General features: G+C 43.5%; 1 protein-coding gene and 1 long non-coding RNA gene across 2 annotated transcripts; one reads left to right on the forward strand and one right to left on the reverse strand.

The window, feature by feature from the left end:
* Positions 1-18,347: 18,347 nt before the first annotated feature.
* LOC145814028 (uncharacterized) lies at positions 18,348-19,124 on the reverse strand. Its single transcript, XR_014357489.1, has 3 exons — positions 18,850-19,124; positions 18,561-18,722; positions 18,348-18,467 (listed from the first exon to the last, which is right to left on the reverse strand). It is a non-coding gene; the product is annotated as an uncharacterized LOC145814028 (long non-coding RNA).
* A 21,680-nt stretch (positions 19,125-40,804) lies between these two features.
* On the forward strand, positions 40,805-41,599 carry LOC145814172 (uncharacterized). The gene is made up of 3 exons (XM_082910698.1): positions 40,805-40,933; positions 41,011-41,109; positions 41,318-41,599. The coding sequence occupies exons 1-3, from the start codon at positions 40,823-40,825 to the stop codon at positions 41,597-41,599; spliced, it is 492 nt and encodes a 163-aa protein (XP_082766824.1). The 5' UTR covers positions 40,805-40,822.
* Positions 41,600-72,089: the final 30,490 nt, after the last annotated feature.

A 72,089-nucleotide genomic window follows, 5' to 3' on the forward strand; every position in this document is an offset into this window, starting at 1 on the left:
TGATGGCAGGAGACAGAGGGGTTATCACCCTCAGCAGTCTCAGGGAGCAGTTTCTAGATCGACCTTTCCAGTGCCGAGTGCAAGCTCGGGGAGAGGCAATCAGGGGGAATTTGCTTGTTACAAGTGTGGCCAGCTGGGTAACAAGGTTTCAGTTTGCCCGCAGAAGGGTGGGGGTCAGAGAGCTGCTTCTTCTTCAGCTAGACCGCAGAGTCAGAGTTTGGGCAGGGGGCAGCCCTTGTCTTGTTTTCAGTGTGGACAGCCTGGGCACCTGAAGAGGTTTTGCCCGCAGTTGAGTGCCACTTCGGGAGCGTCTGGTTCTAGGCAGACGCAGGATTTTCAGCCAGCTCAATCTGTGCAGGCCTCGAGGGCCAATCCGGGGGTTTCGTCATCCCAGTCTGTGCAGCAGTCTTTTGCTCCGAGAGGTGAGCAGGTAGACCAGGGGCCTACGGGGCGCGTGTATGCTGTTACCGCGCAGGATTTAGTGTAGACACCCCATTTTTGACCGACCTTAAGACTCAGACGTCACCGATTGAGCGCTTGGTGATGTTGCATAATGTGCTCGTTCAGAAGTTTCAGAGTCGCGGCCGTAAGCCCTGCCTCCGGACTTCCGAACCCTTTTCTGTGCCTTGTCTCGGTTTGCGAACCAGACTCGGTTTTCTCTGTTTCTTTTCCTGAAGGGAGGGAGAGGTCTCGTAGACCATCTCTCAATGTCCGTAGGCTACATTTGGTGGCCGTAGGCCATTTTGCCCATTTCGGAGTCCGGTTCCCGGTTTTCGGAGCCGTTAGGCCGTGTGCCTCGGTTCGGGACCGCTTAACCATCTCCTATTGCTCTGATTTTTGGCATACATCCTATCTCATCCATTTTGAGGGACACTGGGGGCTGAGAAACCCACTTCGAGGTCGAATACCATTTTCGGTGCTTAACAGCCCATTTCCGGGACCCCGAACTGCGTGTTTTGGCTCCGGAACATTCGTTTTGCAACGGTTTTCGCTCATTTTTGGCAGGTACCTCTGTTTTATCATAGGGAAGGTCACTGAAGGGTGGGAGGCCAGCAATTGTTGCAGCAACCAATTATTTCTCTTCCGGAGCCTCCCGGCGCCCGTTTTTCGCACTTCCGGGCTAATGTTGAATACCTTAGAGCTAGTGTTGCCAACTTTCAACCACATATCTGTGATGTACACATCTGGGAGGCCACTAAAAGTTGGTGGCCGGCCATTAAGGTCACCTGACCCTTTTGACCCCTTTCTTCCGGGCTAATTTTGAACCCCTTGGACCTTTTTTCTTGAACTTTGAACCACATATCTGTGATGTACACACCTGAGAGGCCCCTAAAAGTTCATGGCCGGCCAGTAAGTCAACTTGACCCTTTTGACCCCCTCTTTCCGAGCCATTGTTGAACCCCTTGGGCCCACTTTCTTGGAATTTCAATTACATGGTTGTGTTGTACATACATAGGGCTACCTCCCCAATATCTGGCCGGCCAGAAAAGCTCCTTGACCCTTTTGACCCCTAGCCGGCCGGCTAGGGGGTGTGGCCGGCCGGCCACCTCCAGCAAAAGTGAGAGGCCGGCCGTGTTCTTCTCACTGTACCCTTTACAGCTGTGGGACAATATCCCCCAGATATTTTCTGTATCCGGGGGATATTTTGGGAGAGAGTTATGCTCTCCAATTCACCCCCCTTTTACACCCCTTTCTTGACCTTATAACCAGCTGAGGGTCTTCTTCTTGAGGGTTAGAAAAATTCCTCTCCAAGCACAAACCCTAAACTCCATTGCCATCCTTCTCAATTCTCCAAAAAAACCTAACTTCTTAACCTTCATTCCTTCTACACCACCAAGCTCTACCACCACCATCTCATTTCCAGCAGCAAGGGAGGATTCTTGAAGGCTAAAGAAGCTGCAAATCAACCCAAGAAACAACAAAAGCTTGGATCTTCAAGGGTAAGTTACACTTTGATCCTTTTGACCCTTTTCCTTGATCTATTTCTAAGCCTCATTTTTTTTTGGTTTCAAGCTTCGGCCCTAACTGAAAAGGGCCATATTTTGAGCTCATCTTCACTTCTCATTAAGGGTTCAACCCTGTTTGAGCCCTCCATAATACACTTGCTTCATTGATCATCTTGTATGTCATAGTTTTGCATGCTATTTTTGACCCATGAACAATTTATTTTCGAGCATGTTGTAAACTGATATGAGGCATATTTTGAGCCCCTCTTCAACATTGGAGAAGGGCTCAACATTGTTTGGTGTTTCCATATGTCACTTGTAGTTATATCCCCTATTTGGCCCCATTTTTGCATAAATTAGTAGCCCTCTTTGCTTCTGTTTTTGGACCTTGGTCCGAACTGAAAGTGGTCTTATTTTGGCCTATACTTCATGTTTCATTCACACTTTTTTTCTGTTTGGTGATTATTTTATATACTTCATGTTATAGCACCTTTTAAGCCCTGTTTTGCATCACATTTTTAGCATGTTTGTATACTGATTTGAGGTCTTCCATATACTGTAAATGTTCATATTTTTGGTTCATCTTCAGTGTTATAGAAGGAAATTTTTCAGTTTGAGTTTTTTTTATACCACTTGCTTCATTACCCCTCTTTTGGCCCCTATTCTTGCATGCTATTTTTGCCATACCTATACTTGCTGTTTGGCCTTGTTTATAACTATGAAAGCGCATATTTTGGGACTGTCTAGCTTCTGTCTTTGCATTGCATGTCCATATTGTGCATGCTTGGCATGGCTATAGGCCATTTCGGGTGTCTAATGTTGCATTTCGGGATAATTTCTTGCATTTGGTATCATTTCGCTACATTTCGGGACTGTTTTTCCCCATATTTTGTTGCTGAAATTCTGTTAGTATGCTTGCACATCATTTTTGCCATGTTGCATTGCATTTCGGCACCGCCTCGGTTTGCGTGCCCGTCTGCACGCATTTCGAGGCACTCCATTTTTATCCAACGGCATCCGATGTGAGTGTGGCTGAGTCTCACTCATGTTGGTATAAGCCCATTTGTCATTTCCATGTCATTTTAGCACCGCCTCGGTTTGCGTGCCCGTGTGCACGCATTTCGAGACACTCCATTTTTATCCAACGGCATCCGATGTGAGTGTGGCTGAGGCTCACTCATGTTGGTATAAGCTCATTTGTCATTTCCATGTCATTTTAGCACCGCCTCGGTTTACGTGCCCGTGTGCACGCATTTCGAGGCACTCCATTTTTATCCAACGGCATCCGATGTGAGTGTGGCTGAGGCTCACTCATGTTGGTATAAGCCCATTTGCCATTTCATATCATTTATCATCGCCTCGGTTCGCGTGCCTGTGTACACGCACTTCGAGGCATCTCATTTTCACCGCATTTATCATCGCCTCGGTTCGCGTGCCCGTGTGCACGCACTTCGAGGCATCTCATTTTCACCGCATTTATCATCGCCTCGGTTTGCGTGCCCGTGTGCGCGTACTTCGAGGCATCTCATTTTCATTGTATCTGTCATCGCCTCGGTTTGCGTGTCCGTGTGCACGTACTTTGAGGCATCTCATTTTCATTATATCTGTCATCGCCTCGGTTCGCGTGCCCGTGTGCACGCACTTCGAGGCATCTCATTTTCATTGCATTTATCATCACCTCGGTTTGCGTGTCCGTGTGCACGTACTTCGAGGCATCTCATTTTCATTGTATCTGTCACCGCCTCGGTTCGCGTGCCCGTGTGCACGCACTTCGAGGCATCTCATTTTCATTGCATTTATCATCACCTCGGTTTGCGTGTCCGTGTGCACGTACTTCGAGGCATCTCATTTTCATTGTATCTGTCATCGCCTCGGTTTGCGTGTCCGTGTGCACGTACTTCGAGGCATCTCATTTTTAGCATTTCGTCATTTTCTCGGTTTGCGTGCCCGTGTGCACGCATTTCGAGGCATCTCATTTCCATAGCATTCTGTATGTTAGGATTATATCTTAGTTGCATTTCATGCATATCACTCATATTGCATCATGTTCGGAATAGGAGTTAGCCCGGGCACGGGAAACGAGGTACATTTCGTACTCCGAGTGACGGAATGTGTCTCAATTCCCCAGTCACCGACACTCCGGATTATCCGTGATGGAGTTAGGTTTTAGCTGTAGTTTCATATGCATTCATCCAATATTGAGTTGTGCATTTCGATTCCTCGGCCATCATGCCTCGGTATGCGCGATTGGTGGCACGAGGATCGAGACATGCATATATCTGTGCAAATACATTGCTATGCCCCTTTCCTGCTCTCTGTTGCAGCAAAATCAGGAATCAACAACCTTTTGGAACTTGGCACGCATTTCAAGAACAGGCGTAAACAGAGGCTAATTGGGGCATTCCGGTGGATTTCCGCGCAAGACAACTCGGACATGCATCATCCATCAGAAGCAAGGCAGTCCCTGGCTTGCACGCCAGTTTTATTTGCTTTCTTAGTTAATTCATTAATTAATTAGGATTTTGTAATATTTCGGACTGTAATATTCTTTTATTCGGGACTGTAATATTCGGACTGTATTATTTATTCGGACCCTCTGTGCGAGGGCATAACTGTAATAAGTGTGCGTGAGTGTGATGTATGCCTTCCAACCTCACGTCTTTCTCCCTTTTATTTATCCGCTTTTGATGGTTAGATTAGGGCATATTTAAATTAGCATACAGTATGACAGCATGTTTGCATCATTCATCTGTATTGCATGCACCGGGCTCGGCGCATCATACTAACTGCATTGTACTTTCAATTTCAAAGTTGAAAACATGATAGCTGTAGCATTTCATGCACCATCTTAGAATAGCCGAGCCTGCTATAAGTTGCATTTTGCATGTGTTGCATTAGGCATTTCTGTATACTTAGGATCATGCATGATTTCTAATATAGTTTCTGTTTTGGCTTGGAGTACCCGGTAAGTTTTATGCTTTAGCATCCTTGCATGCGTGTGAGTGCTGCCATGAATAGCATGCTTACCATGAGGCTATGTGCTTATTTGATATAACTGCCTGAATGCCTGTGGGTGAAGGCTGAGTTACTTAAATTGGAATAAATCATCAAATGTTTTAAACTTACCTGCGGGTAGCAAACCACTTTCAAAAACAAACATGAAATGTTTTGTTCCAATTCGGGCGATCCAGTCTATATTTATATGCTGTGCGCATCGCATAGTAACCTAGGCTAATAAACCGGATAAGAACTCACAATGTGTTCAAGAATTGATATCATGCTTAGTAGAGGCCGGTCTATGACCGGGCGAGCGGGGGTGCTCACGAAGTGACCTTCCCCAATCGTACCCAAGTTCCCGAGCCGAGGCAACTTTGGTGATGACGGACACGTGGCCTTTTGGCACCGAGTCAGGGTTTCCTAAATTTCCCAAAATAAAATATTTAGGTGGCGACTCTGTATCTGGCAAAGCAGTCCATGTTTGGCACTACTTTTTTCAAAAATCAGTTTCTCAAAACGATTTGCCGGATTTGGACTCTTTGGTTCAGACTTAGAACTGTGACTACACAAATCGAGTCCGAGCTGTAGCGAGGTCCCCCGCGGGCTTGTTACAGTTTCTGGCGACTCTGCTGGGGATTTAGAGAACTTGACTCGAACTCATGATATCTGTTTTTGACTACACTTGTTTGATTCTTTGCATTGCATTTGTATTGGTGCGCCTAGGACACCGTGTTTGCCATCTGCTATTCCTGAACGGTTTGCCGGAGGCTTGTCTTGTCAAGGCATGACCATAAGGCTGACCGGTTGTGGGCTCTGCCAGTATGGGAACACAAACCCCGGTTTTACCAGGGCACCCTCTTTGACCATTCGACCTAGTGCATATTCGGATCCATAGTGACCATTCCAAATTAGGACAGGTTGCTTACCCGTTTATAGGTTGTTTGAAACCGCTGCGTGCGTAGTGAAACCCTAGCTCCTGACAAAATAGGACAGGGAAACCTTACCCCAACATAGGGGTGTTTTGGCTCTCGCTTATCTGTTATGTGCTTTAGAGTGCGTCTCTACAGGAATGCATGTATCAGTATATGAGTTTGGGCATCAGGCCTGCGGGTTTCAGTTCAGTATTGGCAGTATCAGGCCTGCGGGCATCAGATCAGTATATGAATTTGAGTATCAAGCCTGCGGGCTACGGTTCAGAATTATCAGGCCTGCGGGCATCAGCTCAGTATTGTCGACATCAGGCCTGCGAGCATTAGTTTGGTATTACGGGTATCAAGCCTGCGGGCATCAGCCAGTATTTGAGGATTAATTATCTGCGGATATCAGATTCTGTTTCGGGGAACAGTGATACAGGGATGATAATCAGTGTTTGAGGACAGTGTATATTTCAGCTTATTGACTATGTGTTGTTATGCCCGACTGTGTGTCTTGCATATTACTTTAAGCTGTTATGCTGCCCGTTTATCTGTTTATTTATTTCCTTTTCGCTTTATTTATCTTTTGCTAGGTCAGTTTTAGCACGATTGCTTCCGACCCAATAGGCATTCCCCAAGCACCTTGGACACGAGGTCGTCGACTCCACCGATCTGAGGATCTAATCGACGGACAGCCAGTGTTCTATTCTCTACCCCCTATTATCAGAAGGAAGCCGAAAAGGCGCAGTGTGTCAGAACAGAGGTTGTCAGGGCAGTGGGTTACTCCATTAGAGGACTATAGGACTGAGGTTTCAATTACTGCTGCAGAAATAGACATACCGGTTAGACAGATGGAGCAACAGAATACATCGGGGATAGAGGCTCTAATGCGCCAGATGCAGGAGAGCATGAAACAGATGCACGATGATGCCGCCCGTCAAGCGGAATTCTCCAAACAGCAGGCCACAGTCATGGCCCAACAGGCAGAGTTGATTACCAGATTGCAACAACAGAACACAGCGTCTGCTTCACAACAAATCCCTCCTCCGGCGGGGGTCCCATTACCCGAGAAGGCTCCTGCTATTCAGGACGTTCCTCCGAACACCCAAAATACTGTACCGACTGTCCAAAATTTACAAGAGGACACGAGTCTTCCAACGGGGCCAGCACCGCCCCCGATTCCACTACAACTGTCCAAGGTTCATACATCCAATCACCCGGACTCTCCATCCGAGGTCGAGGTTGATCATACGGCTCTGAAATTGAACAAATTGGAGAAACTCTTTAAGAAATCCCAAGGGGCTAAGGCTATGCCGGATATCGGAGATGGATATACCGAGGAGGCCGTGACACTCCCCGATAGGTTCAAAATGCCACAAATAGACCGTTTTGACGGGACTGGTGACCCCATGGTCCATATCCGACTGTTTGCGGATGTCTTGCGGCCAATGGGCCTAACACGACAACAGAAGCTCTCACTATTCGGCCGAACCCTGTCGGGTGTGGCCTCCCATTGGTACGCAAGATTATCGGATGAGGTGAAGAAGAATTGGGACGAGATGGCTGAGGCCTTTGTCACACAATATTCATACAACACTCAGATCGAGATCACAACCCGCGATCTTGAAACGACGAGGCAAGAGCCCAAGGAATCTTTCTCGGACTTTGTGATCCGATGGAGGGCAAAGGCGTCGACGATGACTTTAAGGCCCACTGACAGAGATCAAATTCGGATGATTGTGCGCAATCTCCACCCCAAGTTAATGCAGAGGATGATCGTAGTCCCCTTCCCCACTTTTGCAGACTTACATGATATGGGGGTCCAAATAGAAGATGCTATGAGGCAAGGTCTGTTTGACCAAGACAGAGAACAACCGAGGAGGACCTTTAACCGTAACAACAATGCGGGCCCGAGTGGCGCTGCTAATACAAGAGCCTCGGAAGTTGGTATGGTTACCACCACTCCCCCTCCCCCTCCAAGGCCCATGACTGCCACACCATTCTCCGGCGCGTCCGGAAGTAACTCACAAAACAACCGATTCCAACCCCGAGGCCAAAGAACCTTCACCCCACTATATATGCCTCTGACCAAAGTTCTAGGAATACTGATCAGAAAGAATCATTTAAAACCCCTAGAACCAAAGCCATTACCAAATCCACTTCCCCCCTCATATGACCCGTCAAAATACTGTGCATACCACCAACAACACGGTCATGACACCGACCGTTGTTACAGACTGCGTCATGAGATCCAAGATCTTATTGACAAACAGGTGATCGCACCTCCCGACCAACCCAATGTTACGACCAACCCTCTCCCATCACATAACCAAGCTCCTCCTCCCAAAAGAATTAACTTTATCCAGACTGGGGTCGCGTCTTACGATCCTAGTATCTACATTACTCCCACCCACCTACCCAAGCCAGAGGTGCTCCTTCCCGATTGCACTAATTTCTTGTGCATGGTAGACACCTCCAAAACCCAACCAGAACCGATGGTGGTGACCGTCGAAGGCAGGGCGGGGCAGATTTTGGGAGAGACTGAGTCTGTTGAATCTGGGACTGGGCAGAGTTTTGCTGAAGGAGCCTATGATCCAAGCAAGTACATCCTATCAACGAGCCGAATTGGGCTAAGTGTAGAATTGCCAGAGACAGGAGAACTATGCATGATCCGGGGGGATGGATCTGGGCTATGGACAGATGAGCCGACAACCGTAGAAGAGGACTTTGCTAACTTGCAATTTCTCGATGATCAGGAGCTGGAGGATGCGTCCATTAACTGGAATGATTATGAGGGATCAGAGGAGGCCACGGGATGGCTCGAAGATCAACCGAATGCAGTGGGGGAAGCTCAACCAAAACAGAGCCCGGCAGGGGCAGAAATATCAGTTGTGGCCGGAACGGCCGAAAATCAAGTTGTATCGCCGGAGAGCGCTGGTGTTAAGAATTCCGCTCAGGACATGGGCATTACGGATGTGGGAACTATTGAACAAACAGCTGTACTGACGCAGTTGGAACAAGGAAAGTTTGAGGAAACCGAGAGAGCCAGAAAGGCAAAAGGCCCTGAGGGAACCGAAAGTGCTGTGTGCACAAAGACAAGCAATGCTGCGAGCATATGGACAGAGAGCACTGAGAGTGCGAGTGGACCGGAGCCAGACAGGTGTCTGTTGGCTGCCAGTGGAATGTGGTGGGAAGATGACGACTTGTGTCTTGCCCACACCGATGAAGACTGGGGGAATAACCAGCCGGATGATACTTGGTATCTAGATGAAGTGGACCACATGACAAGAAGTGGGCGGTACTTCAAACCCCCACAAATAGACCAACCCGAGGCATCTGGGAAAGACAGAGAAGCGGAGAGACAGAAGGAGAAGCAGATCGAAGACGAGGCTGTGTTGAAACAATTAAAGAAAATACAAGCAGACATCTCCATCTGGGGACTGCTAATGGCATCACGAGTACACAGAGAAGCTGTCCTATCTGCCATGGACAAGTCCAAACTCTCCATAGACACCACGCCTGAACAGCTGGTCGGGCTGGTTTTTCCGGGAGGAGGCTCCCCGGCATTAACTTTTTCAGACAAGGAGCTACCGCCTGAGGGCACAAACCATAACAAACCGCTCTATATTTCTGTGGAATGTAGAGATAAGTGGATACCGGTGGTACTTGTTGATACCGGGTCTGCAATTAATGTCTGCCCGACCAGAACGGCATATGCAATCGGGTTGAAGCCCGTAGATTTCGTCCCAACCACCCAAGTGATCAGAGCATACGATAATACCAGCAGAGAGGTGATGGGGACTGTTAAAATTCAAACCAAGGTTGGTCCAGGACAACACAGTATTGAATTTCATATCTTGGACGTTCCCGCAACCTTTAACCTACTTTTGGGGCGACCGTGGTTGCACCAGGTCAAAGCAGTCTCTTCCACTCTACATCAGATGCTAAAGTACCCCCACGGGAAAGGGGTAGCAATCGTTTTTGGAAATTCATCGATCCATCCGCCGCCGGAGATGTCTACACCCGTCTTGGAGATCGAGCACGGCACAGAGGATGTGTTTTTGTCGGGGTTCACTTTGGCCGAGGCTCAAGTGGTGCAGAATGTCATGGCTGCGAATGAGGGCATGTATGTTAGTGCACAATCCATATACCTCATGAACAAGCTAAAACATACCCCTGGGATGGGATTAGGGAGAAGCGGCCGGAAGGGCGTCTCAGTGTTGGCCGAAGTGCCACACAACCCCCACGCCTTTGGACTGGGTTATCTGCCCACCAAGGAGGATTGGGTAAGGAAAGGGAAAGAAATGGCCAGAAGGGCCAGAGCAAAGAAGATCGGGAAGCCATTTGATTTAATGCACAGGCCCATCTGGGGTACCCTAAACGGACGTTTCGTCCGGGAGGGGGAAGATTTTCCATTCTGCGGCTTCCCGGAGCCATGGCTAAACGCAAAGGGGGAGCGCGTGCCTGGTTTTGAAATCTTCTTCAACATACAATTATCTGGGGATGACGTTGCCGAAGCGCAGACAGACCCACCAACTGAGATTGAGCAATGTGAAGCAGTGGATCCCGAGAGTACAGAGCTGGAAATGGGGGTAACACTGGCGAGTCTACTATCAGATCCTCCGATCGGCCAAGAGTGCTTGGGGGATAACTCTTCGGTTTCTGTGATTGGAGATGAAATAGCTGCGGGCTTTCCAGCGCTGATCTTGGATGCATCTATCGCACCTTCTCTCATCTGGCAGTATGAAGAAGGCTTTTTATCTAGCAGTTCCGGGTCAGGTAGTGAGCCGGAATCTGATTCTACCGAATCTTCTGCGTCGGAATCAGATTCCAGCTCGACTGAGTCTGAGTCCGGTATTCCTGGGGGTGATAACCCGGATACCACAGTCCTGTCTAGGTCGTCTTTTTCATTTTCTTTTGAGTCTGTTGTAACAGAGGAATCTGACGGCTTGGAAGTATTTAATGAGAATGATGTGGATGTGGTTTCCGAGTATTTTTCTGTGCCTTTGATTTATTGCTTAAATCAAGATTTTCAAAATTTTGAAAACAGCGAGGAAGAAATTCCTCCAGTTTTGCAACGATTAATCGATCAAGAGCAGGAGAGATTTGTTAAACCTTTAATGGATGAAATCACTACTGTGAATGTTGGTACTGAGAAGGACCCGCGGCTGGTCCAGATCGGGTCCACGTTGTCTTCAGAGGAGCGCGAGCGCTTAGTCGCTTTATTAAAAGATTTCAAAGATGTTTTCGCGTGGTCCTATGAAGACATGCCTGGAATCGATCCTGAGATTGTACAGCACCGGATCCCTCTTGATCCAGAGGCCCGCCCTGTCAAACAGAAACTCAGAAGGATTCGCCCGGACTGGGCCCTCAAGATTAAGGAAGAGGTCACCAAACAAATTGACGCAGGGTTCCTGCTGGTATCTGAATATCCAACTTGGTTGGCCAACATAGTCCCGGTGCCAAAGAAAGACGGCAGAATTCGGGTTTGTGTAGACTTCAGAGATTTGAACAAGGCCAGTCCGAAGGACGACTTCCCCTTGCCGCACATCGACGAATTGGTAGATTTCACGGCAGGACACGCCTTGCTTTCGTTTATGGATGGTTTCTCAGGCTATAATCAGATAGTGATGGCACCCGAAGACCGGGAGAAGACTGCGTTCACTACCCCGTGGGGGACATATTGTTATCGAGTGATGCCATTCGGGTTGAAAAATGCTGGAGCTACGTATCAACGGGCAGCGACTACAATATTGCATGATATGATCCATAAGGAGGTCGAGGTGTATGTGGACGACATGATTGTCAAGTCCAAAGATAGAGAGGGCCACTACACCGCCTTACAAAAATTCTTTCAACGGATCAAAGAGTTTCGGTTGCGACTGAATCCCCAGAAATGCACGTTTGGTGTTACAGCGGGGAAGATGCTAGGGTTTCTGATCACACAAAGGGGCATCGAGGTCGACCCTTCCAAAATCAAGGCCATCTTAGAAATGCCACCACCAAGGACTGAAAAGGAGGTGCGAGGCTTTCTGGGTAAAGTGCAATTCATAAGACGGTTTATTTCTAAATTAACCTTGACTTGTGAACCACTTTTTGGTCTCCTGAAGAAAGGAAAGAAATTCCAGTGGGACGACCGATGTCAAGTAGCTTTTGAGCAGATCAAGGAGTATCTACAGAACCCACCCGTGTTGTCACCGCCAGAGCCGGGGAGACCGTTGATACTGTACCTTTCGGTAACTGAGACTACCATGGGCTGCATGCTCGCGCAGGAGTCAGAAGACAAAGTGGAAAGGGCCATATACTATCTGAGCAAAAAGATGCTAGATTACGAGACCCGCTATACGCCGCTGGAGAAGGCTTGTTTGGCCTTGGTATGGGCAACCGGGAAGCTGCGGCACTACCTGTTAGCCCACTCAGTAATGTTGGTTTCGTGTTTGGATCCCATTAAATATCTTTTCGAGAAACCAGCACTTACGGGTAGGCTGGCTCGTTGGCTGCTGTTGCTCTCCGAATTTGATTTGAAGTATGTAACGCGCAAGTCAGTAAAAGGCAGAGCGGTAGCGGAGTTCCTTGCCGACCACCCGGTTGAGGGGGATGAAGCGGTTGAGTATCTATTCCCAGATGAAGCCATTCTGCACGTCGAAGATGAAACTTGGACAATGTACTTTGACGGAGCGTCAAACCAGTATGGGTATGGGATAGGGGTGTTGCTGATAGCGCCTGATGATTCCTGTATCCCTTTAGCATTCAAGCTCCGGTTCAAAGTTTCCAACAATGAAGCAGAGTATGAAGCATGTATTGCTGGCCTGGAAGCAGCCCTGGAACTAGGGGCAAGACGAGTGGACGTCATTGGGGACTCGAACCTCGTTGTGTCTCAAGCAAAAGGAGATTGGAAAGTCAAGGAGGAAAGGATGATAATCTACCACCAAACCTTGGATTTGCTAATTCCTCGGTTTGAGAAGCTAAATTTCACCCACCTCGTAAGAGAAAACAACAGGTTTGCGGATTCACTAGCAACTCTATCTTCTATGATAGACATCCCGTCCGGAGTCCGGATGCGTCCAGTCATAATTGATCAGAAGTTCGTGCCGGCATACGAGTCGATTTCCGCCATAGATGAGGTTCAAGATGGCAACCCCTGGTATTAGGACATCTGGAACTTCTTGGAAAAGGAGATATATCCACTAGGGGCAAATGCCAAAGATAAGAGGGCTGTCAGAAGAATGGCTGCTCGATTCGTTATCTGCGGGGGAAATTTGTACAAAAGGGGTCATCTGGGAATGCATAAGCTCTGTGTAGAAGCTGAAGAGTCAAAACGCCTGATGGAAGCCATCCATGGGGGGGAGTGCGGTGCACACATGAATGGAGTAATGCTGGCCAGAAAGATCCTCAGACAGGGCTACTACTGGTCAACCATGGAGGAAGATTGCATTAGTTTTGTTCGGCGATGCCACAAATGTCAAATTCATGCAAATTGCATGAACATCCCGCCGTCAAAGCTGTACAACATGACTTCGCCGTGGCCTTTTTCAGTCTGGGGAATTGATGTGATCGGAGCTGTTACCCCGAAGGGGTCAAACGGGCATGAGTTTATCCTAGTAGCGATAGATTATTTTACAAAGTGGGTCGAGGCCCAATCATACGCAGTGTTGAAGGCGTCGCACGTCGCAAAGTTCATCAGGAATAACATCATCTGTCGCTACGGGGTGCCAAACGAGGTAATTTCAGATAATGGTTCCCACTTCAAGAAAGAAGTAATAGACTTGTTGGAGAAATACAATGTGGCTTTTCATAAGTCATCTACATACAGGCCCCAGACCAACGGAGCGGTTGAGGCCGCCAACAAGAATATCAAGCATATACTACAGAAGATGGTGGAAACCTATCGAGATTGGCCAGACAAGCTGCCATTTGCTCTGTGGGGCTACAGGACTTCAATCAGAACTTCTACTGGAGCAACTCCATATTCATTGGTCTATGGAATGGAGGCTGTTCTACCCATTGAGATTGAGGTCCCATCATTACGAGTATTGGCTGAATGCCAGATAGCCGAAGCAGATTGGCAGCAAAGCAGATTCGAAGAACTCATGCTCTTTGATGAAAGAAGACTGAAAGCACTGTACCACATCCAAGGCTATCAACGCAGAATCGCCCGGGCTTTCAACAAGAAAGTTAAGTCCAGGAATCTGAAAGAAGGAGATTTGGTGCTCAAAGATAACCGAGCTCCCATCCACGACCCAAGGGGCAAGTTCAAACCCAATTGGACTGGTCCTTATATCATCAAAGCTATCTGGTCAGGTGGAGCTGTGGTTCTGATGGATCTAGATGGCTTGGAGTTCTCACAGCCGATCAATATGGACAAGTTGAAGAAATACTATCCTTGAGAGGCTCGCTAGGCCGAAAACCCGAAAGGGCGACCTAGGCAAAATTCAGAGCACAAAAAATTAGAAAATATAAAAACTGAGCTCGCAAGGTTGAAAACCCGCAAAGGGCGGCCTTGGCAAAAGTTAGAGCGCAAAAGGAGAGTGAAAATACTCGAGTGAACCTCAGCCTGAACTACGTAAGGCTTGATTCCCATCTTTGGGATACGTAGGCAGCTTCGTCTTGAAGTTCAGTCATAAACTTTTCCCCGATCAACTTTGTCCATTTCGATCATCTCAGTCATCTTTATCCATCAGCATTTACCGTGATCTCCGGTACAGTGCTGTTCAAACTAGGGGCAACTTTCCGTTGCCGCGACGGTGCAGAGTTACTCAGACTAGGGGCAACTTTCCGTTGCTTTGGAGTGCCGCATTGTTCTTCAGACTAGGGGCAACTTTCCAGTTGCAGGGATCTGAGGTTGTGCATTTCAGTGACAGATTTTCGGCGTGTCCAGTTCTGATCCACATCGAAAATAATTTTGAAAAGTTTTAATAAAAGTTGACTTTGTTCAAATCAATCTTTTTACGACTTAGACCATTTTTGGACCAAAAGTGGAAAATTTTCAGTACCATAACTTTCAATTTCATTGATTTCAAAATAGAGTTCTCCTGCTCTTGCATTACAATCGAGGTTGCTTTTTTAGTACATTCATAAAGAAAACTTGAAAATGCTAAATAAGCAATAAATTTGGGGCATAGTTGAATCAAGTATCTCTGTGTCCCCTTCCAGAGCTGGACGGAGCATCTGATGCCAAGCTGGGCCCAACTTGTGCCTCCTCATTGAGCCAATCCACGCATTCATCTGACAAAGTGCAATTGAAAGTTGAAGCAGGGGCCAGAAGCTCTCTAGTCCTCCATGCCGTGGCATATCGGGCAAGTTGTGCACCCCGGACCGGGAAGGCGACTGGATACTCAATCCCCTCCGGTGGGCAGGTCTGATCATGACCAAACTGACGCAGGAACCGGAAAGGAAAATAGAATACGCAGTGGGTCAGACCAATCAGTTGGATCCCAATCAGCCGAGACATATTATAGCTCATGGCCGGGAGGCTGAGCCAAGGACAACGCCAAGCAATGCCGTCTGCGGACACATTGCACATCCAATCAAACCACCACCTTTCGTCAAGAGCATTGACAAGGCGCTGCCGAAAGAAGTAGCCTCGAGCTGAATAAACCGGGCAAGAGCCCACAACCTGCAATTTATCCATTAACCATACCTAGGGGAGGGATGGAAAATGAGAGAATAAAGAATAGAGAGATGTACGATGAGAGAAAAGTAAGACAAGGGTTTTGTGAGAAAAATCGAGCCTGAGGGTCGAGTGATGTGAGCAAATATATACGCGAGGTTGGGAGGGAAACATTACCTGCAGTAGTAGTGGACTCCCAGCAAACCTAGTCGCCTCCCGGCGATAGACAGAATCTAAGCCCATCAATGTCTCGGCCAAGGTCATGGCAATACAGCTCTTTCCTTCTCCCAAACCTTGGGCGACTTCAATCAGGCGAATGCTAGCCCCGCCGAAGCCCGAGGAAAGCAGAAAGTGAGATAACAAACATAAGCAGAGGGCGTGTTGCCGGAAACCCTGCCAATGATGGTTGCTGCGGTCACCAGCGTCGGAAAAACGATGGATCAAGCCGAGGATGTCCAGTTCCCCACTGCAAATCAGAGATCGAGCGTCGTGCGCTGTGAGCCCGCACATCCGCCCTAAAGCCTGGGCGTGACCAAAACGGAACTGGGGCAAAATCACTTCAGAGCACTCAGACTCCATCAAAACCTGAAAATCTTCGAAAGTGGGACACATCTCTTGGCCGCCAAAGCTAAAAACATGCGTCACTGGATTCCAGAACCTTGCCGCGGCATGGAGAAAAGGAAGTTGTAGCGGAGTACGGCTCAGCGTGAATAGTGCATTCAAGCCGAAACCCCGGAAATTTAGCTTTTCCGAGCCATCTAGAGAAGAGATCCAAGATGTGATATTTTCTGCAAGAAACGCCTCCATCTTTGTCTAAAACTAAGATGAAATGAATGTTCCCGAAGTTGAGGCTTTTATGGAAGAAAAAACACTATTCACGGGGGCACGTGTCAAAAATCTGGTGGCTGCAGGACTGAGTGGCCGGCCAGCTACTTTTTCTGGCTGGCCAGCTATTTACTTTCTGCAGAAATGGCTGGCCAGCCATTCACTTTTTGCAAAAATGGCCGGCCAGCTCCCAGGGATGGCTGGCAATGCTGCGGTGTGTCTCCTCGGCCCTGTTTTACTCTTCGAAGGAGAACTCCAAGCATTTCCATGCAACGGGAGAGTCGAAGGCCTTCATTTCAGACGCGTTCCGATGCCCAGATCGTCAGAAGTACACTTTGTTGTTGTTGAGTTTTTGTTTGTCGAGTTGTTGCATTTTGCTTATCGAGTTGTTTGTCGAGCGGACGTGTTTTGCGTTTTTGAGTCATTGCTCTCTGTTTAAGCAATTTTGTTAAAGTCTGGTTTATTTATGTTGTTGCATTTTGCTTATCGAGTTGTAAACTTGCTAAAGATTCTGTTATATCTTAGTAAGTTGGGTTGTTTAGTTTGTTACGTCGGTTCACTACCTGACTTGGTGATTACACAATACGCATTACCACTCAAATTCATTCTTATGCGAAACAAATTGATGCGATATGATGCTAAAAGTTCAAAATACAAACACCTTTTCAAAAGCTATTTCTTTTCATCATGCTTTACAACAAATAAAGGTACAAGTTTTACAAAAATAAAACTGCCTAACAATGTGCAAAGTGCTACAAACTACTAGCAAAAGAAAAATAAAACAGGAAATAGCAACATCAAAATCCTAGGGAGCGGGAACGAGAAGCACGCCTAGTCCTCTTTTGCGGCACAACCTCCACACCATCATCAGAGTCGGAGCTGTCATCCTCAGGATCCTCCTCAGCCTCGCCTCTGTTCCCCGAGCCAAAACCGGAGCCTCCCTCCTCAACAGATGTCTCGAACTGACGGTCGGTAGCCTCCTCCTCCTCCTCCTCCTCCTCCTCATCAGGCTCCACCTCCATAACATGAGCCCTGCGTCTGCGGACGGGCCCCCCTCGAGTCCCTCGAAAAGGCCTAGATGGCCCGGCTCCCCGGGAAGGCCGAGATGACCTCGCCCCCTGAAAAGGCTCAGATGGCCCAGCTCCCCAATGAGGCCCAGGTGGCCTGGCCTGCGGCTGACCGGACCATGTAGGCATCTGGAAACAAGGAGTTCAAATCAAATACATCAGTCCAAACATGTACATCGGATACAGATATAAGCAAAGGCTACATGAAGTGGGTGTATGTAAATACAGTGTACAAGTGGGGTGTGTCAGATGTGCTCTACACAAATAGTCTACCAATGCAGTAGAAATCAGCATGTCATCAGAAGCATGATAAATGCCAGGAAAACTGAAAGGTACCTGAATGCCTGCAACGGACAACTGTGCCTCCCTGCGCAGGACCATGCCCTCTAGTGTGGCCACTAGTCCAACCATCTCCTCTATGTACCCTCGCGATGGCTGCAAAAATGAGTTCATAATCATCAGTGAACAGAAGGGTGTCTAAACATCTGAATGATGAATGAAAAGTGGAGCATACCGGCGGTGAGTCCGGATCAATGGCGTATCGATCACTGGGCATCAGAGGCTCTAGTGGAATCGGAATCGGAGAGCTAGCCCCGTACTGCCACGCCATCAACTCAGTGGGCATATCTGGCCATCCGACATGAGGATGAATCGACGGAGCCGGGGGAGCTGGTCTACTCCCACCTCTAGATGTGCCAGCCCGGCTAGAAGAAGGGATGTCTGTAGCTCGAGCCCGAGCCTGGTCCGAGGATGGCATACCGGCAGGTCTCATCATCGGAATACGAGCTTCTGTCAATGGAGGCATCAAATATATGTGACGATAGGTGGCGTAGTCCCCCTCTGCAACATATAGCAAAGCATCGCTGCCCAGCATGGCGCCGACTACCTCTGAGTAAGAGAGCCTGTCAGCGGTCCGCATACTAGCTGGAGGTACTGCGGGAACATCCTGAGAAAGATACCCCCGTACCTGGTGCAGAAAGCGCTCCCCCAGGAACCAGACTCTGCCGACCGGCCCTTCGAGCAGGACCCTATACCGGGAGATGCCTGACGCTCCGGTATACTGGAGTAGGAGATCATCACCCAGGGGTGCCCAAGGCTGCCAAGTAATCTGCGGATGATAAATGTATAAACCAATCAGAAAACGAGAATATACAGAGCAAGTCAAAGATGAAAATGAAAAGAACTGAAAGTTCTGAAGTACCTCTGAGTGTCGCACAGTGTCGAAGTACTGTCGCAGGCGAACCAGGGTCTCTCGAGGCCTCGCCCGGTGCGGGCCCTCAAATATCAATGAATATGGGGTCACGGGAATCCCCACCACCTCCAGCTCTGGGGCTAACGATGGGAAGTATACATAAGCCCATAGCTGAGAAAAGCAGTGCAGAATGTAAGTACAAAATGCTGAGAGCAAAATGCAGACTGTAAAAGTGCGCTGTATGTGCAATGTACAAGTAATGAAGAGCAGAAATGTAAATCAAGGGGACAGAAAGTACCTCCCAAGCTCTCCAGTAGCCGCCAAGCAAATCGCCCCGCCCGCGGGAGGTCGCGCTCATGTAAAAATAAAGGGTAGCCAAGCCGGCGCCACCCCAATCATATCTCTGGACCTGTGATAGGTCGACTAGAGCGCTCAGCAGGTATAGCCCAATGGTGTTCCCTCTGTCGGCGAACAGGGTAGTCCCGAAGAGGAACATCAGGAAACCACGGGCGTACTGCTCCGTCTCCTCGGGAGTCTCGGGCACCATCTCCGCCCGCCGGAAATGGGAGGAGAACCAAGTATATCGGACTCTCCCAGAGACCCTGTCAACGGGTGGGCGAGCCCCCAGTAAATACATCCAGGCGACCTCCCACTCACCCATATCCTCATCGTAGGGGATGGCCCAACCTCCGACATCAAGGCCGGTCAATACAGCAAAGTCAAAAGGGGTCATGGTCATGTCCCCGGTAGCAGAGAAATGAAAGGAATTGGTGGTGTCCCACCATCTCTCTACCAGAGCTGCCATCAAGGTCCTCCTGGCAGGACAGCGTGACAACCCGACACAGAAGGGGCCAAACCCCGCCAAGTCTACTAAGTCTCTGACGCCCTCCGGGAGCTCAGCATACCAATCCCGCGCCATGGTGGAACCATATCCTCGCACACTGCGGGAACCACCCTGCATTCAGAATGAATATATGTGTCAATAATAAGATGAAATGGGCTGTATGCCAATGATAATGAAATGGGCTGTGTGCCGAAGAAATGAAATGGGCTGTGTGCCGATGAAATGAAATGGGCTGTGTGCCGATGAAATGAACTGGGCTGCGTGCCAATGGAATGGGATCGGCTATGTGCTGATGAAGTGAAATAAGCTGCATACAAATAAAATGAAGTAGTCGTGTGTTCAGAAGTGAAGTGTACGGACTGTGTGTTCAGTATAATCAACTTTCAGTTAATTTGTGGGCTGCGTGTTCACTATCTACCTGGGCTGCGTGTTCAGAAAATTTGAAATTTGGGCTGCGTGTTCAACTTTCAGTTTAATTGTGGGCTGCGTGTTCACTATCTACCTGGGCTGCGTGTTCAGAAAATTTTGAATTTTGGGCTGCGTGTTCAACTTTCAGTTAATTTGTGGGCTGCGTGTTCACTATCTACCTGGGCTGCGTGTTCAGAAAATTTTGAATTTTGGGCTGCGTGTTCAACTTTCAGTTTAATTGTGGGCTGCGTGTTCACTATCTATCTGGGCTGCGTGTTCAGAGAATTTTGAATTTTGGGCTGCGTGTTCAAACTTTCAGTTAAATTGTGGGCTGCGTGTTCACTATCTACCTGGGCTGCGTGTTCAGAGAATTTGAATTTTGGGCTGCGTGTTCAACTTTCAGTTAAATTGTGGGCTGCGTGTTCACTATCTACCTGGGCTGCGTGTTCAGAAAATTTGAAATTTGGGCTGCGTGTTCAACTTTCAGTTTAATTGTGGGCTGCGTGTTCACTATCTACCTGGGCTGCGTGTTCAGAAAATTTGAAATTTGGGCTGCGTGTTCAACTTTCAGTTTAATTGTGGGCTGCGTGTTCACTATCTATCTGGGATGCGTGTTCAGAGAATTTGAATTTTGGGCTGCGTGTTCAACTTTCAGTTAATTTGTGGGCTGCGTGTTCACTATCTACCTGGGCTGCGTGTTCAGAGAATTTGAAATTTGGGCTGCGTGTTCAACTTTCAGTTTAATTGTGGGCTGCGTGTTCACTATCTATCTGGGCTGCGTGTTCAGAGAATTTGAATTTTGGGCTGCGTGTTCAACTTTCAGTTAATTTGTGGGCTGCGTGTTCACTATCTACCTGGGCTGCGTGTTCAGAGAATTTGAATTTTGGGCTGCGTGTTCAACTTTCAGTTAATTTGTGGGCTGCGTGTTCACTATCTACCTGGGCTGCGTGTTCAGAGAATTTGAACTTTGGGCTGCGTGTTCAACTTTCAGTTAAATTGTGGGCTGCGTGTTCACTATCTATCTGGGCTGTGTGTTCAGAAAATTTGAAGTTTGGGCTGCGTGTTCAACTTCCATTTAAAGTGTGGGCTGTGTGTTCACTTTCGAATTCGGGCTGTGTGTTCGACAAATCAGTGTTTGAGCCATGTGTTTTAATGTGGGCTGTGTGTTCGCAATTAATTAATGAACCGAGTGTTCAGAAATTTGAATGTTGAAACTACATGTTCAAAGATGTAAGGAAAGTACTATGTCACAAGCTAAATGTTTAAGCATGGCAAGGGTGCGAAATGTAAAATACAGAAGATGAGGTAAATACCTCTCGGGCCTCGTGAGAGAGATGCTGCTCCGGCTCTCTGAGAAGCAGATCCGCGGGTGCTCTCTTGTCAAAACTGGTAAAATGACGGAAAACGGCACGAGGGAGGACGTGCGCTGCTGGACGGTACCTCTCGGGCATGAAAGGTCGGGTCCTCGGAGGTAGAGTCATGGGATCGAAGTCATCTCCGGTACCTGGAAAACCTCCGCCATGAGCAGAATTGCCCGCCATTTTCAAGAATCTGCAAAAGGGGAGCAAAAATGAGCAAAATGAGCAAAAATTGGAAAAAGTCAACAAAAGTCAACTCTTGGGAAATAAAAAGTCAACAAAAGTCAACTCCCGAGAAAATATTCTAAATATTAAGATGAACTTACCTCAAGTGGTGAAAATGCAAAAAGAAGCTCCGAAGCCGGAATTTAATCGCTCCAAAGTGTTTAAAACTAAGTGTTTTTACGAAAACAATTTGCGCGAGGCGTTGGAAAACACGCGTAAAACTCAAAACTGGAGAGAAAAGTGTTGAAAGAGGCAAGAAATGAAGTGAGGTTCGGCTGCCATTTATAGGCCTCAAGCCTTGGTTGAAAAGGCATGCAAAAAGGAGGGGAAAAGACCAAAATGCCCCTGGGAAAAGGGCATGGCCGGCCGGCCTCTAATTCTAGCTGGCCAGCCATCTGCTTTTTGCAGAAATGGCCGGCCAGCCATCTACTTTAATGGAAACCGGTTGGACACCCCCCCTTGGGAAGATAAGTGGCCGGCCATGCTCTCCACATGCTCACCTAGCTCTCTGCAAATTTTGAGGAAGATCGGAGTTCCCGGGACCTGAAAAAGTTCAAGAAAAGTACACTTCCGGTCGCGAAATTGCTCCGTCGGGACTTCGGTTTCAAGTTCTGACATGTGTCTCATCATCATTCATCGAAATCAAAGTGTATTCTTTTTGAATGAGTTGTAACCTTTCAAAGAAGCAGATCGGAGGCCGTGATCGAGTTACCTCTGCCGAAACACGTTTTTTCCGTACTCGTTGTTTCACGGCAAACGGGCGCCCTGATTCATGCTCGTTTGTACTATCATGCACATTATCTTGCATTCTCATAGGCATACTCGCATTGTCATGTACGTTTCTTGATGTTTGTATACCTCTGTGTTAGAGCATGCGTTGTCACGCATGTTCCGTTCTTGCATTGCGATACATTCACTCACCGGCACTGCGTGTGTCGAACTTTCGGAATCATATCAAATATATGTTGTTAGCATATTGTACTTGTTGCAATTTCTCTCTTTTGCAGGCACGATATTGTATGTACGGTTCAATTGAGGCTGGTGCGACCAGACGAATCGCGCAGGTATCGTATCTTCTCCGTGTGAGACATGGCGGAGATTGAATAATCCTCCGCATTCTTAACTGCATGAAATGTAGTTGTTGCTTTGCATTCTTGCTTAAAACTGTTGCATCTATTTGCGAATACTTGCTTCATTACAGCTTGCTGCATTTGCATAATCATTGGGTTACCTTCGGCTTCTTGCATATCATTTGCATTTTGCCCCCTGCCTGCGGGCATGCCTGCGGGCACATCTCTGTCTATCTTGTATGTTTGTCTGAGTCTTCGGCCTTGTCAAAAATAGGTCGTCTCTGGGCTTTGACATTCACTCCCGTCACTTGTGACTTCCGAGTTCTGTCAAAGAGGGGCAACTGTAGACACCCCATTTTTGACCGACCTTAAGACTCAGACGTCACCGATTGAGCGCTTGGTGATGTTGCATAATGTGCTCGTTCAGAAGTTTCAGAGTCGCGGCCGTAAGCCCTGCCTCCGGACTTCCGAACCCTTTTCTGTGCCTTGTCTCGGTTTGCGAACCAGACTCGGTTTTCTCTGTTTCTTTTCCTGAAGGGAGGGAGAGGTCTCGTAGACCATCTCTCAATGTCCGTAGGCTACATTTGGTGGCCGTAGGCCATTTTGCCCATTTCGGAGTCCGGTTCCCGGTTTTCGGAGCCGTTAGGCCGTGTGCCTCGGTTCGGGACCGCTTAACCATCTCCTATTGCTCTGATTTTTGGCATACATCCTATCTCATCCATTTTGAGGGACACTGGGGGCTGAGAAACCCACTTCGAGGTCGAATACCATTTTCGGTGCTTAACAGCCCATTTCCGGGACCCCGAACTGCGTGTTTTGGCTCCGGAACATTCGTTTTGCAACGGTTTTCGCTCATTTTTGGCAGGTACCTCTGTTTTATCACAGGGAAGGTCACTGAAGGGTGGGAGGCCAGCAATTGTTGCAGCAACCAATTATTTCTCTTCCGGAGCCTCCCGGCGCCCGTTTTTCGCACTTCCGGGCTAATGTTGAATACCTTAGAGCTAGTGTTGCCAACTTTCAACCACATATCTGTGATGTACACATCTGGGAGGCCACTAAAAGTTGGTGGCCGGCCATTAAGGTCACCTGACCCTTTTGACCCCTTTCTTCCGGGCTAATTTTGAACCCCTTGGACCTTTTTTCTTGAACTTTGAACCACATATCTGTGATGTACATACCTGAGAGGCCCCTAAAAGTTCATGGCCGGCCAGTAAGTCAACTTGACCCTTTTGACCCCCTCTTTCCGAGCCATTGTTGAACCCCTTGGGCCCACTTTCTTGGAATTTCAATTACATGGTTGTGTTGTACATACATAGGGCTACCTCCCCAATATCTGGCCGGCCAGAAAAGCTCCTTGACCCTTTTGACCCCTAGCCGGCCGGCTAGGGGGTGTGGCCGGCCGGCCACCTCCAGCAAAAGTGAGAGGCCGGCCGTGTTCTTCTCACTGTACCCTTTACAGCTGTGGGACAATATCCCCCAGATATTTTCTGTATCCGGGGGATATTTTGGGAGAGAGTTATGCTCTCCAATTCACCCCCCTTTTACACCCCTTTCTTGACCTTATAACCAGCTGAGGGTCTTCTTCTTGAGGGTTAGAAAAATTCCTCTCCAAGCACAAACCCTAAACTCCATTGCCATCCTTCTCAATTCTCCAAAAAAACCTAACTTCTTAACCTTCATTCCTTCTACACCACCAAGCTCTACCACCACCATCTCATTTCCAGCAGCAAGGGAGGATTCTTGAAGGCTAAAGAAGCTGCAAATCAACCCAAGAAACAACAAAAGCTTGGATCTTCAAGGGTAAGTTACACTTTGATCCTTTTGACCCTTTTCCTTGATCTATTTCTAAGCCTCATTTCTTTTTGGTTTCAAGCTTCGGCCCTAACTGAAAAGGGCCATATTTTGAGCTCATCTTCACTTCTCATTAAGGGTTCAACCCTGTTTGAGCCCTCCATAATACACTTGCTTCATTGATCATCTTGTATGTCATAGTTTTGCATGCTATTTTTGACCCATGAACAATTTATTTTCGAGCATGTTGTAAACTGATATGAGGCATATTTTGAGCCCCTCTTCAACATTGGAGAAGGGCTCAACATTGTTTGGTGTTTCCATATGTCACTTGTAGTTATATCCCCTATTTGGCCCCATTTTTGCATAAATTAGTAGCCATCTTTGCTTCTGTTTTTGGACCTTGGTCCGAACTGAAAGTGGTCTTATTTTGGCCTATACTTCATGTTTCATTCACACTTTTTTTCTGTTTGGTGATTATTTTATATACTTCATGTTATAGCACCTTTTAAGCCTTGTTTTGCATCACATTTTTAGCATGTTTTTATACTGATTTGAGGTCTGCCATATACTGTAAATGTTCATATTTTTGGTTCATCTTCAGTGTTATAGAAGGAAATTTTTCAGTTTGAGTTTTGTTTATACCACTTGCTTCATTACCCCTCTTTTGGCCCCTATTCTTGCATGCTATTTTTTCCATACCTATACTTGCTGTTTGGCCTTGTTTATAACTATGAAAGCGCATATTTTGGGACTGTCTAGCTTCTGTCTTTGCATTGCATGTCCATATTGTGCATGCTTGGCATGGCTATAGGCCATTTCGGGTGTCTAATGTTGCATTTCGGGACAATTTCATGCATTTGGTATCATTTCGCTACATTTCGGGACTGTTTTTCCCCATATTTTGTTGCTGAAATTCTGTTAGTATGCTTGCACATCATTTTTGTCATGTTGCATTGCATTTCGGCACCGCCTCGGTTTGCGTGCCCGTGTGCACGCATTTCGAGGCACTCCATTTTTATCCAACGGCATCCGATGTGAGTGTGGCTGAGGCTCACTCATGTTGGTATAAGCCCATTTGTCATTTCCATGTCATTTTAGCACCGCCTCGGTTTGCGTGCCCGTGTGCACGCATTTCGAGACACTCCATTTTTATCCAACGGCATCCGATGTGAGTGTGGCTGAGGCTCACTCATGTTGGTATAAGCCCATTTGTCATTTCTATGTCATTTTAGCACCGCCTCGGTTTGCGTGCCCGTGTGCACGCATTTCGAGGCACTCCATTTTTATCCAACGGCATCCGATGTGAGTGTGGCTGAGGCTCACTCATGTTGGTATAAGCCCATTTGCCATTTCATATCATTTATCATCGCCTCGGTTCGCGTGCCTGTGTGCACGCACTTCGAGGCATCTCATTTTCACCGCATTTATCATCGCCTCGGTTCCCGTGCCTGTGTGCACGCACTTCGAGGCATCTCATTTTCACCGCATTTATCATCGCCTCGGTTTGCGTGCCCGTGTGCACGCACTTCGAGGCATCTCATTTTCATATCATTTATCATCGCCTCGGTTTGCGTGCCCGTGTGCGCGTACTTCGAGGCATCTCATTTTCATTGTATCTGTCATCGCCTCGATTTGCGTGTCCGTGTGCACGTACTTCGAGGCATCTCATTTTCATTATATCTGTCACCGCCTCGGTTCGCGTGCCCGTGTGCACGCACTTCGAGGCATCTCATTTTCATTGCATTTATCATCACCTCGGTTTGCGTGTCCGTGTGCACGTACTTCGAGGCATCTCATTTTCATTGTATATGTCACCGCCTCAGTTCGCGTGCCCGTGTGCACGCACTTCGAGGCATCTCATTTTCATTGCATTTATCATCACCTCGGTTTACGTGTCCGTGTGTACGTACTTCGAGGCATCTCATTTTCATTGTATCTGTCATCGCCTCGATTTGCGTGTCCGTGTGCACATACTTCGAGGCATCTCATTTTCAGCATTCCGTCATTTTCTCGGTTTGCGTGCCCGTGTGCACGCATTTCGAGGCATCTCATTTCCATAGCATTCTGTATGTTAGGATTATATCTTAGTTGCATTTCATGCATATCACTCATATTGCATCATGTTCGGAATAGGAGTTAGCCCGGGCACGGGAAACGAGGTACATTTCGTACTCCGAGTGACGGAATGTGTCTCAATTCCCCAGTCACCGACACTCCGGATTATCCGTGATGGAGTTAGGTTTTAGCTGTAGTTTCATATGCATTCATCCAATATTGAGTTGTGCATTTCGATTCCTCGGCCATCATGCCTCGGTATGCGCGATTGGTGGCACGAGGATCGAGACATGCATATATCTGTGCAAATACATTGCTATGCCCCTTTCCTGCTCTCTGTTGCAGCAAAATCAGGAATCAACAACCTTTTGGAACTTGGCACGCATTTCAAGAACAGGCGTAAACAGAGGCTAATTGGGGCATTCCGGTGGATTTCCGCGCAAGACAACTCGGACATGCATCATCCATCAGAAGCAAGGCAGTCCCTGGCTTGCACGCCAGTTTTATTTGCTTTCTTAGTTAATTCATTAATTAATTAGGATTTTGTAATATTTCGGACTGTAATACTCTTTTATTCGGGACTGTAATATTCAGACTGTATTATTTATTCGAACCCTCTGTGCGAGGGCATAACTGTAATAAGTGTGCGTGAGTGTGATGTATGCCTTCCAACCTCACGTCTTTCTCCCTTTTATTTATCCGCTTTTGATGGTTAGATTAGGGCATATTTAAATTAGCATACAGTATGACAGCATGTTTGCATCATTCATCTGTATTGCATGCACCGGGCTCGGCGCATCATACTAACTGCATTGTACTTTCAATTTCAAAGTTGAAAACATGATAGCTGTAGCATTTCATGCACCATCTTAGAATAGCCGAGCCTGCTATAAGTTGCATTTTGCATGTGTTGCATTAGGCATTTCTGTATACTTAGGATCATGCATGATTTCTAATATAGTTTCTGTTTTGGCTTGGAGTACCCGGTAAGTTTTATGCTTTAGCATCCTTGCATGCGTGTGAGTGCTGCCATGAATAGCATGCTTACCATGAGGCTATGTGCTTATTTGATATAACTGCCTGAATGCCTGTGGGTGAAGGCTGAGTTACTTAAATTGGAATAAATCATCAAATGTTTTAAACTTACCTGCGGGTAGCAAACCACTTTCAAAAACAAACATGAAATGTTTTGTTCCAATTCGGGCGATCCAGTCTATATTTATATGCTGTGCGCATCGCATAGTAACCTAGGCTAATAAACCGGATAAGAACTCACAATGTGTTCAAGAATTGATATCATGCTTAGTAGAGGCCGGTCTATGACCGGGCGAGCGGGGGTGCTCACGAAGTGACCTTCCCCAATCGTACCCAAGTTCCCGAGCCGAGGCAACTTTGGTGATGACGGACACGTGGCCTTTTGGCACCGAGTCAGGGTTTCCTAAATTTCCCAAAATAAAATATTTAGGTGGCGACTCTGTATCTGGCAAAGCAGTCCATGTTTGGCACTACTTTTTTCAAAAATCAGTTTCTCAAAACGATTTGCCGGATTTGGACTCTTTGGTTCAGACTTAGAACCGTGACTACACAAATCGAGTCCGAGCTGTAGCGAGGTCCCCCGCGGGCTTGTTACATTTAGTACCAGCTCCATCGGTGGTGAGAGGTACTTTTCTGTTTTGCAACTCGGTTGCTAATGTGTTGGTAGACACGGGTGCATCTCATTCTTTTGTATCTACTACATTTGCATCTGTTTTGGAATTGGAGTTAGCACAGTTAGCATCTCCTATTTATGTGGTATCGCCTTTGGGTGGTGAGTTGATTCTGAAACAAGGTGTTAGAGGCTGTGATATAGAGGTCGCCGACTATAGGCTTCCTTTTCCGTTTGTTGTCATGCCCATGAAGGGTTTTGATGTTATTTTGGGTATGGACTGGCTATCGTCATACCGGGCTGTTATTGATTGCTACCGCCAGAGGGTCACGTTATGTACCTTGAGCGGGGAGTGGTCCCATTTCTTGGGAGATCGGGTTGGTAGTGTTTTGCCACCGGGGTATGATTCGCGAGGGCGAAGTGAGCTTAGTGGTCTACTGGCTAGCTTGGAGAGTGGTGAGTGTGATGAGACCCAGGTAGTATTGCCGAGGGTGGTTTGTGAGTATTCGGATGTCTTTCCCGAAGATCTTGTTAGTTTGCCACCTCACAGAGAGATAGAGTTCTCTATTGATTTAGTGCCCGACACAGCGCCGATTTCTATGGCACCTTACTGTTTTGCTCCAGCAGAGTTGGTTGAGTTGAAAGTTCAGCTCCAGGAATTGCTCGATAAGGGCTTTGTTCGCCCTAGTGTTTCGCCGTGGGGAGCACCAGCCCTCTTTGTTAAAAAGAAAGATGGTGCCTTAAGATTGTGTATTGACTACCGGAAGTTGAATCGGGCTACGGTTAAGAATAAGTACCCTATGCCCCGTATAGATGATTTGTTTTACCAGTTGAAGGGTTCCCGTTATTTCTCTAAGATAGACTTGAGATCGGGTTACCACCAGTTGAGGGTCAGGGAGGAGGATATTCCTAAGACGGCATTCCGTACGCGGTATGGCCATTACAAGTTTCTGGTGATGCCATTTGGGCTTACCAATGCACCGGCAGTCTTTATGGACTTGATGAACCGGATTTTTCGGGAGTTCTTAGACCGATTTGTGGTTGTCTTCGTGGACGACATTCTTATCTATTCATCTTCTGAGGAGGAGCATGAGGCACACTTGAGTGTGGTGCTTGAGTTGCTTAGAGCCCATAGGCTGTATGCCAAGTTTGGGAAGTGTGAGTTCTGGCTGAGGGAAGTCAAATTTTTAGGCCACGTGGTATCTGGGGAAGGGGTGTCTGTTGATACATCCAAGGTAGAGGCAGTGCGGGATTGGGCACAGCCTAAGAGTGTGTTTGAGATCCGCAGTTTTCTGGGATTAGCTGGGTATTACCGCCGGTTTGTGAAAGATTTCTCCAGGTTAGCGTCACCGTTGACTAGACTGACTCGGAAGGGAGTCAAGTTTGTGTGGAGTGAGACTTGTGAAAAGTCGTTCCAAGAGCTGAAAGTTAGATTGACCACCGCTCCGGTGTTGATTATTCCGGAGAGAGGGTTGGGTTATGCGGTTTATTGTGATGCCTCACGAGAGGGTTTGGGTTGTGTGTTGATGCAAGAGGGGAAAGTGGTAGCTTATGGCTCACGTCAGTTGAAAATTCACGAGAAGAATTACCCTACACACGACCTAGAGTTAGCAGCTGTGATCTTTGCCTTGAAAATTTGGAGGCACTACCTTTATGGTGAGAAGTTCGAGGTGTTCTCAGACCACAAGAGTTTGAAGTATCTGTTTACACAGAGAGACTTGAATTTGAGGCAGAGGAGATGGATGGAGTTCATCGAAGATTATGATTTTGAGTTGCATTATCATCCGGGAAAGGCCAATGTGGTGGCCGATGCCCTTAGTAGGAAATCCATTAGTGATGTAGCTAGTATAGCCATCCGGGAATGGGAGATGTTGGGAGCACTTGGCGAGTTTGATTTGCTACTGGGCGAATTCGTTGAGGCTGCGGCCTTATTTTTTGTTGTTGCACAGCCCACGCTTGTGACTAGAGTGTTAGAGGCACAGAGAGGTGACCTTGAGGTAGAATCCCTCCGAGAAAAGATCTCCAGTGGGAAAGTTGAGAAGGGTTTGACGGTATGTCCCGACCTGAGTGTGAGATACCGAGACCGTTTGTTTGTACCGGAGTCTTGCCGAGAGGAAGTACTCCGAGAGTTTCACCATTCGCGCCTTGCGGTGCATCCGGGAGGTACTAAGATGTATCAGGATTTGAGTCGCCAGTTTTGGTGGCGGGGTATGAAGAGAGATGTGGCTGTATTCGTATCGAAGTGCCTTACTTGCCAGCAAGTGAAGGCCGAGCATCAGAGGCCAGCGGGTTTGTTGCAACCCTTGCCTATTGCCGAGTGGAAGTGGGAGCATATCACTATGGACTTCGTCGTGGGTCTTCCGAGGACTCAGCGGGGTAGTGATGCTATTTGGGTGGTTGTAGACCGGTTGACTAAGTCGGCACACTTTATTCCTATGCGCGTGAAAGATTCGGTAGATCATCTTGCCGACTTGTATATTCGGGACGTAGTGAGATTGCACGGGGTCCCAGTGACAATCGTCTCAGATAGAGACCCTCCTTTTACTGCCAGGCTGTGGCAGCGTTTGCAGAGTGCTGTAACAAGCCCGCGGGGGACCTCGCTACAGCTCGAACTCGACTTTGTTGTCACGGTTCTTAATCTTGAACCAAAGAGTCCAAATCCGGCAAATCGTTTTTGAGAAAAACTGATTTTTGAAAGAAGTGCCAAACATGGACTGCTTTGCCAGAATACAGAGTCGCCACCTAAATATTTTATTTTGGGAAATTTAGGAAACCCTAACTCGGTGCCAAAAGGCCACGTGTCCGTCATCACCAAAGTTGCCTCGGCTCGGGAACTTGGGTACGATTGGGGAAGGTCACTTCGTGAGCACCCCCGCTCGCCCGGTTATAGACCGGCCTCTACTAACCATGATATCAATTTTTGAAAACATTGTGAGTTCTTATTCCGGTTTATTAGCCTAGGTTACTATGTGATGCGCACAGCATATAAGTATAGACTGGATCGTCTGAATTGGAACAAAACATTTTCATGAATTATTCCAATTCAGATAACCCAACCTCCATCCACAGGCATTCAGACAGATATATCATATAAGCACATAGCCTCATGGTAAGCATGCTATTCATGGCAGCACTCACACGCATGCGAGGATGCTAAAGCATAAAACTTACCTAGTACTCCAAGCCAAAATAGACATTCATTAGAAATCCATGCATGAATCCTAAGTATACAGAAATGCTTAATGCAACACATACAAAATGCAACTATAGTAGGCTCGGCTATTCTAAGATGACATATGAAATGTTACAACTATCATGTATTCAACTTTGTAATTGAAAGTACAATGCAGTTAGTATGATGCGCCGAGCCCGGTGCATGCAATACAGATGAATGATGCAAACATACTGTCATACTGTATGCTAATTGAAATATGCCCTAATCTAACCATCAAAAGCGGATAAATAAAAGGGAGAAAGACGCGGGGTTGGAAGACATACAACACACACACGCACACTTATTACAGTTGTGCCCTCGCGCAGAGGGTCCAAATAAATATACAGTCCGAATATTACAGTCCCGAATAAAAGAATATTACAGTCCCGAAATATACAAATTCCTAATTAATTAATGAATTTAATTAAGAAAGCAAGTAAAACTAGCATGCAAGCCAGGGACTGTCTCGCTTCTGATGGATGATGCATGTCCGGGTTGTCTTGCGCGGAAATCCACCGGAATGCCCCAATTAGCCTCTGTTTACACCTGTTCTTGAAATGCATGCTAAGTTCTAGAAAGTTGCTGATTCCTCGTTTTGCTGCAACAGAGAGCAGAAAAGGGCCATAGCAATGTATTTGCACAGATATATGCATGTCTCAATCCTCGTGCCACCAATCACGCATATCGAGGCATGATGGCCGAGGAATCGAAATGCACAACTCAATATAGGATGAATGCAGATGAAACTACAACTAAAACCTAACTCCATCATGGATAATCCGGAGTGTCGGCGACTGGGGAATTGAGACACATTCCGTCACTCGGAGTACGAAATGTACCTCGTTTCCCGTGCCCGGACTAACTCCTATTCCGAACACGATGCAACATGCATGATATGCATGAAAAGCAACTAAGATACAATCCTAACATACAGAATGCTGTAGAATGACATGCCTCGAAATACGTGCACGCGGGCACGCGAACCGAGAAAATGACAGAATGCTGAAAATGTGGTGCCTCGAAATACGTGCACACGGGCACGCAAACCGAGGCGATGGCAAAATGCTATAAAAATGAGTTGCCTCGAAATGCGTGCACACGGGCACGCAAACCGAGGCAATGGCAGAAACAATACGAATGACATGAAAATGAGATGCCTTGAAATGCGTGCACGCGGGCACGCAAACCGAGAAAATGACATGTGTCTCGAAATACGTGCACACGGGCACACAAACCGAGGCAGTGACAAATGCAATGCAAATGACATGGAAATGACAAATGGGCTTATACCAACATGAGTGAGCCTCAGCCACACTCACATAGGATGCCGTCGGATAAAAATGAGGTGCCTCGAAATGCGTGCACACGGGCACGCAAACCGAGGCAGTGAAAAATGCAATGCAAATGACATGGAAATGACAAATGGGCTTATACCAACATGAGTGAGCCTCAGCCACACTCACATAGGATGCCGTCGGATAAAAATGAGGTGCCTCGAAATGCGTGCACACGGGCACGCAAACCGAGGCGGTGACAAATGCAATGCAAATGACATGGAAATGATATGCAAGCATGCTAATGGAATTTCAGCAGCAAAATATGGGGGAAAACAGTCCCGAAATGAAACGAAATGACATGAAATGCAAGGAAATGTCCCGAAATGCAACATTAGGCACCCGAAATGACCTATAGCTATGCTAAACATGCACAATATGGACATGCAATGCAGAGACAGAAGCTAGACAGTCCCAAAATATGCACTTTCACAGTTATAAACATGGCCAAACAGCAAGCATAGGTATGGTAAAAATGGCATGCAAGAAAAGGGGCCAAAAGAGGGGTAATGAAGCAAGTGGCATAACCAAAACCCAAACTGAAAAATTTCCTTCTACAACACTGAAGATGGACCAAAAATATGAACATTTACAGTATATGGCAGCCTCAAAATCAGTATACAAATATGCTAAAAATGTAATGCAAAATGAGGCTCAAAAGGTGCTAAAACATGAAGTATGCAAAATAATCACCAAACAGCCAAAGACCCTTAATCAAACATGAAGTATGGGCCAAAATAATACCATATCTAGGCCTGTAAAATGGCTGAAAACAAAAGCATGGTAGGCTAACTAAACATGCAAGAAAACGAACCGAAAGTGAGATATAACATGAAGTGACCTATGGAGGTCTCAAACCATGAAAGACCCTAAACAAAACATGAAGAATGGACTAAAATAAACACTTTTTCAGAACTATAAAATGGCCAAAAACCTAAGCATGGTAGGCTGCCATTGCATGCAAGGATGGGGAAGAAAAGAGGAGTATAAGGGGAGGTATATCATGGAAGTCCCAAATGGTGTTGAGCCCTTCTTCAATGTTGAAGAGGGGCTCAAAATAAGCCTCATATCAGTTTACAACATGCTCGAAAATAAATTTCTTATGGGCCAAAAATAGCATGCAAAACTATGACATACAAGAGGGTCAATGAAGCAAGTGTGTCATGGAGGGCTCAAACAGGGTTGAGCCCTTAATGAAAAGTGAAGATGAGCTCAAAAGAGGCCCCTTTTCAGTTAGGGCCGGAGCTTGAAACAAAAAGCATGGAGGGCTTAGAAATAAATCAAGAAAAAGGGTCAAAAGGGTAAAAGTGTTACTTACCCTTGAAGATTCAAACTTTTGTTGCTTCTTGGATGGATTTGCAGCTTCTTTAGCCTTCAAGAATCCTTCCTTGTTGCTGGAAATGAGATGGTGGTGGTAGAGCTTGGTGGTGTAGAAGGAATGATGGTTAGTGACTTAGGGTTTTTTGAAGAATTGAGAAGGAAGAAGATGGAGTTGGCTATGGAAGCTTGAAGAGGAGTTCTTCTAACCCCAACAAAGAAGGTCACCAGCTGGTTATAAGGGTCCAAAAGGGGGTGTAAAGGTGGGGGAAAAGGAGAGTAAAACTCCCCCACAAAATATCCCCCGGATACAGAAAATATCTGGGGGATATTGCCCCACAGCTGTAAAGTGCACAGTGAGAGGAAGCAGGCCGACCCATTACTTTTGCTGGAGGTGGCCGGCCGGCCACACCCCCTAGCAGGCCGGCTAGGGGTCAAAAGGGTCAATGAGATTTTCTGGCCGGCCAGCTACTGGGAAGGTACTCCTATGTGTGTACAACACAACCATGTGGTTAAAAGTCCGAGAAAGTGGGTCCAAGGGGTTCAACATTGGCTCGGAAAGAGGGGGTCAAAAGGGTCAAGTTGAATTACTGGCCGGCCATGAACTTTTAGGGGCCTTTCAGGTGTGTACATCACAGATATGTGGTTCAAAGTTCGAGAAAAAAGATCCAAGGGGTTCAACATTAGCCTGGAAGAAAGGGGTCAAAAGGGTCAGGTGACCTTAATGGCCGGCCATGAACTTTTAAGGGCCTCTCAGGTGTGTAGATCACAGATGTGTGGTTGAAAGTTGGCAACACTAGCTCCAAGGTATTCAACATTAGCCCGGAAGTGCGAAAAACGGGCGCCGGGAGGCTCCGGAGGAGAGATAACTGGCTGCTGCAACAATTGCTGGCCTCCCACCCTTCAGTGACTTTCCTCGTGATAAAACAGAGGTACCTGCCAAAAATGAGCGAAAACCGTTGCAAAACGAATGTTCCGGGGCCAAAACACGCAGTTCGGGGTCCCGAAAATGGGCTGTTAAGCACCGAAAATGGTATTCGACCTTGAAGTGGGTTTCTCAGCCCCCAGTGTCCCTTGAAAGGGAGAAAATATGAAGTATACCAAAAATCAGAGCAATAGGAGATGGTTAAGCGGTCCCGAACCGAGGCACACGGCCTGACGGCTCCGAAAACCGGGAACCAGACTCCGAAATGGGCAAAATGGCCTACGGCCACCAAATGTAGCCTACGGACATTGAGAGATAGTCTACGGGACTTCTCCCTCCCCTCAGGAAAAGAAACAGAGAAAACTGAGTCTGGTTCGCAAACCGAGACAAGGCACAGAAAAGGGTTCGGAAGTCCGGAGGTAGGGCTCACGGCCGCGACTCTGAAACTTCTGAACAAGCACATTATGCAACATCACCAAGCGCTCAATCAGTGACGTCTGAGTCTTAAGGTCGGTCAAAAATGGGGTGTCTACAGTTGCCCCTCTTTGACAGAACTCGGAAGTCACAAGTGACGGGAGTGAATGTCAAAGCCTAGAGACGACCCATTTTTGACAAGGCCGAAGACTTAGACAAACATACAAGATAAACAGAGATGTGCCCGCAGGCATGCCCGCAGGCAGGGGGCAAAATGCAAATGATATGCAAAAAGCCGGAGGTAACCCAATGATCATGCAAATGCAGCAAGCTGTAATGAAGCAAGTATTCGCAAATAGGTGCAACAGTTTTAAGCAAGAATGCAAAGCAACAACTACATTTCATGCAGTTAAGAATGCGGAGGATTATTCAATCCCCGCCACGTCTCACACGGAGAAGATACGATACCTGCGCGATTCGTCTGGTCGCACCAGCCTCAATTGAACCGTACATACAATATCGTGCCTGTAAAAGAGAGAGATGGAAACAAGTACAATATGCTAACAACATATATTCAAATGTGATTCCGAAAGTTCGGCACACGCAGTGCCGGTGAGTGTACGCATCGCAATGCAAGAATGGAACATGTGTGACAACGCATGCTCAAACATGGAGGTATGCCAATATCAAGAAATGTACATGACAAGGTAAGTATGCTCATGAGAATGCAAGATAATGTACATGATAGTACAAAACGAGCATAAATCAGGGTGTTCATTTGTCATGAAACAACGAGTACGGAAATGCGTGTTTCGGCGAAGGTGACTCGATCACGGCCTCCGATCCGCTTCCCTGAAAGGTTGTAACTTATTCAAAAAGGATACACTTTGATTTTGATGAACGATGATGAGGCACATGTCAGAACTTGAAGCCGATGTCCCGACGGAGCAATTTCGCGACCGGAAGTGTACTTTTCTTGAACTTTTTCAGGTCCCGGGAACTCCGATCTTCCTCAAAATTTGCAGAGAGCTAGGTGAGCATGTGGGGATGATGGCCGGCCGTTTATCTTCCCAAGGGGAGGTGGCCAACCGGTTTCCACAAAAGCTAATGGCTGGCCGGCCATTTCTGCAAAAAGCAGATGGCTGGCCAGCAAGAAAAAGAGGCCGGCCGGCCATGGCCTTTTTCCGGGGGCATTTCGGTCTTTTTCCCTCCTTTTTGCATGCCTCTTCAACCAAGGCTTGAGGCTTATAAAAGGCAGCCGAGCCTCACTTCATTTCTTGCCTCTTTCAACGCTTTCCTCTCCAGATCTGAGTTTCACGCGCGTTTTCCAACGCCCCGTGCAAATTGTTTTCGCAAAAAACATTCAGTTTTAAGCACTTTGGGGCGATTAAATTCCGGCTTCGGAGCTTCTTTTTGCATTTTCACCACCTGAGGTAAGTTTATCTTAATATTTGGAAGATTTTCTCGGGAGTTGACTTTTGTTGACTTTTTCCAATTTTTGCCCATTTTGCTCATTTTTGCTCCTTTTTGCAGATCCTTTGGAAATGGCGGGTAATTCTTCTCACGGCGGAGGTTTTCCAGGTGCCGGCGATGATTTTGATCCCATGACTCTACCTCCGAGGACCCGACCATTTATTCCTGGGAGGTATTGTCCGTCAGCACACGTCCTTCCGCGTGCTGTCTTCCGTCACTTCACCAACTTTGATGAGCGAGCACCTATGGATCTACTTCTCCGAGAGCCGGAGCAGCACCTTTCTCACGAGGCCCGAGAGGTATTTACCTCATCTTCTGTATTTTACATTCCGTACCCTCGCCATGCTTGAACATGCAGTTTAGCTTATGACATAGTACTTTTGCTTGCATCCTGAACATGTAGTTTCAACACTTGAATTTCTGAACATTCGGCTCATTAATTAATTACGAACACACAGCCCACATTAGAACACACGGCTCAAACACTGATTTGCCGAGCACACAACCCAGATAAATAGTGAACACGCAGCCCACAATGTAACTGAAAGTTGAACACGCAGCCCAAATTTCAAATTTTCTGAACACGCAGTCCAGGTAGATAGTGAACACGCAGCCCACAATTTTAACTGAAAGTTGAACACGCAGCCCAAGTTTCAAATTTTCTGAACACGCAGCCCAGGTAGATAGTGAACACGCAGCCCACAATTTAACTGAAAGTTGAACACGCAGCCCAAGTTTCAAATTTTCTGAACACGCAGCCCAGGTAGATAGTGAACACGCAGCCCACAATTTTAACTGAAAGTTGAACACGCAGCCCAAATTTCAAATTTTCTGAACACGCAGCCCAGGTAGATAGTGAACACGCAGCCCACAATTTAACTGAAAGTTGAACACGCAGCCCAAATTTCAAATTTTCTGAACACGCAGCCCAGGTAGATAGTGAACACGCAGCCCACAATTTTAACTGAAAGTTGAACACGCAGCCCAAATTTCAAATTTTCTGAACACGCAGCCCAGGTAGATAGTGAACACGCAGCCCACAATTTTAACTGAAAGTTGAACACGCAGCCCAAATTTCAAATTTTCTGAACACGCAGCCCAGGTAGATAGTGAACACGCAGCCCACAATTTTAACTGAAAGTTGAACACGCAGCCCAGGTAGATAGTGAACACGCAGCCCACAATTTTAACTGAAAGTTGAACACGCAGCCCAAATTTCAAATTTTCTGAACACGCAGCCCAGGTAGATAGTGAACACGCAGCCCACAATTTTAACTGAAAGTTGAACACGCAGCCCAAATTTCAAATTTTCTGAACACGCAGCCCAGGTAGATAGTGAACACGCAGCCCACAATTTTAACTGAAAGTTGAACACGCAGCCCAAATTTCAAATTTTCTGAACACGCAGCCTAGGTAGATAGTGAACACGCAGCACACAATTTTAACTGAAAGTTGAACACGCAGCCCAAATTTCAAATTTTCTGAACACGCAGCCCAGGTAGATAGTGAACACAAAGCACACAATTTTAACTGAAAGTTGAACACGCAGCCCAAATTTCAAATTTTCTGAACACGCAGCCCAGGTAGATAGTGAACACGCAGCCCACAATTTTAACTGAAAGTTGAACATGCAGCCCAAATTTCAAATTTTCTGAACACGCAGCCCAGGTGGATAGTGAACACGCAGCCCACAATTTAACTGAAAGTTGAACACGCAGCCCAAATTTTAAATTTTCTGAACACGCAGCTCAGGTAGATAGTGAACACGCAGCCCACAATTTAACTGAAAGTTGAACACGCAGCCCAAATTTCAAATTTTCTGAACACGCAGCCCAGGTAGATAGTGAACACGCAGCCCACAATTTTGACTGAAAGTTGAACACGTAGCCCAAATTTCAAATTTTCTGAACACGCAGCCCAGGTAGATAGTGAACACGCAGCCCACAATTTTGACTGAAAGTTGAACACGCAGCCCAAATTTCAAATTTTCTGAACACGCAGCCCAGGTAGATAGTGAACACGCAGCCCACAATTTTAACTGAAAGTTGAACACGCAGCCCAAATTTCAAATTTTCTGAACACGCAGCCCAGGTAGATAGTGAACACGCAGCCCACAATTTTAACTGAAAGTTGAACACGCAGCCCAAATTTCAAATTTTCTGAACACACAGCTCAGGTAGATAGTGAACACGCAGCCCACAATTTAACTGAAAGTTGAACACGCAGCCCAAGTTTCAAATTTTCTGAACATGCAGCCCAGGTAGATAGTGAACACGCAACCTACAATTTAACTGAAAGTTGAACACGCAGCCCAAATTTCAAATTTTCTGAACACGCAGCCCAGGTAGATAGTGAACACGCAGCCCACAATTTAACTGAAAGTTGAACACGCAGCCCAAATTTCAAATTTTCTGAACACGCAGCCCAGGTAGATAGTGAACACGCAGCCCACAATTTAACTGAAAGTTGAACACGCAGCCCAAATTTCAAATTTTCTGAACACGCAGCCCAGGTAGATAGTATATGTAGCTTATTTCACTTCATCGGCACACAGCCCATTTTATTTGTTGGCACACAGCCCATTTCATCTCATTGGCATACAGCCCATTTCATCTCATTGGCATACAGCCCATTTCATTTCATTATTGACACATGTATCCATTCTGAATGCAGGGTAGTTCCCGCAGTGTGCGGGGATATGGTTCGACCATGGCGCGGGATTGGTATGCCGAGCTGCCAGAGGGTGTTCGGGATTTGGTAGATTTGGCAGGATTCGGGCCCTTCTGCGTCGGGTTGTCACGTTGTCCTGCCAGGAGGACATTGATGGCAGCTTTGGTAGAGAGATGGTGGGACACCACCAATTCCTTTCATTTCTCTACTACCGGGGATATGACCATGACCCCTCTTGACTTCGCTGTGTTGACCGGCCTTGATGTAGGAGGTTGGGCCATCCCCTATGATGAGGATATGGGCGAGTGAGAGGCCGCCTGGATGTATCTACTGGGGGCTCGTCCACCCGTTGACAGGGTCTCTGGGAGAGTCCGATACACTTGGTTCTCCTCCCATTTCCGGCGGGCGGAGATGGTGCCTGAGAGTCCCGAGGAGACAGAGCAGTACGCTCGCGGTTTCCTTATGTTCCTCTTCGGGACTACCCTGTTCGCCGACAGAGGGAACACAGTTGGGCTATATTTGCTGAGCGCTCTGGTTGACCTATCACAGGTCCGTCGATATGATTGGGGTGGCGCTGGCTTGGCTACCCTTTACTTTTATATGAGCGCGACCTCCCGCGGGCAGGGCGATTTGCTTGGCGGCTACTGGAGAGCCTGGGAGGTACTTTCTGTCCTCTTAATTTACATTTCTGCTTTTCATTACTTGCACATTGCACACACAGCGCACTTTTACAGTCTGTATTTAGCTCTCAGCATTTCGTACTTACATCCTGTACTGCTTTTCTCAGCTATGGTTGTATGTATACTTCCCATCATTAGCCCCAGAGCTGGAGGTGGTAGGGATTCCCGTGACCCCATATTCATTGATATTCGAGGGCCCGCACCGGCCGAGACCTCGAGAGACTCTCCTTCACCTGCGACAGTACTTCGACACTGTGCGACATTCAGAGGTACTTCAGAACTTTCAGTTCTTTTCATTTTCATCTTTGATTTGCTCTGTATATTCTCGATTTCTGATCGGTTCATGCATTTATCATCTGCAGATTACATGGCAGCCTTGGACGTCTCTGGGTGATGGTCTCCGACTTCAGTATACTGGAGCGTCGGGTATCTCCCAGTACAGGGTCCTGCTTGAAGGACCGGTTGGCAGGGCCTGGTTCCTGGGGGAGCGCTTTCTGCGCCAGGTATGGGGGTATCTTTCTTAGGATATTCCCGCAGTACCTCCAGCCAGTATGCGGACCGCTGACAGGCTTTCCTACTCAGAGGTAGTCGGCGCCATGTTGGGCACTGATGCTTTGCTATATATTGAGGAGGGGGACTACGCCACCTACCGTCACATATATTTGATGCCTCCATTGACGGAAGCTCGTATCCCGATGATGAGACCTGCCGGTATGTCATCCTCGGACCAGGCTCAGGCTCGGGCTGCAGACGCCCCTTCTACTAGCAGGGCCGGTACATCTAGAGGTGGAAGTAGACCATTTCCTCCGACTCCGTCGATACATCCTCATCTCGGATGGCCTGATATGCCTACTGAGTTGATGGCGTGGCAGTATGGGGCTAGCTCTCCGACTCCGATTCCACTAGAGCCTCCGATGCCCAGTGATCGATACGCCATTGATCCGGACTCACCGCCGGTATGCTCCACTTTTTTCATCGTTCAGATGTTTAGACACTCTTCTGTTCACTAATGATTATGAGCTCATTTTTGCAGCCATCGCGAGGGTACATAGAGGAGGTGGTTGGACTGGTGGCCACACTCGAGGGCATGGTCCTGCGCAGGGAGGCACAGTTGTCTGTCGCGGGCATTCAGGTACCCTTCAGTTTTCTGGCATTTATCATACTCCTGATGACATGCTGATTTCTACTGCATCGATAGACTACTTGTGTAGAGCACATCTGACACACACCTCACTTGTACACTGTATTTACATGCACCCACTTTATGTAGCTTTTGCTTGTATTTGCATCTGATGTATATATTTGGACTGATGCATTTGAATTGAACTCTTTGTTTTCAGATGCCTTCATGGTCCGGTCAGCCGCAGACCAGGCCACCTGGGCCTCATTGGGGAGCTGGGCCATCTGGGCCTTTTCAGGGGGCGGGGTCATCTCGGCCTTCCCGAGGAGCCAGGCCATCTAGGCCTTTTCGAGGAGCTCGAGGGGGGCCTGTCCGCAGACGTAGGGCTCACGTTGTGGAGATGGAGCCTAATGAGGAGGAGGAGGATGTTGAGGAGGAGGAGGAGGAGGCTACCGATCGTCAGTTCGAGACATCCGCTGAGGAAGGGGGCTCCAGTGGTTAGGCTGAGGGGGATCCTGGGGACGACAACTCCGACTCAGATGATGATGATGGTGTGGAGATTGTCCCGCAGAAGAGGACGAGGCGTGCTTCTCGTTCCCGTTCCCGAGGACTTTGATGTTGTTATTTCCTGCTTTATTTTTCTTTTTGCTAGTAGTTTGTAGCACTTTGCGCATTGTTAGGCAGTTTTATTTTTTTGTAAAACTTGTACCTTCGTTTGTTGTAAAGCATGATGAAATGAAATAGCTTTTGAAAAGACGTTTGTATTTTAAACTTTAGCATCGTATCGCATCAATTTATTTTGCACAAAAATGAAATTGAATGGGAATGTGCCTTGTGTAATCACCAAGTCAGGTAGTGAACCGACGCAACAAACTAAGCAACTCAACTTACTAAGATATAACAGAACCTTAGGAAGTTTACAACTCGATAAACAAAATGCAACAATGCAAATAAAACAGATTTAAAACAAAGATTGTTTGAACAGAGCGCAATGACTCACAAAACACGTCCGCTCGACAAACAACTCGATAAGCAAAACAACAACTCGATAAACAAAACTCAACAACAACAAAGTGTACTTCTGACGATCCGGGTATCGGAACGCATCCGAAACAGAGGGAGATAAAGGCCTTCGACTCTCCCGTTGCATGGAAATGCTTGGAACTTTCCCTCGAAGAGTAAAACAGGGCCAAGGAGATACACTGCAGCATTGCCAGCCATCCCTGGGAGTCGGCCGGCCATTTTTTGTAGAAGAGAATGGCTGGCCAGCTAGTTTTGAAAAAGTAAATGGCTGGCCAGCCAGAAAAAGTGGCTGGCCGGCCATTCAGTCCTGCAGCCACCAGATTTTTGACATGTGTCCTCGTGAATAGTGTTTTTCCTTCTATAAAAGCCTCAACTTCGGGAACATTCATTTCAAGTTAGTTTTAGACAAAGATGGAGGCGTTTCTCGCAGAAAATGTCACATCTTGGATCTCTTCTCTAGATGGCTCGGAAAAGCTGAATTTCTGGGGTTTCGGCTTGAATGCACTATTCACGCTGAGCCGTACTCGGCTACATCTCCCTTTTCTCCATGCCGCGGCAAGGTTCTGGAATCCAGTGACGCATGTTTTTAGCTTTGGCGGCCAAGAGATGTGTCCCACTTTCGAAGATTTTCAGGTTTTGATGGAGTCTGAATGCTCTGAATTGATCTTGCCCCAACTCCATTTTGGTCACGCCCAGGCTTTAGGGCGGATGTGTGGGCTCACTGCGCACGACGCTCGATCTCTGATTTGCAGTGGGGAGCTGGACATCCTCGGCTTGATCCACCGTTTTTCCGACGCTGGTGACCGCAGCAACCATTATTGGCAGGGTTTCCGGCAACACGCCCTCTGCTTATGTTTGTTGTCTCACTTTTTGCTTTCCTCGGGTTTCGGCGGGGCTAGCATTCGCCTGATTGAAGTCGCCCAAGGCTTGAGAGAAGGAAAGAGCTGTATTGCCATGACCTTGGCCGAGACATTAATGGGTTTAGATTCTGTCTATCGCCGGGAGGCGACTAGGTTTGCCGGGAGTCCACTGCTGCTGCAGGTAATGTTTCCCACCCGACCTTACATATATATTTGCTCACATCACTCGACCCTCAGGCTCGGTTTTTCTCACAAAACCCTTGTCTCACTTTTCTCTCATCGTACATCTCTCTATTCTTTATTCTCTCATTTTCCATCCCTCCCCAGGTATGGTTAATGGACAAGTTGCAGGTTGTGGACTCTTGCCCGGCCTATTCAGCTCGAGGCTACTTCTTTCGACAGCGCCTAGTCAATGCTCTTGACGAGAGGTGGTGGTTCGATTGGATGTGCAATTTGTCCGCGGACGGCATTGCTTGGCGTTGTCCTTGGCTCAACCTCCCGGCAATGAGCTATAGTATGTCCCGGCTGATTGGGATACAGTTGATTGGTCTAACCCACTGCGTATTCTATTTTTCGTTCCGGTTTCTGCGCCAGTTTGGCCATGATTAGACTTGCCCACCGGAGGGGATTAAGTACCTAGCCGCTTTACCGGTTCGGGGTGCACAGCTTGCACGATATGCCACGGCATGGAGGACTAGAGAGCTTCTGGCCCCTGCTTCCACTTTCAGTTGCACTTTGTCCGATGAGTGCTTGGATTGGCTCAATGAAGAGGCGCAAGTTGGGCCCAGCTTGGCATCAGATGCTTCGACCAGCTCTGGGAGGGGGCGCGGAGATACTTGATTCAACTATGCCCCAAATTTATTGCTTATTTAGCATTTTCAAGTTTTCTTTATGAATGTACTAAAAAGCAACCTCGATTGTATGCAAGAGCAGGAGAACTCTATTTTGAAATCAATGAAATTGAAAGTTGTGGTACTGAAAATTTTCCGCTTTTGGTCCAAAAATGGTCTAAGTCGTAAAAAGATTAATTTGAACAAAGTCAACTTTTATTAAAAATTTTCAAAACCATTTTCGATGTGGATCAGAACTGGACACACTTGAGATCCGTCACTGAGATGCACAACCCCAGATCCCTGCAACTGGAAAGTTGCCCCTAGTCTGAAGAACAATGCGGCACTGCAAAGCAACGGAAAGTTGCCCCTTGTCTGAGTAACTTTGCACCGTCGTGGCAACGGAAAGTTGCCCCTAGTTTGAACAGCACTGTACCGGAGATCATGATAAATGCTGATGGATAAAGATGACTGAGATGATCAAGTTGGACAAAGTTGATCGGGGAAAATTTTTATGGCTGAACTTCAAGGCGAAGTTGCCTACGTATCCCAAAGATGGGAATCAAGCCTTACGTAGTTCAGGCTAAGGTTTACTCGAGTATTTTCACTCTCCTTTTGCGCTCTAACTTTTGCCAAGGCCGCCCTTTGCGGGTTTTCAACCTTGCGAGCTCAGTTTTTATATTTTCTAATTTTTTTGTGCTCTGACTTTTGCCTAGGTCGCCCTTTCGGGTTTTCGGCCTAGCGAGCCTCTCAAGGATAATATTTCTTCAACTTGTCCATATTGATCGGTTGTGAGAACTCCAAGCCATCCAGATCCATCAGAACCACAGCTCTACCTGACCAGATAGCTTTGATGATGTAAGGACCAGTCCAATTAGGTCTGAACTTGCCCCTTGGGTCGTGGATGGGAGCTCGGTTGTCTTTGAGCACCAAATCTCCTTCTTTCAAATTCCTGGACTTAACCTTCTTGTTGAAACCCCGGGCAATTCTGCGGTGATAGCCTTGGATGTGGTACAATGCTTTCAGTCTTCTTTCATCAAAGAGCATGAGTTCTTCGAATCTGCTTTGTTGCCAATCTGCTTCGACTATCTGGTATTCGGCCAATACTCGTAACGACGGAACCTCAATCTCAATAGGTAGAACAGCCTCCATTCCATAGACCAATGAATATGGAGTTGCTCCAGTAGAAGTTTTGATTGAAGTCCTGTAACCCCACAGAGCAAATGGCAGCTTGTCTGGCCAATCTCGATAGGTTTCCACCATCTTCTGCAGTATATGCTTAATATTCTTGTTGGCGGCTTCAACCGCTCCGTTGGTCTGCGGCCTGTATGTAGATGACTTATGAAAAGCCACATTGTATTTCTCCAACAAGTCTATCACCTCTTTCTTGAAGTGAGAACCATTATCTGAAATTATCTCGTTTGGCACCCCGTATCGACAGATGATGTTGTTTCTGATGAACTTTGCGACATACGACGCCTTCAACACCGCGTATGATTGGGCCTCGACCCACTTTGTGAAATAATCTATCGCTACTAGGATAAACTCATGCCCGTTTGACCCCTTCGGGGTAACAGCTCCGATCACGTCAATTCCCCAGACTGAAAAAGGCCATGGCGAAGTCATGTTGTACAGTTTTGACGGCGGGATGTTCATGCGGTTTGCATGAATTTGACACTTATGGCATCGCCGAACAAAGCTAATACAATCCTCCTCCATGGTTGACCAGTAGTAGCCCTGTCTGAGGATCTTTCTGGCCAGCATCACTCCATTCATGTGTGCACCGCACTCCCCCCCATGGATAGCTTCCATCAGGCGTTTCGACTCTTCAGCTTCTACACAGAGCTTATGCATTCCCAGATGACCTCTTTTGTACAGCTTTCCTCCGCATATGACAAACTGAGCAGCCATTCTTCTGACAGCCCTCTTATCCTTGGCATTTGCCCCTAGTGGATATGTCTCCTTTTCCAAGAAGTTCCAGATGTCGTAATACCAGGGGTTACCGTCTTGAACCTCATCTATGGCAGAAATTGGCTCGTATGCTGGTGCGAACTTTTGATCAATAATGACTGGACGCATCCGGACTCCGGACGGGATGTCTATCATAGAGGATAGAGTTGCTAGTGAATCTGCAAACCTGTTGTTCTCTCTTATGAGGTGGGTGAAATTTAGCTTCTCGAACCGAGGAATTAACAAATCCAAGGCATGGTGGTAAATTACCATCCTTTCCTCTTTGACTTTCCAATCTCCTTTCGCTTGAGACACAACGAGGTTCGAGTCCCCAATGACGTCCAACCGTCTTGCCCCTAGTTCCAGGGCTGCTTCCAGGCCAGCAATACATGCCTCATACTCTGCTTCATTGTTGGAGACTTTGAACCGGAGCTTGAATGCTAAAGGGATACGGGAATCGTCGGGTGCTATCAGCAACACCCCTATCCCATACCCATACTGGTTTGACGCTCCGTCAAAATACATTGTCCAAGTTTCCTCTTCGACGTGTAGAATAGCTTCATCTGGGAATAGATACTCAACCGCTTCATCCCCCTCAACCGGGTGGTCGGCAAGGAACTCCGCTACCGCTCTCCTTTTTACTGACTTGCGCGTTACATACTTCAAATCAAATTCGGAGAGCAACAGCAGCCAACGAGCTAGCCTACCCGTAAGTGCTGGTTTCTTGAAGAGATACTTGATGGGATCCAAACGCGAAACCAACATTACAGAGTGGGCTAACAGGTAGTGCCGTAGCTTCCTGGTTGCCCATACCAAGGCCAAACAAGCCTTCTCCAGCGGCGTATAGCGGGTCTCGTAATCCAGCATCTTTTTGCTCAGATAGTAGATGGCTCTTTCCACTTTATCTTCTGACTCCTGCGCGAGCATGCAGCCCATGGTAGTCTCAGTTACCGAAAGGTACAGTATCAACGGTCTCCCCGGCTCTGGCGGTGACAACACAGGCGGGTTCTGTAGATATTCTTTGATCTGCTCAAAAGCTGCTTGACATCGGCCGTCCCATTGGAATTTTTTTCCTTTCTTCAGGAGACCAAAAAGTGGTTCACAAGTCAAGGTTAATTTAGAAATAAACCGTCTTATGAATTGCACTTTACCCAGAAAGCCTCGCACCTCCTTTTCAGTCCTTGGTGGTGGCATTTCTAAGATGGCCTTGATTTTGGAAGGGTCAACCTCGATGCCCCTTTGCGTAATCAAAAACCCTAGCATCTTCCCTGCTGTAACACCAAACGTGCATTTCTGGGGATTCAACCGCAGCCGAAACTCACTGATCCTTTGAAAGAATTTTTGTAAGGCGGTGTAGTGGCCCTCTCTATCTTTGGACTTCACAATCATGTCGTCCACATACACCTCGACCTCTTTATGGATCATATCATGCAATATTGTAGTCGCTGCCCGTTGATACGTAGCTCCAACATTTTTCAACCCAAATGGAATCACTCTATAACAATATGTACCCCACGGGGTAGTGAATGCAGTCTTCTCCCGGTCTTCGGGTGCCATCACTATCTGATTATAGCCTGAGAAACCATCCATAAATGAAAGCAAGGCGTGTCCTGCCGTGAAATCCACCAATTCGTCAATGTGTGGCAAGGGAAAGTCGTCCTTCGGACTGGCCTTGTTCAAATCCCTGAAGTCTACACAGACCCGAATTCTGCCATCCTTCTTTGGCACCGGAACAATATTGGCCAACCAAGTTGGATATTCAGATACCAGCAGGAACCCTGCATCAATTTGCTTGGTGACCTCTTCCTTGATCTTGAGGGCCCAGTCCGGGCGGATCCTTCTGAGCTTCTGTTTGACAGGTCGGGCCTCGGGGTCAAGAGGGATCCGGTGCTGTACAATCTCAGGATCGATTCCAGGCATGTCTTCGTAGGACCACGCGAAAACATCTTTGAAATCTTTTAATAAAGCGACTAAGCGTTCGCGCTCCTCCGAAGACAACGTGGACCCGATCTGGACCAGCCGCGGATCCTTCTCAGTACCAACATTCACAATAGTGATTTCATCCATTAAAGGTTTAACAAATCTTTCCTGCTCTTGATCAATTAATCGTTGCAAAACTGGAGGAATTTCTTCCTCGCTGTTTTCATCAAAATTTTGAAAATCCTGATTTAAGCAATAAATCAAAGGCACAGAAAAATACTCGGAAACCACATCCACATCATTCTCATTAAATACTTCCAAGCCGTCAGATTCCTCTGTTACAACAGACTCAAAAGAAAACGAAAAAGACGACCTAGACAGGACTGTGGCATCCGGGTTATCACCCCCAGGAATACCGAACTCAGACTCAGTCGAGCTGGAATCTGATTCCGACGCAGAAGATTCGGTTGAATCAGATTCCGGCTCACTACCTGACCCGGAACTGCTAGATAAAAAGCCTTCTTCATATTGCCAGATGAGAGAAGGTGCGATAGATGCATCCAAAATCGGCGCTGGAAAGCCCGCAGCTATTTCATCTCCAATCACAGAAACCGAAGAGTTATCCCCCAAGCACTCTTGGTCGATCGGAGGATCTGATAGTAGACTCGCCAGTGCTACCCCCATTTCGAGCTCTGTGCTCTCAGGCTCCACTGTTTCACATCGTTCAACCTCAGTTGGTGGGTCTGTCTGCGCTTCGGCAACGTCATCCCCAGATAATTGTATGTCGAAGAAGATTTCAAAACCAGGCACGCGCTTCCCCTCCGCGTTTTGCCATGGCTCCGGGAAGCCACAGAATGGAAAATCTTCCCCCTCCCGGACGAAACGTCCGTTTAGGGTACCCCAGATGGGCCTGTGCATTAACTCGAATGGCTTCCCGGCCCTCTTTGCTTTGGCTCTTCCGGCCATTTCTTTTCCTTTCCTCAACCAGTCCTCTTTGGTGGGCAGATAACCCAGTCCAAAGGCGTGAGGATTGTATGGCACTTCGGCCAACACTGAGACGCCCTTCCGGCCACTTCTCCCTAATCCCATCCCGGGGGTATGTTTTAGCTTGTTCATGAGGTAGATAGATTGAGCACTAACATACATACCCTCATTCACAGCCATGACATTCTGCACTACTTGAGCCTCGGCCAAAGTAAACCCCGACAAAAACACATCCTCCATGCCGTGCTCGATTTCTAAGACAGGTGTGGACACCTCCGGCGGCGGATGGATTGATGAATTCCCAAAAACGATCGCTACCCCTTTCCCGTGGGGGTACTTCAGCATTTGATGTAGGGTGGAAGAGACTGCTTTGACCTGGTGCAACCACGGTCGCCCTAAAAGTAGGTTAAAGGTTGCGGGAACGTCCAAGATATGAAATTCGATGCTGTGTTGTCCTGGACCAACCTTGGTTTGAATTTTAACAGTCCCCATCACTTCTCTGCTGGTATTGTCATATCCCTGATCACTTGGGTGGTAGGGACGAAGTCCGCGGGTTTTAACCCGATTGCATATGCCGTTCTGGTCGGGCAGACATTAATCGCAGACCCGGTATCAACAAGTACCACCGGTATCCACTTATCTCTACATTCCACAGAGATGTAGAGAGGCTTGTTATGATTTGTGCCCTCAGGCGGCAGCTCCTTGTCCGAAAAGGTTAATGCCGGGGAACCTCCTCCCGGAAAAACCAGCCCGACCAGTTGTTCAGGGGTGGTGTCAATGGAGAGTTTGGATTTATCCATAGCAGAGAGGACAGCTTCTCTATGCACCCGTGATGCCATCAGCAGTCCCCAGATGGAGATGTCTGCTTGTATTTTCTTTAACTGTTTCAGCACAGCTTCCTCCTCAATCTGCTTCTCCTTCTGCTTCTCTGCTTCTCTGTCTTTCCCGGATGCTTCGGGTTGGTCTAGGTGTGGGGGCTTGAAGTACCGCCCACTTCTTGTCATATGATCCACTTCATCAAGATACCAAGTATCATCCGGCTGGCCACTTCCCCAGTCTTCATCGGTGTGGGCAAAACATAAGTCGTCATCTTCCCACCACATTCCACTGGCAGCCAACAGACACCTGTCTGGCTCCGGTCCATTCGCACTCTCAGTGCTTTCTGTCCATATGCTCGTAGCATTGTTTGTCTTCGTGCACACAGCACTTTCAGTCCCCTCAGGGCCTTTGGCTTTTCTGGCTCTCTCAGCAGCCTCAAACTTTTCTTGTTCCAACTGCATCAGTACAGCTGGTTGTTCAACAATCTCTGTATTTACAATGCCCATGTCTTGAGCGGAATTCTTAACACCGGCGCTCTCCGGCGATACAACTTGATTTTCGGCCGTTCCGGCCACAGCTGATATCTCTGCCCCTGCCGGGCTCTGTTCTGGTTGGGCTTCTCCCACTGCATCTGGTTGATCTTCAAGCCATCCCGTGGCCTCCTCTGATCCCTCATAATCATACCAGTTAATCGACGTATCCTCCAGTTCCTGGTCTTCGAGAAATTGCAAGTTAGCAAAGTCCTCCTCTACGGTTGTCGGCTCATCTGCCCATAGCTCAGATCCATCCCCTCGGATCATGCATAGTTCTCCTGTCTCGGGAAATTCTACACTTAGCCCAATTCGGCTCGTTGATAGGATGTACTTGCTTGGATCATAGGCTCCCCCAGCAATACTCTGCCCAGTTCCAGATTCAACAATTTCATTCTCCTCCAAAATCTGCCCTGCCCCGTCTTCGACGGTCACCACCATCGGTTCTGGTTGGGTTTTGGAGATATCCACCATGCATAAGAAGTCAGTGCAATCGGGGAGGAGCACCTCCGACTTGGGTAGGTGGGTGGGAGTAATATAGATACTAGGATCGTAAGATGCGACCCCAGTCTGGATAAAATTAATTCTGTTGGGAGGGGGAGGTTGGTTATGTGGTGGGAGAGGGTTAGTTGTGACATTGGGTTTGTCTGGAGGTGCGATCACCTGTTTGTCAATAAGATCCTGGACCTCATGACGTAACCTGAAACAACGGTCGGTGTCGTGACCGTGTTGTTGGTGATAAGCGCAGTATTTCGATGAGTCATAAGAGGGAGGGAGTGGATTCGGTAATGGCTTTGGCTCCAGGGGTTTTAAATGATTTTTCCTGATCAATATTCCCAGAACCTTGGACAGGGGCATGTATAGTTGGGTGAAGGTTCTTTGGCCCCGAGGTTGGAATCGGCTGTTTTGTGTGTTGCTTCCGGACGCGCCGGAGAAGGGTGTGGCAGTTGTGGGCCTTGGAGGGGGAGGGGGAGTGGTGGTGACCATACCAACTTCCGAGGCTCTTGTATTTGCAGCGCCACTCGGGCCCGCATTGTTGCTACGATTGAACGTCCTCCTCGGTTGTTCTCTGTCCTGGTCAAACAGACCTTGTCTCATAGCATCTTCGATTTGGACCCCCATATCATGCAAATCTGCAAAAGTAGGAAAGGGGACTACAATCATTCTTTGCATCAGTTTCGGGTGGAGATTGCGCACAATCATCCGAATTTGATCTTTGTCAGTGGGCCTTAGAGTCATCGTTGACGCCTTTGCCCTCCATCGGATCACAAAGTCCGAGAAAGATTCCTTAGGCTCTTGCCTTGTCGTTTCAAGATCACGAGTTGTGATCTCGATCTGAGTGTTATATGAATATTGCGTAACAAAGGCCTCAGCCATCTCATCCCAGTTCTTCTTTACTTCATCTTGTAATCTTGCGTACCAATGGGAGGCCACACCCGACAGGGTTCGGCCGAATAATGAGAGCTTCTGTGGTCGTGTTAGGCCCATTGGCCACAAGACGTCTGCAAACAGTCGGATATGGACCATGGGGTCGCCGGTCCCGTCAAAACGGTCGATTTGTGGCATTTTGAACCTATCGGGGAGTGTTACGGCCTCCTCGGTATATCCATCTCCGATATTCGGCATAGCCTTGGCTCCTTGGGATTTCTTGAAAAGCTTCTCCAGTTTGCTCAATTTCAGAGCTGTTTGATCAACCTCGACCTCGGATGGAGAGTCCGGGTGATTGGGTGTATGGACCTTGGACAGTTGTGGTGGAATCGGGGGCGGAGCTGGCCCCGTTGGAAGACTTGTGTCCTCTTGCAGAGTTTGGATAGTTGGTACAGTATTCTGGGTGTTCGGAGGAACGTCCTGAATAGCGGAAGCCTTCTCAGGTAATGGGGCTCCTGCCAGAGGAAGGATTTGGTGTGAAGGAGACGCCGTACTCTGTTGTTGCAGTCTGGTAATCAGCTCAGCCTGCTGGGTCATAATCTCGGCTTGTTGCTTAGCAAGTTCATCCCGGCGAACGGCATCCTGTTGCATGGCCCGCATGGTTTCTTGCATTTGACGCATCATATCCTCCATTCCTGTTGGTGCCGTCATACTGTTTCGATTTGTCTGAACTACTGGCAGATCTGTCTCAATGGGGATCTCAATCCAACTGTCCACTGATGGGGGATGCCACTGTTCTGGTGCTCTCTGTTCAGATGTACCGCGCTTTCTCTGCTTCCTTCTTGTAACAGGGGGTAGAGAATGGAACACTGGCTGTCCGTCGATTAGATCCTCAGATCGATGGAGCCGACGACCTCGTGTCCAAAGTGCTTGGGGAATGCCTGCTGGGTTGGAAGCAATCGTGCTAAAACTGACCCTAGCAAAAGATAAATAAAGCGAAAAGGAAATAAATAAACAGATAAACGGGCAGCATAACAGCTTAAATAAAATGCATGACACACAGTCGGGCATAATCAACACACAGTCAATAAGCTGAATACATACTGTCCTCAAACACTGATTATTATCCCTATATCACTGTCTCCTAAAACAGAATCTGATATCCGCAGATAACCAATTCTCAAATACTGGCTGATGCCTGCAGGCCCGATACCGAAACTCGTGTACTGAACTGATGCCCGCAGGCCTGATACTGACAATACTGAACTGATGCCCGCAGGCCTGATGTCTGACAATACTGAACTGAAGCCCGCAGGCCTGATGCCCAAACTCATATACTGATACATGCATTCCTGTAGAGACGCACTCTAAAGCACATAACAGATAAGTGAGAGCCAAAACACCCCTATGTTGGGGTAGGGTTTCCCTGTCCTATTTTGTCAGGAACTAGGGTTTCACTATGCACACAGCGGTTTCAAACAACCTATAAACGGGTAAGTAACCTGTCCTAATTTGGAATGGTCACTATGGATCCGAATATGCACTAGGTCGAATGGTCAAAGAGGGTGCCCCGGTAAAACCGGGGTTTGTGTTCCCATACTGGCAGAGCCCACAACCGGTCAGCCTTATGGTCATGCCTTGACAAGACAAGCCTCCGGCAAACCGTTCAGGAATAGCAGATGGCAAACACGGTGTCCTAGGCGCACCAATGCAAATGCAATGCAAAGAATCACACAAGTGTAGTCAAAAACAGATATCATGAGTTCGAGTCAAGTTCTCTAAATCCCCAGCGGAGTCGCCAGAAACTGTAACAAGCCCGCGGGGGACCTCGCTACAGCTCGGACTCGACTTTGTTGTCACGGTTCTTAATCTTGAACCAAAGAGTCCAAATCCGGCAAATCATTTTTGAGAAAAACTGATTTTTGAAAGAAGTGCCAAACATGGACTGCTTTGCCAGAATACAGAGTCGCCACCTAAATATTTTATTTTGGGAAATTTAGGAAACCCTGAATCGGTGCCAAAAGGCCACGTGTCCGTCATCACCAAAGTTGCCTCGGCTCGGGAACTTGGGTACGATTGGGGAAGGTCACTTCGTGAGCACCCCCGCTCGCCCGGTCATAGACCGGCCTCTACTAACCATGATATCAATTTTTGAAAACATTGTGAGTTCTTATTCCGATTTATTAGCCTAGGTTACTATGTGATGCGCACAGCATATAAGTATAGACTAGATCGTCTGAATTGGAACAAAACATTTTCATGAATTATTCCAATTCAGATAACCCAACCTCCATCCACAGGCATTCAGATAGATATATCATATAAGCACATAGCCTCATGGTAAGCATGCTATTCATGGCAGCACTCACACGCATGCGAGGATGCTAAAGCATAAAACTTACATAGTACTCCAAGCCAAAATAGACATTCATTAGAAATCCATGCATGAATCCTAAGTATACAGAAATGCTTAATGCAACACATACAAAATGCAACTATAGTAGGCTCGGCTATTCTAAGATGACATATGAAATGTTACAGCTATCATGTATTCAACTTTGTAATTGAAAGTACAATGCAGTTAGTATGATGCGCCGAGCCCGGTGCATGCAATACAGATGAATGATGCAAACATACTGTCATACTGTATGCTAATTGAAATATGCCCTAATCTAACCATCAAAAGCGGATAAATAAAAGGGAGAAAGACGCGGGGTTGGAAGACATACAACACACACACGCACACTTATTACAGTTGTGCCCTCGCGCAGAGGGTCCGAATAAATATACAGTCCGAATATTACAGTCCCGAATAAAAGAATATTACAGTCCCGAAATATACAAATTCCTAATTAATTAATGAATTTAACTAAGAAAGCAAGTAAAACTGGCATGCAAGCCAGGGACTGTCTCGCTTCTGATGGATGATGCATGTCCGGGTTGTCTTGCGCGGAAATCCACCGGAATGCCCCAATTAGCCTCTGTTTACACCTGTTCTTGAAATGCGTGCTAAGTTCTAGAAAGTTGCTGATTCCTCGTTTTGCTGCAACAGAGAGCAGAAAAGGGGCATAGCAATGTATTTGCACAGATATATGCATGTCTTGATCCTCGTGCCACCAATCACGCATATCGAGGCATGATGGCCGAGGAATCGAAATGCACAACTCAATATAGGATGAATGCAGATGAAACTACAGCTAAAACCTAACTCCATCATGGATAATCCGGAGTGTCGGCGACTGGGGAATTGAGACACATTCCGTCACTCGGAGTACGAAATGTACCTCGTTTCCCGTGCCCGGACTAACTCCTATTCCGAACACGATGCAACATGCATGATATGCATGAAATGCAACTAAGATACAATCCTAACATACAGAATGCTGTAGAATGACATGCCTCGAAATGGGTGCACGCGGGCACGCGAACCGAGAAAATGACAGAATGCTGAAAATGTGGTGCCTCGAAATGCATGCACACGGGCACGCAAACCGAGGCGATGGCAAAATGCTATGAAAATGAGTTGCCTCGAAATGCGTGCACACGGGCACGCAAACTGAGGCAATGGCAGAAACAATGCGAATGACATGAAAATGAGATGCCTTGAAATGCGTGCACGCGGGCACGCAAACCGAGAAAATGACATGTGTCTCGAAATACGTGCACACGGGCATGCAAACCGAGGCGATAATTTGTGTCTCGAAATGCGTGCACACGAGCACGCAAACAGAGGCGACGACAAAATATGATGAAATGACATGAAAACATGATATGGACTTATACCAACATGAGTGAGCCTCAGCCACACTCACATAGGATGTCGTCGGATAAAAATGAGGTGCCTCGAAATGCGTGCACACGGGCCCGCAAACCGAGGCGGTGACAAATGCAATGCAAATGACATGGAAATGACAAATGGGCTTATACCAACATGAGTGAGCCTCAGCCACACTCACATAGGATGCCGTCGGATAAAAATGAGGTGCCTCGAAATGCGTGCACACGGGCCCGCAAACCGAGGCGGTGACAAATGCAATGCAAATGACATGGAAATGACAAATGGGCTTATACCAACATGAGTGAGCCTCAGCCACACTCACATAGGATGCCGTCGGATAAAAATGAGGTGCCTCGAAATGCGTGCACACGGGTACGCAAACCGAGGCGGTGACAAATGCAATGCAAATGACATGGAAATGACAAATGGGCTTATACCAACATGAGTGAGCCTCAGCCACACTCACATAGGATGCTGTCGGATAAAAATGAGGTGCCTCGAAATGCGTGCACACGGGCAAACCGAGGCGGTGACAAATGCAATGCAAATGACATGGAAATGATATGCAAGCATGCTAATGGAATTTCAGCAGCAAAATATGGGGGAAAACAGTCCCGAAATGAAACGAAATGACATGAAATGCAAGGAAATGTCCCGAAATGCAACATTAGGCACCCGAAATGACCTATAGCTATGCTAAACATGCACAATATGGACATGCAATGCAAAGACAGAAGCTAGACAGTCCCAAAATATGCACTTTCACAGTTATAAACATGGCCAAACAGCAAGCATAGGTATGGTAAAAATGGCATGCAAGAAAAGGGGCCAAAAGAGGGGTAATGAAGCAAGTGGCATAAGCAAAACCCAAACTGAAAAATTTCCTTCTACAACACTGAATATGGACCAAAAATATGAACATTTACAGTATATGGCAGCCTCAAAATCAGTATACAAATATGCTAAAAATGTAATGCAAAATGAGGCTCAAAAGGTGCTAAAACATGAAGTATGTAAAATAATCACCAAAAAGCCAAAGACCCTTAATCAAACATGAAGTATGGGCCAAAATAATACCATCTATAGGCCTGTAAAATGGCTGAAAACAAAAGCATGGTAGGCTAACTAAACATGCAAGAAAACGAACCGAAAGTGAGATATAACATGAAGTGACCTATGGAGGTCTCAAACCATGAAAGACCCTAAACAAAACATGAAGAATGGACTAAAATAAACACTTTTTCAGAACTGTAAAATGGCCAAAAACCTAAGCATGGTAGGCTGCCATTGCATGCAAGGATGGGGAAGAAAAGAGGAGTATAAGGGGAGGTATATCATGGAAGTCCCAAATGGTGTTGAGCCCTTCTTCAATGTTGAAGAGGGACTCAAAATAAGCCTCATATCAGTTTACAACATGCTCGAAAATAAATTGCTCATGGGCCAAAAATAGCATGCAAAACTATGACATACAAGAGGGTCAATGAAGCAAGTGTGTCATGGAGGGCTCAAACAGGGTTGAGCCCTTAATGAAAAGTGAAGATGAGCTCAAAAGAGGCCCCTTTTCAGTTAGGGCCGGAGCTTGAAACAAAAAGCATGGAGGGCTTAGAAATAAATCAAGAAAAAGGGTCAAAAGGGTAAAAGTGTTACTTACCCTTGAAGATTCAAACTTTTGTTGCTTCTTGGATGGATTTGCAGCTTCTTTAGCCTTCAAGAATCCTTCCTTGTTGCTGGAAATGAGATGGTGGTGGTAGAGCTTGGTGGTGTAGAAGGAATGATGGTTAGTGACTTAGGGTTTTTTGAAGAATTGAGAAGGAAGAAGATGGAGTTGGCTATGGAAGCTTGAAGAGGAGTTCTTCTAACCCCAACAAAGAAGGTCACCAGCTGGTTATAAGGGTCCAAAAGGGGGTGTAAAGGTGGGGGAAAAGGAGAGTAAAACTCCCCCACAAAATATCCCCCGGATACAGAAAATATCTGGGGGATATTGCCCCACAGCTGTAAAGTGCACAGTGAGAGGAAGCAAGCCGACCCATTACTTTTGCTGGAGGTGGCCGGCCGGCCACACCCCCTAGCCGGCCGGCTAGGGGTCAAAAGGGTCAATGAGATTTTCTGGCCGGCCAGCTACTGGGAAGGTACTCCTATGTGTGTACAACACAACCATGTGGTTAAAAGTCCGAGAAAATGGGTCCAAGGGGTTCAACATTGGCTCGAAAAGAGGGGGTCAAAAGGGTCAAGTTGAATTACTGGCCGGCCATGAACTTTTAGGGGCCTTTCAGGTGTGTACATCACAGATATGTGGTTCAAAGTTCGAGAAAAAAGATCCAAGGGGTTCAACATTAGCCCGGAAGAAAGGGGTCAAAAGGGTCAGGTGACCTTAATGGCCGGCCATGAACTTTTAAGGGCCTCTCAGGTGTGTAGATCACAGATGTGTGGTTGAAAGTTGGCAACACTAGCTCCAAGGTATTCAACATTAGCCCGGAAGTGCGAAAAACGGGCGCCGGGAGGCTCCGGAGGAGAGATAACTGGCTGCTGCAACAATTGCTGGCCTCCCACCCTTCAGTGACTTTCCTCGTGATAAAACAGAGGTACCTGCCAAAAATGAGCGAAAACCGTTGCAAAACGAATGTTCCGGGGCCAAAACACGCAGTTCGGGGTCCCGAAAATGGGCTGTTAAGCACCGAAAATGGTATTCAACCTCAAAGTGGGTTTCTCAGCCCCCAGTGTCCCTTGAAAGGGAGAAAATAGGAAGTATACCAAAAATCAGAGCAATAGGAGATGGTTAAGCGGTCCCGAACCGAGGCACACGGCCTGACGGCTCCGAAAACCGGGAACCGGACTCCGAAATGGGCAAAATGGCCTACGGCCACCAAATGTAGCCTACGGACATTGAGAGATAGTCTACGGGACTTCTCCCTCCCCTCAGGAAAAGAAACAGAGAAAACTGAGTCTGGTTCGCAAACCGAGACAAGGCACAGAAAAGGGTCCGGAAGTCCGGAGGTAGGGCTCACGGCCGCGACTCTGAAACTTCTGAACAAGCACATTATGCAACATCACCAAGCGCTCAATCAGTGACGTCTGAGTCTTAAGGTCGGTCAAAAATGGGGTGTCTACAAGTGCCTTGGGCACTGAGTTGACCTTTAGTACGGCTTATCATCCTCAGACTGACGGGCAGTCCGAGCGTACTATTCAGATCCTTGAGGATATGCTTCGAGATTGTGTCCTGGACTTCAGTGGGACGTGGGAGAGGCACTTACCCTTGGTAGAGTTTGCCTACAACAACAGTTTTCAGTCTAGCATCGGTATGGCACCGTTTGAGGCCTTGTATGGCCGACCGTGTAGGTCTCCGGTTTGTTGGGCCGAGGTGGGTGATGCACCTTTGTTGGGTTCGGAGTTGGTTAGGGAGACGACGGAGAAAGTTGAGCTTATCCGTAGGAGGCTTGTTACAGCCCGGAGTCGTCAGAAATCTTATGCCGACCGTAGGAGGAGGCCTTTGGCGTTTGAGGTAGGTGATCATGTCTTTCTGAAGATATCACCTAGGCGAGGTTTGATGCGGTTTGGGAAGAGTGGGAAGTTATCCCCTCGGTTTATTGGTCCTTTTGAGATCCTTGAGAGGATTGGCGAGGTTGCTTATCGATTAGCTTTACCGCCGCAGTTGTCCAGAGTGCATGACGTGTTTCATGTGAGTATGCTTCGGAAGTATGAGCCGGATCCATCGCATGTGTTGGATTGGACCGATTTAGAGGTAGATGAGGATGCCTCGTATGAGGAGAGACCGGTTCGGGTCTTGGATAGCCGGGATCAGGTCCTGCGTGGCAAGACCATTCCTTTGGTGAAAATCTTGTGGAAACATCACGGAGTGGAGGAAGCCACTTGGGAACGTGAGTTGGAAGTCCGCGAAAAATATCCGGACTTGTTTGTTGATATGTAATCTTGTATTTAGATTTTGAACTATTGTTGAACTTAAGAGCTTTTATATATGTCTTAAGTTGTGAAACATTGAAAATGTTTTGGTTATTGGAAGTATGTTTTGGAACTTGCCTCATATGGAAGTTGAATGTAACATTGTATATGTTGAATATAATGTTGAAATTGGAAAAGAAATGCGTAATGTTGATGCATGTTGAAAGTACATATGTTGTCTACATATTGTGAAATGCCCCTTGTTTAAGGGATGGGATGACCGGTAATGGGTCGAATTGTTGAATGTTAAAATGTAACATTGTCTAAAATGGAGGAAAACCTTTTTTGAAAACTTGTGCTTAATTTCGGGGACGAAATTCTTTAAGGGGGGGAGGTTATAGCGATCCCGGGTTTACCCTTGTTGTACAGTGATCCGGACATGTGTCCGTGGATGTTGGTAGTTGATTATTATTTTGTTTACGTCATTTTTACTTTGTATTTAAGTTGTAGGATGTGTTGGGCGGGTTTGTTTACAGGTGGGTTGAGTTTAGAAACCAAAACTAGTTGCCCAGATTTTGGCCTGTCCGCTCGAGCGGGGGTTTGGGCGCTCGAGCGGGGAATACATCCATCCAGTATTTCCTGTGCAGTGTTGTACGCTCGAGCGTGGAGTTGGCCGCTCGAGCGGGGTTGTGTGAGTGCCGCTCGAGCGGGGAGTTGTAAGCTCGAGCGGAGACCTAGCTCTGTAAAAGTGCTGGGAGAGTGCATTCAGCGCTCGAGCGGGAGCTTGGACGCTCGAGCGGAAGTCTGTGAGTGACGCTCGAGCGGGGTGTTTTACGCTCGAACGGAAGACTGGGTTTAAGTTTCGAAGTTGTGACTTTTCAAATCACTTTTTCACTTTCTCTTCTCTCTCCTACTTTTCCAAAATCACCATTGTTGAGCCTCTCACTCTAGACTCTACCTTCTCTCTAGGTTTTGATCTAGTAGGAGTGATTTGCTCACCTTTGGCCTTTACAAAAAGGTTGTTGATCGTCGAGGGCTACATTTTAATCTGAAAATTTCGAGATTTGGAGCACGTTGGGTTTGGTCATCTTCTCCCTTGGAGCTCCGAATTTGAGGTAGGGATACCCTACTCCTCTCTATGGATTTTGTCTTTAAATTTTAGTATTTTGAGATGTTGGGGTTGGTTGGGTAATTTTGTGAAAGTTTGGGGCTTTTGTGTAATTTTACAAAAGTTGGGGTTTTATTCGTAATAAACCTAGATGCATGTTTGGCATGGAGAAATGGTATAAATGTTGAATCATTGTTGAAAATGGGACCTTAAGGGTTGAAATGTAAATCATGGTAAGTGACCTAATTACATTGTTTGATTAATTGAGTTAATTAATCGTGAGAAGTGAAGTTATGAAATGGAAATGTTGAGATTGGGAATGTATGGGGTTAAAGGGTGTAGTTGAATTATTCATCACTCACCGAAATGAAATGTTGATTTAATATCCATTGTGCATTTATTTTCTGTTTAGAAATAACTGCTTTGGGCTATCGGTGGAGGATAGTCGTGATTGTTGTAGACAATGCATGATGATTAGGCAAACGAAAACTAATCAATGAAATGTGTCATGGAATTTGACGGATGATAGAATACATTAACTGTATGTATTGGGTGATTGTATATAGATCCAATGTGTTTGTATACGTTATGTGTAGAGGAGGAGATGGGGGATGTACTCCGCGGTTTAGGGGAAGATAGGGGATGTACCTCTAAACCGGATAGTATTGGGAGAAGATAGGGGATGAACTCCGTAGATACAGCTCATATGCTTGTCTAAAGAAGTGAAGATAGAGCTCATATGCTTATCTTTGTGAAATGTGGATATAGCTTTTATGCTTATCTGAATGTGGGATATTGTTGTTATACATATCTGTTGAGAATGTGGATACAGTTTATATGCTTATTTGTAAATGTGGGATATAGTTTTTATACTTATCTGTTGAAATGATGATAGAGCTGACATGCTTATCTGTTGAAACAGGGAAAATGTAAAGTAACTTGGACTCATAAGTCGGATGACATAAATATGTGATTTATGTAAATGTATCAGTGTTAGCCATCTATCAATTGCTAATATTTTAGTCATTGTCCATGGTTGGTTTAGTGTATTTCTACTGGGCTGTGGCTCACCCTATATGGAAATATCATTTTCAGGTACAGGTAGCATGCCACCTCCAAGGACATAGCTTGGGAGGCGAGAGGCGGACATACTTTTGTCGTTTTACTTTTGATGTATTACATGTAACTTCAAGCCAAGGGCTTAATGTGTAAACGAGTTAGTACACTTTTGTTGTAACCAAGTGTTAACTTGGAAAGCTGTAAGCCCGTAGGGCATTTTGTTTTGATGTTAACATGTAATACTTATGTAATGAGACTCTAATGAAATAAAGAACGTGGCTAGTTCATATGTCAACGCATGTCTTATTTGATGGGTTTAATGTTATTATTTTGAGGGCGTTACATGAAACATAAATAAAAAAGGAAGTTAAATAAAAATAAAAATCGAAGTTGCAGAAAATTAAAAATGGAAGTTCATTCCAGAAACCACTATACCTTAACAATCTATTTGGAAATTAAATAAAAAAAGGAAGTTTAATAGAAAAGTAAATTGAATAAAAATGTAAGTAGAATATAAATAAAAATGAAAGTTGCATAAAATTAAAAATGGAAGTTCAATCCAGAAACCACTATACCTTAGCGATCTATTTGGAAATTAAATAAAAAAGGAAGTTTAATAGGAAAGTAAATTCAATTAGAATGGAAGTAGAAAAAAATAAAAAATGAAAGTTGCATAAAACTAAAAATGGAAGTTCAATCCAGAAACCACTATACCTTAACGATCTATTTGGAAATTAAATAAAATAGGAAGTTTAATAGAAAAGTAAATTGATTAAAAATTGAAGTAAAATAAAAATAAAAATGAAAGTTGCATAAAATTAAAAATGGAAGTTCAATCCAGAAACCACTATACATTAACGATCTACTTGGAAATTAAATAAAAAATGAAGTTTAATAGGAAAGTAAATTGAATTAAAATGGAAGTAGAATAAAAATAAAAATGAAAGTTGTATAAAATTAAAAATGGAAGTTCAATCCAGAAACCACTATACCTTAACGATATATTTGGAAATTAAATAAAAAAGGAAGTTTAACAGAAAAGTAAATTGAATAAAAACGGAAGTTGAATAAAAATAAAAATGAAAGTTGCATAAATTTAAAAATGGAAGTTCAATCCAAAAACCACTATACCTTAACGATCTATTTAGAAATTAAATAAAAAAGGAAGTTGAGTAGAAAAGAATCTTGAATAAAAAAGGAAGTTAAATAAAAATAAAAATGGAAGTTGCAGAAAATTAAAAATGGAAGTTCATTCCAGAAACAAATATATCTTAACGATCTATTTGGAAATTAAATAAAAAAGGAAGTTTAATAGGAAAGTTAATTGAATTAAAATGGAAGTAGAATAAAAATAAAAATGAAAGTTGCATAAAACTAAAATTGGAAGTTCAATCCAGAAACCACTATACCCTAACGGTCTATTTGGAAATTAAATAAAAAAGGAAGTTTAATAGAAAAGAAAATTGAATAAATATGGAAGTTGAATAAAAATAAAAATGAAAGTCGCAGAAAATTAAATGTGGAAGTTAAATCCAGAAACCACTTTACCTTAACGATCTATTTGGAAATTAAATAAAAAAGGAAGTTTAATAGAAAAGTAAATTGAATAAAAATGGAAGTTGAATAAAAATAAAAATTAAAGTCGCATTAAATTAAAAATGGAAGTTCAATCCAAAAACCACTATACCTTAACGATCTATTTGGAAATTAAATAAAAAAGGAAGTCTAATAAGAAAGTAAATTGAATAAAAATGGTAGTTGAATAAAAATAAAAATGAAAGTTGTATAAAATTAAAAATGGAAGTTCAATCCAAAGACCACTATACCTTAACGATCTATTTGGAAATTAAATAAAAAAGGAAGTTGAGTAGAAAAGAAACTTGAATAAAAAAGGAAGTTAAATAAAAATAAAAATGTTAGTTGCAGAAAATTAAAAATGGAAGTTCAATCCAGAAACCACTATACCTTAGTGATCTATTTGGAAATTAAATAAAAAAGGAAGTCTAATAGGTAAGTAAATTAAATAAAAATGGAAGTTGAATAAAAATAAAAATGAAAGTTGCATAAAACTAAAAATGGAAGTTCAATCCAGAAACCACTATACCTTAACGATCTATTTGGAAATTAAATAAAAAAGGAAGTTTAATAGAAAACTAAATTGAATAAAAATGGAAGTAGAATATAAATAAAAATGAAAATTGCATAAAATTAAAAATGGAAGTTCAATCCAGAAACCACTATACCTTAACGATATATTTGGAAATTAAATAAAAAAAGAAGTTTAACAGAAAAGTAAATTGAAAAAAAACGGAAGTTGAATAAAAGTAAAAATGAAAGTTGCATAAATTTAAAAATGGAAGTTCAATCCAAAAACCACTATACCTTAATGATCTATTTAGAAATTAAATAAAAAAGGAAGTTGAGTAGAAAAGAATCTTGAATAAAAAAGGAAGTTAAATAAAAATAAAAATGGAAGTTGCAGAAAATTAAAAATGGAAGTTCATTCCAGAAACTAATATACCTTAACGATCTATTTTGAAATTAAATAAAAAAGGAAGTTTAATAGGAAAGTTAATTGAATTAAAATGGAAGTAGAATAAAAATAAAAATGAAAGTTGCATAAAACTAAAATTGGAAGTTCAATCCAGAAACCACTATACCTTAATGATCTATTTGGAAATTAAATAAAAAAGGAAGTTTAATAGAAAAGTAAATTGAATAAATATGGAAGTTGAATAAAAATGAAAATGAAAGTAGCAGAAAATTAAATGTGGAAGTTAAATCCAGAAACCACTTTACCTTAACGATCTATTTGGAAATTAAATAAAAAAGGAAGTTTAATAGAAAAGTAAATTGAATAAAAATGGAAGTTGAATAAAAATAAAAATGAAAGTCGCATTAAATTAAAAATGGAAGTTCAATCCAAAAACCACTATACCTTAACGATCTATTTGGAAATTAAATAAAAAAGGAAGTTTAATAGGAAAGTAAATTGAATAAAAATGGTTGTTGAATAAAAATAAAAATGAAAGTTGTATAAAATTAAAAATGGAAGTTCAATCCAGAAACCACTATACATTAGTGATCTATTTGGAAATTAAATAAAAAAGGAAGTTTAATAGGAAAGTAAATTGAATAAAAATGGAAGTAGAATGAAAATAAAAATGAAAGTCGTATCAAATTAAAAATGGAAGTTCATTCCAGAAACCACTGTACCTTAACGATCTATTTGGAAATTAAATAAAAAAAGGAAGTTTAATAGAAAAGTAAATTGAATAAAAATGGAAGTAGAATATAAATAAAAATGAAAGTTGCATAAAATTAAAAATGGAAGTTCAATCCAGAAACTACTATACCATAGTGATCTATTTGGAAATTAAATAAAAAAGGAACTTTAATAGGAAAGTAAATTGAATAAAAATGGAAGTTGAATAAAAATAAAAACGAAAGTTGCATAAATCTAAAATTGGAAGTTCATTCCAAAAACCATTACACCTTAACGATCTACTTGGAAATTAAATAAAAAAGGAAGTTCAATAGGATAGTAAATTGAATTAAAATGGAAGTAGAATAAAAATAAAAGTGAAAGTTGCAAAAAATTAAAAATGGAAGTTCAATCCAGAAACCACTATACCTTAACGATCTATTTGGAAATTAAATAAAAAAGGAAGTTTAATAGAAAAGTAAATTGAATAAAAATGGAAGTAGGATATAAATAAAAATGAAAGTTACGTAAAATTAAAAATGGAAGTTCAATCCAGAAACCACTATACCTTAGTGAAATATTTCGAAATTAATAAAAAAGGAAGTTTAATCGGAAAGTAAATTGAAAAAAAATGGAAGTCGAATAAAAAAAAAAATGAAAGTTGCATAAAACTAAAATTGGAAGTTCAATCCAGAAACCACTATACCTTAACGATCTATTTGGAAATTAAATAAAAAAGGAAGTTTCATAGCAAAGTAAATTGATTAAAAATTGAAGTAAAATAAAAATAAAAATGAAAGTTGCATAAAATTAAAAATGGAAGTTTAATCCAGAAAGCACTATACCTTAACGATCTAGTTGGAAATTAAATAAAAATGGAAGTTTAATAGGAAAGTAAATTGAATTAAAATGGAAGTAGAATAAAAATAAAAATAAAAGTTGCATAAAATTAAAAATGGAAGTTCAATCCAGAAACCACTATACCTTAACGATCTATTTGGAAATTAAATAAAAAAGGAAGTTTAATAGAAAAGTAAATTGAATAAAAATGGAAGTTGAATAAAAATAAAAATAAAAGTTGTCTAAAATTAAAAATGGAAGTTCAATCCAAAAACCACTATACCTTAACGATCTATTTGGAAATTAAATAAAAAAGGAAGTTGAGTAGAAAAGAAACTTGAATAAAAAAGGAAGTCAAATAAAAATAAAAATGGAAGTTGCAGAAAATTAAAAATAGAAATTCATTCCAGAAACCACTATACCTTAATGATCTAGTTGGAAATTAAATAAAAAAGGAAGTTTAATAGGAAAGTTAATTGAATTGAAATGGAAGTAGAATAAAAATAAAAATGAAAGTTGCATAAAACTAAAATTCGAAGTTCAATCCAGAAACCACTATACCTTAACGATCCATTTGGAAATTAAATAAAAAAGGAAGTTTAATAAAAAAGTAAATTGAACAGGAAATTAAATGTGGAAGTTAAATCCAGAAACCACTTTACCTTAACGATCTATTTGGAAATTAAATAAAAAAGGAAATTTAATAGAAAAGTAAATTGAATAAAAATGGAAGTTGAATAAAAATAAAAATGAAAGTCGCATAAAACTAAAAATGGAAGTTCAATCCAAAAACTACTATACCTTAACGATCTATTTGGAAATTAAATAAAAAAGGAAGTTTAATAGAAAAGTAAATTGAATAAAAATGGTAGTTGAATAAAAATAAAAATGAAAGTTGTATAAAATTAAAAATGGAAGTTCAATCCAAAAACCACTATACCTTAACGATCTATTTAGAAATTAAATAAAAAAGGAAGTTCAGTAGAGGAGAAATCTGAATAAAAAAGGAAGTTAAATAAAAATAAAAATGGAAGTTACAGAAAATTAAAAATGGAAGTTCATTCCAGAAACTACTATACCTTAACGATCTATTTGGAAATTAAATAAAAAAGGAAGTTTAATAGAAAAGTAAATTGAATAAATATGGAAGTAGAATATAAATAAAAATGAAAGTTGCATAAAATTAAAAATGGAATTCAATCCAAAAACCACTATACCTTAACGAGATTTTTGGAAATTAAATAAAAAAAGGAAGTTGAGTAGAAAAGAAACTTGAATAAAAAAGGAAGTTAAATAAAAATAAAAATGGAAGTTGCAGAAAATTAGAAATGGAAGTTCGTTCCAGAAACCACTATACCTTAACGATCTATTTGGAAATTAAATAAAAAAGGAAGTTTAATAGAAAATTAAATTGAATAAAAATGGAAGAAGAATAAAAATAAAAATGAAAGTTGCATAAAATTAAAAATGGAAGTTCAATCCAGAAACCACTATACCTTAGCTATCTATTTGGAAATTAAATAAAAAAGGAAGTTTAACAGGAAAGTAAATTGAATTAAATTGGAAGTTGAATAAAAATAAAAATGAAAGTTGCATAAAATTAAAAACAGAAGTTCAATTCAAAAACCACTATACCTTAACGATCTATTTGGAAATTAAATAAAAAGGAAGTTGAGTAGAAAAGAAACTTGAATAAAAAAAGAAGTTAAATAAAAATAAAAAAGGAAGTTGCAGAAAATTAAAAATGGAAGTTCATTCCAGAAACCACTATACCTTAACGATCTATTTGGAAATTAAATAAAAAAGGAAGTTTAATAGAAAAGTAAATTGAATAAAAATGGAAGTTGAATAAAAATAAAAATGAAAGTTGTATAAAATTAAAAATGGAAGTTCAATCCAAAAACCACTATACCTTAACGAGATTTTTGGAAATTAAATAAAAAAAGGAAGTTGAGTAGAAAAGAAACTTGAATAAAAAAGGAAGTTAAATAAAAATAAAAATGGAAGTTGCAGAAAATTAGAAATGGAAGTTCGTTCCAGAAACCACTATACCTTAACGATCTATTTGGAAATTAAATAAAAAAGGAAGTTTAATAGAAAATTAAATTGAATAAAAATGGAAGAAGAATAAAAATAAAAATGAAAGTTGCATAAAATTAAAAATGGAAGTTCAATCCAGAAGCCACTATACCTTAGTCATCTATTTGGAAATTAAATAAAAAAAGGAAGTTTAATAGGAAAGTTAATTGTATTAAAATGGAAGTAGAATAAAAATAAAAATGAAAGTTGCATAAAACTAAAATTGGAAGTTCAATCCAGAAACCACTATACCTTAACGATCTATTTGGAAATTAAGTAAAAAAGGAAGTTTAATAGAAAACTAAATTGAATAAATATGGAAGTTGAATAAAAATAAAAATGAAAGTTGCAGAATATTAAATATGGAAGTTAAATCCAGAAACCACTTTACCATAACGATCTATTTGGAAATTAAATAAAAATGGAAGTTTAATAGAAAAGTAAATTGAATAAAAATGGAAGTTGAATAAAAATGAAAGTTGCATAAAATTAAAAATGGAAGTTCAATCCAAAAACCACTATACCTTAACGATCTATCTTGAAATTAAATAAAAAATGAAGTTGAGTAGAAATGAAACTAGAATAAAAAAAGAAGTTAAATAAAAATAAAAATGGAAGTTGCAGAAAATTAAAAATGGAAGTTCATTCCAGAAACCACTATACCTTAGCGATCTATTTGGAAATTAAATAAAAAAGGAAGTTTAATAGGAAAGTAAATTGAATTAAAATGGAAGTAGAATAAAAACAAAAATGAAAGTTGCATAAAATTAAAACTGGAAGTTCAATCTAGAAACCACTATACCTTAACGATCAATTTGGAAATTAAATAAAAAATGAAGTTTAACAGAAAAGTAAATTGAATAAAAATGGAAGTTGAATAAAAATAAAAATGGAAGTTGTAGAAAATTAAATAAGGAAGTTCAATCCAGAAACCACTTTACCTTAACGATCTATTTGGAAATTAAATAAAAAAGGAAGTTGAGTAGAAAAGAAACTTGAATAAAAAATGAAGTTAAATAAAAATAAAAATGGAAGTTCCAGAAAATTAAAAATGGAAGTTCATTCCAGAAACGACTATACCTTAATGATCTATTCGGAAATTAAATAAAAAAATAAGTTTAATAGGAAAGTAAATTGAATTAAAATGGAAGTAGAAGAAAAATAAAAATGAAAGTTGCATAAAACTAAAATTCGAAGTTCAATCCAGAAACCACTATACCTTAACGATCTATTCGGAAATTAAATTAAAATGGTAGTTTAATAGAAAAGTAAATTTAATAAATATGGAAGTTGAATAAAAATAAAAATGAAAGTTGCAGAAAATTAAATGTGGAAGTTCAATCTAGAAACCACTTTACCTTAACGATCTATTTGGAAATTAAATAAAAAAGGAAGTTTAATAGAAAAGTAAATTGAATAAAAATGGAAGTTGAATAAAAATAAAAATGAAAGTCGCATAAAATTAAAAATGGAAGTTCATTCCAGAAACAACTATACCTTAACGACCTATTTGGAAATTAAATAAAAAAGGAAGTTTAATAGAAAAGTAAATTGAATAAAAATGGAAGTTGAATAAAAATAAAAGTGATAGTTGCATAAAATTAAAAATGGAAGTTCAATCCAAAAACCACTTTACCTTAACGATCTATTTGTAAATTAAATAAAAAAGGAAGTTGCGTAGAAAAGAAACTTGAATAAAAAAGGAAGTTAAATAAAAATAAAAATGGAAGTTGCAGAAAATTAAAAATGGAAGTTCATTCCAGAAACCACTATACCTTAACGATCTATTTGGAAATTAAAAAAAAAAGAAGTTTAATAGAAAAGTAATTGAATAAAAATGGAAGTTAAATATAAATAAAATTGAAAATTTCATAAAATTAAAAATGGAAGTTCAATGCAGAAACCACTATACCTTATTGATCTATTTGGAAATTAAATAAAAAAAGGAAGTTTAATAGGAAAGTTAATTAAATTAAAATCGAAGTAGAATAAAAATAAAAATGAAAGTTGCATAAAACTAAAATTGCAAGTTCAATCCAGAAACCACTATACCTTAACGATCTATTTGGAAATTAAGTAAAAAATGAAGTTTAATAGAAAAGTAAATTGAATAAATATGGAAGTTGATTAAAAATAAAAATGGAAGTTGTAGAAAATTAAATATGGAAGTTAAATCCAGAAACTACTTTACCTTAACGATCTAGTTGGAAATTAAATAAAAAAGAAAGTTTAATAGAAATGAAACTTGAATAAAAAAGGAAGTTAAATAAAAATAAAAATGGAAGTTGCAGAAAATTAAAAATGGACGTTCATTCCAGAAACCAATATACCTTAACGATCTATTTGGAAATTTAATAAAAAAGGAAGTTTAATAGAAAAGTAAATTGAATAAAAATGGAAGTTGAATAAAAATAAAAAAGAAAGTTGCATAAAATTAAAAATGGAAGTTCAATCCAATAACCACTATACCTTAACGATCTATTTGGAAATTAAATAAAAAAGGAAGTTGAGTAGAAAAGAAACTTGAATAAAAACAGAAGTTAAATAAAAATAAAAATGGAAGTTCATTCCGGAAACCACTATACCTTAACGATATATTTGGAAATTAAATAAAAAAGGAAGTTTAATAGAAAAGTAAATTGAATAAAAATGGAAGTAGAACATAAATAAAAATGAAAGTTGCATAAAATTAAAAATGGAAGTTCAATCCAGAAACCACTATACCTTAGTGATCTATTTGGAAATTGAATAAAAAAAGGAAGTTTAATAGGAAAGTTAATTGCATTAAAATGGAAGTAGAATAAAAATAAAAATGAAAGTTGCATAAAACTAAAATTGGAAGTTCAATCCAGAAACCACTATACCTTAACGATCTATTTGGAAATTAAGTAAAAAAGGAAGTTTAATAGAAAAGTAAATTGAATAAATATGGAAGTTGAATAAAAATAAAAATGAAAGTTGCAAAAAATTAAATATGGAAGTTAAATCCAGAAACCACTTTACTATAACGATCTATTTGGAAATTAAATAAAAAAGGAAGTTTAATAGAAAAGTAAATTGAATAAAAATGGAAGTTGAATAAAAATAAAAATGAAAGTTGCACAAAATTAAAAATTGAAGTTCAATCCAAAAACCACTATACCTTAACGATCTATTTTGAAATTAAATAAAAAATGAAGTTGAGTAGAAATGAAACTAGAATAAAAAAAGAAGTTAAATAAAAATAAAAATGGAAGTTGCAGAAAATTAAAAATGGACGTTCATTCCAGAAACCACTATACCTTAACTATCTATTTGGAAATTAAATAAAAAAGGAAGTTTAATAGAAAAGTAAATTGAATAAAAATGGAAGTAAAATATAAATAAAAATGAAAGTTGCATAAAATTAAAAATGGAAGTTCAGTCCAGAAACCACTATACCTTAGCGATCTATTTGGAAATTAAATAACAAAGGAAGTTTAATAGGAAAGTAAATTGAATTAAAATGGAAGTAGAATAAAAAAAAAAATGAAAGTTGCATAAAATTAAAACTGGAAGTTCAATCCAGAAACCACTATACCTTAACAATCTATTTGAAAATTAAATAAAAAAGGAAGTTTAACAGAAAAGTAAATTGAATAAAAATGGAAGTTGAATAAAAATAAAAATGGAAGTTGCAGAAAATTAAATAAGGAAGTTCAATCCAGAAACCACTTTACCTTAACGATCTATTTGGAAATTAAATAAAAAAGGAAGTTGAGTAGAAAAGAAACTTGAATAAAAAAGGAAGTAAAATAAAAATAAAAATTGAAGTTGCAGACAATTAAAAATGGAAGTTCATTTCAGAAACCACTATACCTTAATGATCTATTTGGAAATTAAATAAAAAAGGAAGTTTAATAGGAAAGTTAATTGAATTAAAATGGAAGTAGAATAAAAATAAAAATGGAAGTTGCATAAAACTAAAATTGGAAGTTCAATCCAGAAACCACTATACCTTAATGATCTATTTGGAAATTAAATAAAAAAGGAAGTTTAATAGAAAAGTAAATTGAATAAATATGGAAGTTGAATAAAAATGAAAATGAAAGTCGCAAAAAATTAAATGTGGAAGTTAAATCCAGAAACCACTTTACCTTAACGATCTATTTGGAAATTAAATAAAAAAGGAAGTTTAATAGAAAAGTAAATTGAATAAAAATGGAAGTTGAATAAAAATAAAAATGAAAGTCGCATAAAATTAAAAATGGAAGTTCATTCCAGAAACAACTATACCTTAACGATCTATTTGGAAATTAAATAAAAAAGGAAGTTTAATAGAAAAGTAAATTGAATAAAAATTGAAGTTGAATAAAATAAAAGTGATAGGTGCATAAAATTAAAAATGGAAGTTCAATCCAAAAACCACTATACCTTAACGATCTATTTGGAAATTAAATAAAAAAGGAAGTTGAGTAGAAAAGAAACTTGAATAAAAAAGGAAGTTAAATAAAAATAAAAATGGAAGTTGCAGAAAATTAAAAATGGAAGTTCATTCCAGAAACCACTATACCTTAACGATCTATTTGGAAATTAAATAAAAAAGGAAATTAAATATAAATAAAAATGAAAATTTCATAAAATTAAAACTGGAAGTTCAATCCAGAAACCACTATACCTTATTGATCTATTTGGAAATTAAATAAAAAAAGGAAGTTTAATAGGAAAGTTAATTGAATTAAAATGGAAGTAGAATAAAAATAAAAATGAAAGTTGCATAAAAC

Source organism: Camellia sinensis, unplaced genomic scaffold (genome assembly GCF_055761805.1).
Source record: "Camellia sinensis isolate YWXY unplaced genomic scaffold, ASM5576180v1 Unanchor1, whole genome shotgun sequence".
Lineage (NCBI taxonomy): Eukaryota > Viridiplantae > Streptophyta > Magnoliopsida > Ericales > Theaceae > Camellia > Camellia sinensis.

Bases quoted from the DNA above. Each gene is read 5' to 3' on its own strand.
- LOC145814172 (XM_082910698.1), top strand. From the start codon at position 40,823: ATGCCTACTGAGTTGATGGCGTGGCAGTATGGGGCTAGCTCTCCGACT. The intron at 40,934-41,010 runs GTATGCTCCACT...TCATTTTTGCAG, and splicing joins TTGATCCGGACTCACCGCCG to CCATCGCGAGGGTACATAGA. The intron at 41,110-41,317 runs GTACCCTTCAGT...CTTTGTTTTCAG, and splicing joins TGTCTGTCGCGGGCATTCAG to ATGCCTTCATGGTCCGGTCA.